The sequence below is a fragment of the Mytilus galloprovincialis genome, chromosome 9, assembly GCF_965363235.1.
Source record: "Mytilus galloprovincialis chromosome 9, xbMytGall1.hap1.1, whole genome shotgun sequence".
Lineage (NCBI taxonomy): Eukaryota > Metazoa > Mollusca > Bivalvia > Mytilida > Mytilidae > Mytilus > Mytilus galloprovincialis.
In genome coordinates, this window is record NC_134846.1 from 20006123 (window position 1) to 20068020 (window position 61898).

At 34.5% G+C, this 61898-nt stretch overlaps 1 protein-coding gene across 2 annotated transcripts; it reads left to right on the forward strand.

Moving 5' to 3' along the window:
* The first annotated feature begins 22588 nt into the window (after nucleotides 1–22588).
* Nucleotides 22589–44015, forward strand: LOC143044583 (microfibril-associated glycoprotein 4-like). 2 transcript variants are annotated; one of them, XM_076216641.1, is made up of 9 exons: nucleotides 22589–22699; nucleotides 23523–23570; nucleotides 24023–24105; nucleotides 24388–24459; nucleotides 34411–34543; nucleotides 35878–35996; nucleotides 38824–38920; nucleotides 39214–39381; nucleotides 43709–44015. In XM_076216641.1, exons 1-9 carry the CDS (start codon nucleotides 22690–22692, stop codon nucleotides 43951–43953), a joined length of 975 nt encoding a protein of 324 aa, XP_076072756.1. In that variant the 5' UTR covers nucleotides 22589–22689; the 3' UTR covers nucleotides 43954–44015. The 2 variants fall into 2 exon arrangements, with proteins under 2 accessions (XP_076072756.1, XP_076072755.1); XM_076216640.1 differs by lacking the exon at nucleotides 22589–22699 and adding an exon at nucleotides 22753–22844.
* Nucleotides 44016–61898: the final 17883 nt, after the last annotated feature.

The following is a 61898-nucleotide window of genomic DNA, read 5'->3' on the forward strand; positions in this document are numbered from 1 at the left end:
CCGTTTACAAGTTTTCAAACAAGAGGGGATTGGCTGACCCCCTAGGGACTTTCCTTTTATTTCATTTCATTTGTTTTATTGTCCCCTACAAGAATATATATGGTTTAGGGGTTGGGATCTGGACCATTTACAAGATAGTAGTACATTCTCAAATTGAACGGGATGGGGATGACCCCCAGGAACTTCCATTTAATTTCATTTGATTTGTTTTTATTGTCCCTTACAAGAATATATATAGTTTAGGGGTGGGGATGTTGACCGTTTATAAGTTTTCAAACAAGAGGGGGTGGGGTGACCCCCTATGGACTTTCTTTTTATTTCATTTCATTTGTTTTATTGTCCCCTACAAGAAAATATATGGTTTAGGGGTGGGGATCTGGACCCTTTACAAGATAAAAGTACATTCTCAAATTGAACGGGGTGGGGTGACCCCCAGGAACTTCCATTTAATTTCATTTGATTAGTTTTATTGTCCCCTACAAGAATATATATGGTTTAGGGGTGGGGATCTGGACCGTTTACAAGGTAATAGCACATTCTAAAATTGAACGGGGTGGGGATGACCCCCGGGGACTTCAATTTAATTTCATTTGATTTGTTTTATTGTCCCATACAAGAATATATATGGTTTAGAGGTGGGGATCTGGACCGTTTACAAGTTAAAAGCATATTCTCGAATTAAAGGGGGTAGGGATGACCCCCCAGGGACTCCCCTATATTTCATGTGATTTGTTTTATTGTCCTTTCATTATTTCTGAAGACTGCATGTATCTATCACTTACAATTTTCAAGTTATATTCATTTGAAAATTTTAGAAAATAAAATCTCATAGGGTTCTATAGTAAACCCCTCCCTTCTTTCTGCCCCCAAAATACCCCTTAATAGACCCCAATGTACAAATGAACAATTGATGGCTCACCTAGACATATTAGTCTAACATTTTATGAAACCCTAAGTAAATCTGACAAGTAGTTTTGGAGAAATGCTGCGGACAAGTTCATTTTTAAAGTGGCGGAAGAAGAAGAGGAAGAAGAGGAAGAAGAGGAAAAAGAGGAAGAAGAAGAATAACTAGAATTGCCATTGCAAGCAATAGCGGATGTCACTCTTCCCCTATTGCCAGTACGCGGCAGCCATTTGAAAACAATTTAACAGTGAATGCAGATCAACGCATTGCGATATATCTTTCTGTAAATTTTCAGTACATTTTGAGCATTGTCAAAAGTTTCACATTTCTTCTGTTTCCATGGTAACGGCAGCCATTTTGAAAATTTCAAAGTTAAAAGTCTCATCTATACCTGCCAGTTAACAATAATATTAAGTTTCATTAAGTTTGAAGCATTTTGAAAATATTTGACATTTCTGCAGTTTCCATGGCAACGGTAGCCATTTTGGAAATTCCAACTTCAAAAGTCTCATGCAGACTTGACAGTCAACAAATATATTAAGTTTCATAAATTCTGGAGCATTTTGAAATTTTTGAAATTTTTGACATTTTGGCTGGTTTTTATGGTAACAGATACCATTCCAAATTTCTAATGGCAGATACCACATTGGTACATGGGAGGGAACAAACCATCAGAGTTTCAATGGATTTTCCTACCATTTTAAGGAAGTAAATGCCACTTTTTAAGGTTTTAAAGCGTTTTGACCATTTTTGCCTTGTTTCCATGGTAACACAAGACATTTTCGAAATTCCAACGCCAAATTGCACATCTTCCAATGTTGCTCATCGTTACTGTGAAGTTCCATTAAATTTGGAGCATTTTGGTATTTCGGAAATTGTTGGTGTAGTTTCCATGGCAACATATAGTTCCAATGAGTGCCAAAAATCATCCAAAACAAGTATATAGTGGGCACCTACATTGTATCAAAATATAATGATTCTAAGTTAAAGCATCTCCAAATCATTCACCAAAACCAAAAACTGGAATTTTTCACGCTTGTTCCGTTTCCATGGTAACGGCAGCCATTTTAATGGTCTTAAGACCTACTGCAACTCGAAATTTTGTATTCCTTATTATACTCAACTATCATTAAGATTGGTTCCATTGTCTCCAAGAAAACTGCCGGACAAAATCATTGGAAGAATAAGAATAACTAGAATTGCTATTGCAAGCAATAGCGGATGTCACCCTTCCCCCCATTGCCACTAAGCGGCAGCCATTTCAAAAACTTTTAACAGTGAATGGACATATTTGCATGGCTATACATTTTTCTGTAAATTTTCAGTACATTTAGATCATTTTTAAAAACATGACATTTTTGCTGTTTCCATGGCAACGGCAACCATTTTGAAAGTTTCAAATTCAAAAGTCTCATCTATACATGCCAGTTTACAATAATATTAAGTTTCATTAAGTTTGGAGCATTTTAAAAATATTTGACATTTTTGCAGTTTCCATGGCAACGGTGGCCATTTTGAAAATTCCAACTTCAAAAGTCTCATCCAGACTTGCCAGTCTACAATCGTATTAAGTTTCATCAAATTTGGAGCATTTTGAAATTTTTGAAATTTTTGACATTTGTGATGGTTCCTTTGGCAACAGAGACCATTCCCAAAATTTAATGGCATATACCACATTGGTACATGGGAGGGACCATACCATCAAAGTTTCGATCCATTTGACCTACCATATCAAGAAAGTTATTGCCACTTTAAGGTTTTTGGACTGTTTTGCATTGTTTCCATGGTAACGGCAGACATTTTCAAAATTCCAACGCCCAATTCCACATCTTACAATGTTGCTCATCGTTACTGTGAAGTTTTATAAAATTTTGAGCATTTCCATATTTTGGAAATTTTTGGTGTAGTATCCATGGACACATAGCAGTTCCAATGATTGCCAAAATCATCCCAAAGCAGTATATAGTGGGCACCTACATTGTATTAAAATCTAAAGATTTTAAGGTTAAGCATTCTCAAACAATTCACCTAACTCCAAAATTATATTTTTTCACCATTTTTTCGTTTCCATGGTGATGGCAGCCATTTTTTAGTTCCAAAATTGCACTGCAACTGGTAAGTCAGGGTTCCTTGTTATAGTGCACTATCATTCAGATTGGTTCCTTTGGCTCTGAGAAAACTGCCGGATAAAATTAGGTGGAAGAAAAATAATAACTAGAATTGCCATTGCAAGCAATAGCGGATGTCAATCCAAACAGTTCACCAAAAGAAAAAACTGGATTTTTTCACATTTGTTCTGTTTCCATGGAAACGGTAGCCATCTTGAACCATTCCATGCTTACTGCAACTCTGCATTTGGGGGTCCTTACTATAGTAGAGTTCCATCAACATTGGTCCATTGGATTTTGAGAAATCACCTGGACAAAATTTGTTGCAAGAAGAAAAATAAGAAAAACTAGAATTGCCATTGCAAGCAATAGCGGATGTCACCCTTCCCCCTATTGCCACTAAGCGGCAGCCATTTCAAAATGGTTTAACAGTGAATGCACATATATTCATGGCAATACATCTTTCTGTAAATTTTCAGTACATTCAGAGCATTTTATAAAAATTCACATTTCTGCTGTTTCCATGGCAACGGCAGCCATTTTGAAAATTCCAAATTAAAAAATCTCAGCTATACATGCCAGCTAACGATAATATTAAGTTTGGAGCATTTCGAAAATATTTAACATTTTTGCAGTTTCCATGGCAACGGTGGCCATTTTGGAAATTCCAACTTCAAAAGTCTGATGCAGTCTTGACAGTCAACAATCATATTAAGTTTCATTAATTTTGGAGCATTTTGAAATTTTTGAAATATTTGATCCTGTATCCATGGTAACATAGTAGTTCCAATGATTGTCAAAATCATTCAAAACCTGGATATAGTGGACAACTATATTGCATTAAAATTTGATGATTTTAAGTTCATGCATATCAAAGTTATTCACCAAACCCGGAAGTTTTTGGAGCATTTTGACCTTTTTGCATTGTTTCCATGGAAACGGCAGACATTTTGGAAATTCCAACGCCAAATTCCACATCTACCAAAGTTGCTCATCGTTATGCTAAAGTTTCAAAAAAATTGGAGCATTTTCATATTTTGGAAATTTTTGGTGTAGTATCCATGGCAACATAGCAGTTCCAATGATTGCCAAAATCATCCTAAAGCAGTATATAGTGGGCACCTACATTGTATTAAAATCTAAAGATTTTAAGCTTAAGCATTCTCAAACAATTCACCTAACTCCAAAATTATATTTTTTCACCATTTTTCTGTTTCCATGGTGATGGCAGCCATTTTTTGGTTCCAAAGTTGCACTGCAACTGGAAAGTCAGGGTTCCTTGTTATAGTGCACCATCATTCAGATTGGTTCCTTAGGCTCCAAAAAAACTGCCGGACAAAATTAGGTGGAAGAAAAATAATAATAATAATACGGAAAAAGAAACAGAGGAAAAGCAATATGTCACCCGACATTGTCGATCGGGTGACATAACTAGATTTGTAATTGCTAGCAATAACGGATGGCACCCTCGTCCCCCCATTGCCAGGCGAGCAGCAGCCATTTTCATAATTCCAAAGTCAAAGAGTGCATCTACACATGCAAATCATCATTTTTGTAAAATTTCATTCAGTTTGGAGCATTTTGAAATTTTTGACGATTTTGCTGTTTCCATGGTTACGGCGGCCATTTTGAAAATTCTAACTTCAAAATGCAACTCCGCACATGTCAGTCACTATTCCTGTTAAGTTTCATCCGGTTTGCAGCTCTTTATTTTTTTTGGAAATTTTGAACATTTGTGCTTTAACCATAGTTACAGTAGATAATTCCAAAATTCTAAAAGCGTACATCTCATTGCCACATGTCATGTTATATATCAATACAGTTTCATTTACTTTGGTGCAATACTCTCTGAGAAAATGCTGATTTTATGCATTTTTCCATAGGGGCAATGCAAAACTTGGCCCCAGTTTCCATGACAACGGCGGCCATTTTGAACTATCCAATTATTGTCTTGACATCTTGGCATACTGGAGAACATTTTCATAAAGTTTCATCCAGTTGGATCTTATAACGAAAGAGTTAGAATTTTTGATATCTAAGCTGTTTCCATGGTAACGGCAGCCATTTTGAAAATTCCAAAGTCAAACTGGAAATCGACACATGCCAGTCAACATTCCTGTGGAGTTTCTTCCAGTTTGGAACACTTTGATTTTTTTCGCATTTATGCTGTTTCCATGGAAACAGCGGCCATCTTTTACCATTCCATACCAAGGTGCACAACTTAACATGGGGGTCCTCCTTATAGTAAAGTTCCATCAACATTGGTCCATTGGATTCCGAGAAACACGACGGACAAAATGTGTGGAAGAAGAAAAAGAAAAATAAGAAAAAAAAGAAACGTAGAATAACAATATGTCACCCCAACTCCGTTGAGGGTGCCATAAAAAGAAACGTAGAATAACAATATGTCACCCCAACTCCGTTGAGGGTGCCATAATAATAATAGTGAAAAAGAAACAGAGGAATAGCAATATGTCACCCGACATTGTCGATCGGGTGACATAATAATAGAGGAAAAGCAATATGTCACCCGCCATTGTCGATCGGGTGACATAATAATAGTAAAGGAACAGAGGAAAAGCAATATGTCACCCGACATTGTCGATCGGGTGACATAATAAAAATGATAAGAACTGAGCAAAAACAATAAGTCTCCAAACTTTGTTTGGGAGACTTAATTAAAAAGGGGGAAGGATATTAAAAATCGAATAAGTAACGAATAAGGAATAGGGAATAAGTAACGAATAGGTAACGAATAGGGAATAGGGAATAGGTAACGAATAGGTAACGAATAGGGAATAGGGAATAGGTAACGAATAGGTAACGAATAGGGAATAGGGAATAGGTAACCAACTTGACGTCCATCCCTTATGTCCGTTAATATTTCTAGAAGTTTTAAAACGACATGTCGTTCAATTGGCCGACGATATGTTGGAGTTGGGGTTATTTCTTTCTTTTCGGGAGTATACTACAAGCAAACAACATGCATGAGTATAACGGCACTGTAGATTTTCGTATTGAATAAAGAAAGTTGCCGATCCGGTGCATGCACAGATTGGTTAGAAAGCAAGGTTTTAATTTTAATTAGATTGGAAAGCTGAATTCGAGGGCTGAAAATAGAGAGCACAAAAAGGGGGGTGTTCCAAGGGGAATATTTTTATCTTATGAACTTGAAAGGTTTATTTTTATTTCTATTTAATTAAAAGAGAAGAACGAATGTAAAAAAAATTGTGAATGGTCTTTCTACCTTTCTCCCGTTTGAATGATTGCATATTTGTTTTCAAGTTCGACTGAATTTTATTTAATTGGCTTTGTAATAATGCCAGATTTGATAGAAATACATGTAAAGTATATGTAACAAATCGTTTAGTTCAAAACAAATTGTTAAAAGACATATAAAAGGAAAGAGATGATCAATTTAAGTTTGTAAGATTTAAAATTAGTTGAAAAATAAGCTATAAAATATTACAAAAATGTATATGTACAATAAATTTGTCAAATTTGAGACTCCTTGTGAAGGGGATGCATGCATATAATCATTAGGCCCCCAAAAAAGTAATCAAAATTAAGATTAAATATTTTTATAATAAAATTGTGTTTGTGTGTGTGTTAATGACAGTGCTAGTGGAATGAGTATTACCAGCACAAAAGTCAGAACTTCTGTGTTGGTGCCATAGTGGAGAGGCATAAGGTGTTACCCTAGTCTGTCCTTCCCGAACATCCCAAAAATGAGTCCCGTTCTCCTAACTTTAGTTTGCTTCGACCAATATTGGGAAATACTACAAAACTTATACACAATATAAAAAAGAAAATGTTGCATGAGTGTCAATGAGAACTCTCCACAAGAGACCAAAATGACTCAGAAATTAACAACTATAGGTCACCATACGGCCTTCAACAATGTGCAAAAGTCCATACACAATAGTCAGCTATAAAAGGCTACGAAATGACAATGTAAAACAATTCAAACGAGAGAACTAACGGCCTAATTTATGTACAAAAAACAAATATGTAACACATAAACAAGCGATAATCACTGAATTACAGGCTCCTGACTTGGGACAGGCACATACATACAGAATAAGGCGGGGTTAAATTTGTTCACGGGATCCCCACCCTTTACCTAGTATGGCTTGAGTGCCGAAATGACAATGTAAAACAATTCAAACGAGAACAGAAACGGAAAAAATTTATAAACAAAAATGAACGAAAAACAAATATGTAACACATAAACAAACGACAAACACTGAATAACAGGTTCATGACATGCGACAGACACATACATACCGAATAAGGCGGGATTCCCACCACCCCCCTAACCTGGGACAATGCTTATTACCACACAACACAAAATAAAATTTGAAATTTGGTAGCGTCACTTTTACCGTTTATGAGAATTCGTGTCCCTATAAAAACGTAGAAAATGCTGAATTTTTCGTTTCCGTTCTCTTACATAAGTTTTACTCAATCAAACGTTATAAACCTTACACGCAATGCTTATTACTCTATAACACAGATCTATGAAGTTCGATATTGGGTGTCACTTTTACTGTTCATGAGTCATTATATGTAAGAAGATGTGGGATGAGTACCAATGATACAAATGTCAACACGGAGCCTTAAGATAGGAAAATTTAAAATATGTTGTTACCGTTCTGCCTTAACCAAATATTTTGAAACTTATACATAATGCTTATGGTCACAAAATGGTCAAAATAACGTGAATCCTGCATCTATATGTGGAAGTTTACTGATCAATGTTTTTTTCACAAGCAGGGGCATCTGTGTCCCATTGACATATTTTACATTTATTTAAGTAAACAGCTTATTTACTTCCATTGAATTCTACTTCTAGAATTAACTTGTATATTTTTTCAGGATCTCGGTGCAGTTTGGTAACAGACATCGATATTTCAAGTTACATGTGACCAGCATAACAAAGTGTTTCACTAGATTGAGCTCTCTGTCTAAGTGTACTCTAAAGGTTCTTTGCATTGAATTCAGTTTATTGATATGCGTATACATGTACCTTCTGTGTGAATTTTTAAGATGTAAAAACAGACTATCCATATCTGCATGTCCATGAAATGAAATGAAATCTAAGGTAAAATGAATAAAACATTTTGCATAACTAATCACAACTGTACTAAAGCAGTAAATGTTCTCTCTAATGGGGGTCTTGTTGGGGGTTCTGATCCCGGATCCCGCTTACTGTTTTGTCAGATTCCCGGATCCCGCTTACTGTTTTGTCGGATTCCCGTATCCCGCTTACAATATGTACGTAAGCAATTCTCATATTTAATTAAATTCCCGTGTCCCGCTAGACTTCAATTCCCGTTTTCACAGCACAATAATTTGACTTTCACGTGTAACGCTTACAAGTCAGCAATCCCGCGTCACGCTTAGACCCCAATGAGACCCACTCAAATTTTTCACGGAAATTAAAGGATTTAGTTTTCATTTGAACCTAACATTCTTAAAAATTGAGAATGAAAATGTGGAATGTATAAAAGGGACAGTAAGATGACAAAAGAGCAGAAAGCAGTCGAAGGTCCTCAAACAAATATATCTTTATATCTAAAATCGATATATTAAGATGTGGTATGAGTGCCAATCAGACAATTCCTCATTTAATTCAAACAAAATATACAAGTTGTATATTGAGGGCGTAGATCAAGCTCACATGAAGTTTCTATTGCCACTTGACTCACCATCTTATGACAATACATCTACATGCCACATATTCAGTAGCAAGGTCAATTGAAAATTATATTTTGAGGTCAAGGTAATATACACACTGTATCCCGATGACACACCCAACGTGCATAGGTCAAGTGTCAAAAAGTCATATTCTGGTCAATAGTTCCATGTCAAAAATATACACAGCAGTCATGCACGAAAGTTCATCATGGTACACGTAACAATGTCTTATGTCAGAGACAGAAACACAAGACATATAACAAAACTCAATGGAACAGTACTTGTATTGAATGTCACTACAATTGCCTTCAGAATAGAACATAAACTCTCGCAACACTGCAAAATTAAAACCGTCTGTCACAAAAGTTTAACAGGATTCTTTGCAACGATTATCTTACCACTATCAATTGAGAATCGAGTCGTGCAGTTATGTCAATAAATTAAAACGGTAAGCACAAACAACTAGGGTTTACCATTAATTTCAAACCTAACCATGTAATAGTTCTATGGTAAACTGATGGAAACACATGATACAGTCATGAAAATTAATATTTGCAATAGTACGACCAGAACATACAAGACAGAGTTGGAAACAAATGAAAGTAATGATACGTACGAATTTTAATCACAATGAACAAATAAGGAACCGTAGTTTTCATTCAATTTATTTATCTAAAATGTACGCTTGAGTTAAACAATGGAAATTAACAGTGTATATTTATATAAACGACCAATCTTGTAATAGATGAATAAATTGAGTGTGCCGCGATGACCATTTGAGGGGTTACGGGGACCTAAATGCCAAAATTCGTGTGAAAAATAAGAAACAGTCAATTTTGAATAATGAAATGGATATTTTGAATAAGGAATGAAAATGAGAATGGAAATGGGGAATGTGCCAAAGAGACAACAACCCGACCATAGAAAAAAACAACAGCAGAAGGTCACCAACAGGTCTTCAATGTAGCGAGAAATTCCCCTAAACAAATATATACTAGTTCAGAGATAATGAACGCCATACTAATGGAATGCTGGGACCCTTCAGCCCTTTTTTACAGATCTACCTTATACCTCATTCGGAAGCTTATAAAGAGAGGAACAAATGGTATATAGTCAATTGATTTGGATTGTTGCTCTTCATCTTTTATATAAGCTTTGGATTTCAAATATTTTGGCCACGAGCATCACTGAAGAGACATGTATTGTCGAAATGTGCATCTGGTGCAAGAAAATTGGTACCGTTAATTTTTAACCGGATTTTTGTGTCAAAAATGTCGGTTATTGATTTGGGCATGTACGGCGGGCGGCCGGGCGGGCGGCGGGCGGGCGGGCGGCAACCAAATGTTGTCCGTGCATTTACTCATGAAGCGTTCAACCAAACCTTTTAAAATTTTAATATGTTGTTACTGACAACAAAATGGAGGTCAAGTTCAATAATGACGATTTTGACTTTTACCGTTCAGGAGTTACGGTTCTTGAAAGTTTAAAAAATGTTGTGTCCGTGAATTTGCTCATGAACCGTTCAACCAAACCTTTTAAAATGTTAATATGTTGTTACTGACAAAATAACGGAGGTCAAGTTCAATAATGACGATTTTTACTTTTACCGTTCAGGAGTTACGGTTCTTGAAAGTTTCAAAAATGTCGTGTCCGTGCATTTACTCATGAACCAGTCAACCAAACCTTTTAAAATTTTAATATGTTGTTACTGACAACAAAATGGAGGTCAAGTTCAATAATGACGATTTTGACTTTTATCGTTCAGGAGTTACGGTTGTTTGTCCTGCTAGAGGGTCATTTTATATCTAGTTTATATATTGTTATTGTTGACAACATGGAAGTTAAGTTTGATATTGATAATCATAAATTTTACCTATTAGGAGTTTTGGTCCTTGTAATATTGATAAATGCCAGAACACAAATAAATGTTAAAGAGTCCGGTTTACTGTCATTTTGACAGCTCTTGTATTACTACCACTGGGTCGATGCCTCTGCTGGTGGACTATTAGTTCCTGAGGGTATCACCATCCCAGTAGCCAGTACTTCGGTACTCGGTACTGGCATGAAAATACGGATTTTTTTGTGTTATTAAAATTTCCTGTTACAAAATGATAGAAATTATTATAAATTAAGGAATGTATCTCCCTCATGCAAAGCTCTGATTCCTTTCACGGATTTGGCTATACTTTTTGGACCTTTTGGATGATAGCTCTTCATCTTTTATATAAGCTTTGGATTTCAAATATTTTTTGCCACGATCATCACTGAAGAGACATGTATTGTCGAAATGCGCATCTGGTGCAAGAAAATTGGTACCGTTAGTTGTATTACTACCACTGGGTCGATGCCACTGCTGGTGGACTATTAGTCCCAGAGGCTATCACCAGCCCAGTAGCCAGTACTTCGGTACTGGCATGAAAATACGGATTTTTTTGTGTTATTAAAACTTGCTGTTACAAAATGATAGAAATTATTATAAATTAAGGAATGTATCTCCCTCATGCAAAGCTCTGATTCCTTTCACGGATTTGGCTATACTTTTTGGACCTTTTGGATTATAGCTCTTCCGTGATCTTTTATATAAGCTTTGAATTTCAAATATTTTGGCCACAAGCATCACTGAAAAGAAATGTATTGTCGAAATGCGCATCTGGTGCAAGAAAATTGGTACCGTTAATTTTATTACTACCACTGGGTCGATGCCTCTGCTGGTGGACTATTAGTCCCCGAGGGTATCACCAGCCCAGTAGCCAGTACTTCGGTACTGTCATGAAAATACGGATTTTTTGTGTTATTACTACTTGCTGTTACAAAATGATAGAAATTATTATAAATTAAGGAATGTATCTCCCTCATGCAAAGCTCTGATTCCTTTTACGGATTTGGCTATTCTTTTTGGACCTTTTGGATTATAGCTCTTCATCTTTTATATAAGCTTTGGATTTCAAATATTTTGGCCACGAGCATCACTGAAGAGACATGTATTGTCGAAATGCGCATCTGGTGCAAGAAAATTGGTACCGTTAGTTGTATTACTACCACTGGGTCGATGCCACTGCTGGTGGACTATTAGTCCCAGAGGCTATCACCAGCCCAGTAGCCAGTACTTCGGTACTGGCATGAAAATACGGATTTTTTTGTGTTATTAAAACTTGCTGTTACAAAATGATAGAAATTATTATAAATTAAGGAATGTATCTCCCTCATGCAAAGCTCTGATTCCTTTCACGGATTTGGCTATACTTTTTGGACCTTTTGGATTATAGCTCTTCCGTGATCTTTTATATAAGCTTTGAATTTCAAATATTTTGGCCACAAGCATCACTGAAAAGAAATGTATTGTCGAAATGCGCATCTGGTGCAAGAAAATTGGTACCGTTAATTTTATTACTACCACTGGGTCGATGCCTCTGCTGGTGGACTATTAGTCCCCGAGGGTATCACCAGCCCAGTAGCCAGTACTTCGGTACTGTCATGAAAATACGGATTTTTTGTGTTATTACTACTTGCTGTTACAAAATGATAGAAATTATTATAAATTAAGGAATGTATCTCCCTCATGCAAAGCTCTGATTCCTTTCACGGATTTGGCTATACTTTTTGGACCTTTTGGATTATAGCTCTTCCGTGATCTTTTATATAAGCTTTGAATTTTAAATATTTTGGCCACGAGCATCACTAAAGAGACATGTATTGTCGAAATGCGCATCTGGTGAAAGAAAATTGGTACCGTTAATTTTATTACTACCACTGGGTCGATGCCTCTGCTGGTGGACGTTACTGGCATGAAGATACGGATTTTTTTTTGTGTTATTAAAATTTCCTGTTAAAAAATGATAGAAATTATTATAAATTAAGGAATGTATCTTCCTCATGCAAAGCTCTGATTCCTTTCGAAATACGCGTTAACATTTTGAGGGGAATTTCTGCCGAGACCGGACCAAAACATCCGAAAATCTTGCACGCTCGTTGACGAGGTTAAGAGGGAAAAACGTGGGTGGTTGGGGTTGAAGGAAAAAAGTGGGGGTTGGGGTCGTAGGAAAATGTATCTTTGTGGAAGAAAGAAAACACACCAAAAAAAATCCACAGATAGTAAACACAATGGATTGAAAGATTACAAATATGTCTGATCAGAGAGAGAGAATATGGCGCAAGAGGTAGACATTTTGGAAAATACTAATGAGGAAACTCTCAAATGGCATGAAGTAGGTCAGGACTCACCCTGGATTGTCAAAGACATTAAAGATGTTGACACGAAGTGTAGGTTCGCGAAAATTATAACCTTGTGCAGGAAAGGGAAAATATCCGCACATGGGGTTGTGAAAGACTAAACAAACAGCTGACCACCGTCTGGGCAAAGAGAGAGACCGATGAAGCTGTGCAAATCGTGAGCTATGGGATGAAAAAGAAAACCGGCTATGATTACCACGACTATTATATTTTTGATAAGGACAGTATGACTGGAAGTGTAAGGATATGTTGTTAAGGCCTGAAAATCGGGTCTAAAACCATTGAATTGGGGATGGTGGAATAAACCTAAAAGGAACATTTTGACACATTCTCGCTGAAATTGGACATGGGTTGCTGCAGCTGATCTTTATGGTCATAGTAGTTTTTAAGGAAGGTGACGACTTTCCAAAACTCGGCATTATCGATCTGTTCATCATCAGCTAAGGCAGAGCTGACACATTGCTCAACCAAGGACTTTTTGGACTGGGGCAATCGCAAGGAATCGTGGTGTTTCTTTCTTCTTTTTTTTTGGTTACATGCCTAGAAATTAGTGTGAGATCCATTACGGTGGTAGCGTTCAAGTAAGATAGAACCCCAGAGGAAGGGTGGCTATACCTGTACCAGTCAAAGCTGAACCCAGGGTACTGCTAGTTAACACCAAACTAACCACAGAACAAGCACCCAGTGCTACAGATACAGCTTTGTCCAGGCGTTTATAGACATTCAAGGTAGTTTGATACCTTCAAATTTCTGTATCGCGTTGATTCGACACACATTGACTATAGTCTGTCGGTATCCCGAATCTAAATCGTTCATTTATTTTATAGGATCATACCGAGGACTATGTTTTTGAAGGGGCTGTAAGCATCTAAATATAAGATCAGAACGGCTCCGTCATGGAATTGCTGACCCAGCTTCAAGTAGAGTCCATATCCATAGGTAATCCGGGCGTTTGAGGATTTGAGGTAGAGACCGTTGCCACTGGGATTCACTGTGCAAACGCATCCACTACGTTTCAGGTACAATCCAGACCTTAAGGCCTTGTTAACGGCTACACTACCCAAACCGCTCAAGGCTCCAACACCTAAGGCTATTATGTACTGTAATACGACGCTTGATTAAAACTGACGTGGAAAGGTAACACCCGGCCACCAAAAGCTTCATTTTTATGAAGCTCAGGTGGTCGTGTGGTCTAACGGGACGGCTACAGTGCAAGCGATTTGGTGTCACGATATCTCAGTAGCATGGATTCGAATCCCGGCGAGGGAAGAACAAAAAATTTGCGAAAGCAAATTTACAGATCTAACATTGTTGGGTTGATGTTAAGACGAGTTGATATATATTTAACAAATCCAAAAAAAGCAAATTAAAACTAAATTATCTTGAAATCATACAAATTAATTTATAGAAATTCATACAATTAATCGAACATCTATAAATGTAGATAAACTTTATGTAGTTGTAGCTACAAACATATTTTATGCAACATCAATAAATATGTTCCTCAAATCTTGTATTAGGTTAAGCTACAAAAATATTTTTTTGTCATGCATCCGATTTCACCTTGAGGTTACAAGAGCGCAATTATTTGTAATGCATTTCCATAGGACCCCAGTGGTATTCAAAAAATTATTTCTTGAAGAATTAACAAACTAGAAAAAAAATGGGTAGCAGTTCCTTTGACTATAGATTTCAACCTTTTATTACAGCCAAAAAAAAAACTATATGGTCATGCGGCAAAAAGTGCTCTAAAATGCAGTTGTTATGGAAGCTTCCTAATTCCGCACTAAATTGGAAAGGCTGATTTTGAATGGATCCTCAGTTAATAAAAAAAATTCTATCTTCTACACATTGTGAATTATGAATTTACTTTTCACCAATTTTCAAACCTAAATGAATAAGCTTTCAAATAAAAAATAATTCCAACTTGCATCATCCAATCAGGAGCTACAATTTTATTTTCTGAGTACCATCTTGGGTTAAAAAATTTGCCGGTTGAATGTAAACAAATAATGTCGATCTTGTAGCCTATAGAAAGAATAAAATAGACTCAAATCATGACGAAAATGTATCTGTTTAACACAGACCTTATATTAGGAAGAAATACCAAGTTTGGAAGAAATTGGTTGAGGTTCTTAAGAGAAATTACCAGATGAAGGAGCAACCCGCGCCTTGCGGCCACAGAGAAATATCATCTACAGATTTCAAGAATGCTTTTATGAAAATAAAAAAAAATACAATTAAATAACATTAAAAGTTCATTTGTTTAGTGTTTTTGATTATTAAACTAACATGTCTCTTTATGCATGTACAAGTTGAATCAAATATTCATTCAGGGCGGATTCTACCCTTACTTTTCTTAAAGTTGTCAAAATTAGCCAAATTTTGGACTTTTCCTCATATATTTTTGAAAAAAAATTGTACTAAAGATGCACTCTAGATCTTTATCATTTATATGTTTATTACTGAAGATAAGAGATACAGGAATGATAGCAATTAAATGGTTGTCTTCATAGTGGCTATAAAACAATCCAAAGTTTATCATATGGCCTGATTAGAGAATTTGTCAATTTCTGAGGGAGGCATGTGGTTATTCTCATTTATTTTTAATTACTGAATGAACTTTTCTTTCAACTTGTATTGCAAAAAGATAAAATACTGTTCTGCTATACAAGGGTATATAAAAACTTTACAAACACTACAAAATTAAAGAGGAAAACTGTACAATTCCAATATGTCTGGTTTCAAAAAAGGAAATATCTTTAAATTAAAGGCTGGAAGTATATACCTCATAACAAAAAAAGGAATAAACTATTACCAATGAAAAGTGACTATGACACACCTAAATATACAAGACTTACCATGAAAATGTACAATTAAGTAGTAAATGATCCATACACTGATCCAGAGGGAAAAGCCAGGCGGTCTGCTCGTGCGGCCAAACTACTGCGACCAAAGTCTGATGAGGTCTCTGTTCCCAAAAAAACAAGGAATCCTGCTGTAAATGACAAAAGGTAAGGCAAACATATAAACCTAACTTTTAGATACAGAAAACGGTAACAGATGAACAATTAAGTGTTATCACAGTACCAAATATGTCTAAAACTGCTAAAAAAATACTAAAAATTCATAAAATTTTACATTTCTTACACTAAAAATATATTAAACCAGAACTTACTCTGCCTTTTCCTTCTAAAATTAAGTAATTTAATGTTTTGTTTATATGAAACAAAGATAATTAGCCCTATAAAACTATGTCAACATGTCCAACAGTCAGTTTGAAAAATTTCATACCAAAGCAAGGGGCAGGTAACTCTAATTCAGAAAAATTATTTGTTGAAAATATCCTTGATACATGTGTTAATGTGCATTTTTTGTGTTTTTTCAGGCCTGACTTCAATTCTAGCCGAAAACACCACAAAAGATTGAAATAAGCATAACGTCATCGCGTTGTACAGGCCGTAAAACGTTGATTTCTGACGTTTTTACTACCAATTATGTAACAGAATACTTTTAAATATTTGATAAATGATGTCGGTGACCATATGATTATTTTATATCATTAAAACGTAAATCTATACATCTACAGCATATAGTCTTTTTAAGAAAAATCTATGTATGTGGAATTGCCATGACAGCAATCCAAAAGAGAGTAAAAGAACGTGCCAAAATATCAGAAACAGAAAAACGACCAACACTGACTTGTAGGCTCCTGATTTGGGACAACCACTCAAAGCATGTGGTGTTTAGGTTTTATCGCTATTTGTTTAAACAAGGATCCCCGTGCCTTAGCTACAAAAATAGGCCTAATAATCCATTAGCCTGCAAAGTAAGCTATATATACTCAGCAAGGTTAATGGAAGCAATCGGTAACAAGATACTCAGATAGCATAAAGTAACTAAAGCCTTGAATAATTGTAATATGTGCCATTCGTCATAGTTTTCAGTTATACTAAACGCGGATCGTGAGAATAATATGTAGATATAAAAAGATGTGGATGTAGAGTTGTCTCATTGGCACTCATACCAAGTCACAATTTGTAAAAGTAAACCATTATAGGTCAAGGTATATATGGCCTTCAACACGGAGCCTTGGCTCAGGCCGAACAGCAAACTGTAAAGGGGATACTTGTAATAGCCTAGTTATATTGTACGAACTAAACCGAAAACTTGGATCCCAACTAATTACTTTTATCCTCAGTCCCATCGGCTTTTCAGATCATTAACTTTAATTGAATGGAAGCTTAATCTAGTTAATGTTATCTGAATTTTGAGGATTTTCTATTTTTATAACTCTTTTTTGCTTCATATTTTACTCTCATTGTTGTCATTCAGGAGATATTGGTCATTTACACATCAAATTAAATATTTGGGAAGGGTGAGTAATTATGTTACATTTGATTTGGTTTCACTAGTGAGTGAAACACATTCAGGAAAAAATGGTCTTACCTCTTGTAAAGGATCAACTATTTAACTTCAAAGAGGGTATCGTTTTTTTGTCTGAGTCTTGAATTTTTCTATTATCATTTATTGATAAATGTAATCACCTCACCATAAAACCTTTCAAAAATCTTTACTCAAATGAAAAGAAACAAAAATAAATAGCATTCAGTCCCGTGTAACACTTATCAATTTAAAATTTTAAAAAGTTTTCAAATTTTAGATTTTTGAAATTTTGATCAATGTTTTAAAATATCAAAATTCCAAAGATTTGAAAACTTTTGAAATTTGAAATTTTCATCAAATATTTAAAATTTCAAAATTCTAAATTACGTTTTTCTATTTGATAGTTTAGATTTTTGATCAAACTTTAAAAGTATTAAACTTAACGTGCAGTTTTGATTATTGCGCTTTTTGGAAGTTTAATTTTTAAAATTTTTGATGAAAATATCAAAAATAGAAAAGGAGCGAATAGAGGGGTACCTGTAAACTATGAAACAGAATAAAAGCGAAACGAATTAATACTTCAGAACTATCTTGTTTTCCCAGCTCAACTCGCAGTTAGTCAAATAGTATGGTAGGGTTGAGTATGTATATATTTCTTCTGAACTTTAATGAATAAAATGGCTCAATACACGCGTATTATCTCAAATTTGATTTAATTTTTTTTGTTTAACCTTTAATCAACTATTTCGGTTCTTTATAAATTGTTGGCCTAATATTCAGCTTCGAGCGTTCCTGAAAAGGGTAGATCCCGAAAGGCGCTTCGGTCACATGCAATTTTTATGTTTTGTTTTTATTTTTTTATCGATTACTTGACGATCATATATTGCCTTTTATAATGGATTTCAGTTTTAAGCATTGATGCGGAAGGAATACTGACAATACTGAATGTATGGTGTCGCAATGAACGTTTTGCTATCCACGAACGTGGGAGGTGTTGATATGTATTTGGCAATACTACCCGCTATACACGCTGAATTTAAGAGGCAAATCAAATATAAGTAGCTTGAATGTTGAATACATTCTTACCATATACTAGTAAACGTAAACCATAAACATTAAGCCTGTATATTTATGTAATAGTTGCCGCTGTACATTAAGCGCTCATCTATCCATTTGTAGGTGTCGGCATTTTGAAATGGTAATTTGAAAACAATTTTAAAAAGTTCATATCAACGATAAACATATGGTCAAGTTGAAGTGACCAACAGGATGGTAATCTATTTTGGAATCGGAAATATAAATATTGTCACTAAGGTGACACTATATTTGACTTGGATACCTCCACGAGGGGCTTCAATGATGGTACATTTTTTCAGGAGCAGATCCATGAATTTGAAAATATGGCCTGGGGCCTAGTTAGACAACGTTAGGACCGATGCTTGTAAAAAGGATATGCATTTATCACATATGTAGCTCCGTTAGGAGTCGGTGGCACCCTAAATCCGCCTCTGTTTTTAAATAGCGACTAAAAGGAAACGGAACATTTTTACACCAAGGAATGGTTCCGTATTTGTTATTTGCGCATTTGTGAGTTATCGTACGACAATCAACTTTGAGCAAAGTACAAGTACGTCCAGTCAAAATAGGGTTTGTAAAGAGAGTGCCCCGCTCTCTGTGCGATGGATTTTGCCATTTTGGCCATACACCAATGTTGCTCTCGAAAAACCAGGACATATAAACGCTGAATTTAAAGTTAAGCATTTACCTGCGGAACGCTGAAAACCGAATATTTGAAAGTCAAGTAAATATAAGAACCGAAACTATTGAAGAAGTTGATTGTCGTACGATAACTTAAAAATGAATTAATAACAAATACGGAACTATCCATTCATACAAAAAAAATCCCGATTCCTTTTATTTACTATTTGTAAACAGTGGCGGATTTAGGACCCCTAATAGAGCTACATATATGATAAAAGCATATACTTTTTACAAATATAAATCCAAAAATAGTCTAAGGGAGCAACTATTGAACTTCAAAAAGGGGGATATATTTTTTTTGTCGATGTGAGAATTTTGTTATCGCGCGAACAATTTTATTTAGTTTTTCAACGCTAATAATCAAATTATTTGGTTCAAAATTTAAAACTTTAATGTATATGGCATCTGCTTGAGCAGAATGTTTCTTTCATCAAATTGGGGATCAAAATATTATTTTTTTTCTAAATCCATACCTTTTCCACCCATCTTGAAGTTAAATGGTCGTCCCTGACTAGGTCCCCACCTTTTCAAATTTATTGATCTGCACCTGAAAATGCACCATTATTGAAGCCCCTCGTGGGAGTATCCAAGTCAAATTTAGTGTCACCTTATTGACAATATTTATGTTTCCGATTCCCAAATAGATTACCATTTAACGTTGACATTAACTTTCAAAAATATCAATTTTGAAAAATGCCGACACCTAAATGTACAAATGGATAGATGGGGCTTAATGTACAGCGACAACTATTTCATAAATATGCAGGTTGAAAATAAAGTTTATGGTATACGTTATATATGATATGAATGTATTCAGCTTTTTACAAAACAAGAACGATGAGTTGGATGTTAACGTGTACTTTATTTGGCGTTTTTAACCATATATCACTTTATTTGGCCTTTTCTATTTTATTTGATTCGAGCGTCCCTGATGAATCTTTTGTAGACTTGCGTCTGGAGCAAATACAAAATTTACATCCTGGTATCTATGATGGGTTTATTTAGATACCTTATAATAGTTTCTTAGCTACAAGCTATTTATATTTAATCTTATTCTTAAATTCGTCGTGTATAGAGGGTAGCAGTGTAAAAAAATATCAACAACCTCCCACGGTCGAGGCTAGCGCAACGTTCATTGCGACACCAAGGATTCAGTATTCCTACCGTACCAATACTTTGAACTGATGCCTTTTATAGCTTGCTGTTCGGTGTGAGCCAAGGCTACGTGTTGAAGACCGTACTTTGACCTATAATGGTTTACTTTAACACATTATGACTTGGATGGAGAGTTGTCTCTTTGGCACTCATACCACATCTTCTCATATGTACTATTATATGATCGATATGCTATCGATATAAAATGAAAACAGAACGTTAAAAATTGCATGCGTCCGAAGTGCTTTTCTAGAACTATCTTCATCAGTTACGCTTCAAGGTGATTATTAGAAGGCCAACAATTTATAAAGAAATAGTTGATTAAAGCTTAAAGATGATATCGTTCAAAATGTACATTCAATGATTTCATCTGCCGATATGATTGCAGATAGTAAGAAGTCGTAAAGCAAAACAAAAAATAACACACGTGTATATTGAGCCATTTTATTGCTTAAAGTTCAGTAGAAATATATATACACACTCAACCCTACCATACTATTTGGCTAACTGCGAGTTGATCACTATTCACTGTTACTCCTTAAAGATGGCCGCTGGGAAAACCAAATAGTTCTTAAGTATTCGTTTCTTTTCGCTTTTATTCCTTTTCGTAGTTTACAGGTACCCTCCATTCGCCCCTTTTCATTTTTTATATTAATCAAAAATTTAAAAAATCAAACTTTCAAAAAGCGAAATAATCAAAATTGCACGTCAAGTTTAGTACTTTTAAAGTTTGATAAAATATCTAAACTATCAAATATTAAAACTTAATTTAGAATTTTGAAATTTTAACTATTTGGTGAAAAATTCAAAATTTCAAAATTGACCTTAATTTGTATGACTAAATAAAAACATAAGGTTATTATATAAATGATACAGTAGCCTGACAACACAAGTTGCCTGAATAACTGGCTGTTTATACTGTCCTCAAAATACACAGAAAAAGAGGATTTACAATCAAAAGCAATAGGGCAGTACCTATTTAAAACTAGGGGGAAATCATCAATTCTGGTGTGCGGACATTAAAAAAAAGTAATCATAAACAAACCGTGAAAAAATATCAAAAAGTTCAAAATAATCTATAGTTGTACCCCAAACAACAAAAACAGCGGAGACACACTGCTGCATTCCTGTAGAGAAAGGAGTGTCAGAGGGTTTGGACAGGGAATACATACATAATAGTGAATATTGGACCAAATGTAAATAAATATCAACAACAAGAAAGGAATAGAGAAAAATAAGGGGGAAAGAAGAATAAAGAATAATCGGGTGCTAAAAGATAAAGAATAAAGAATAATCAGGTGATAAAAGATAAAGAATAAAGAATAATCGGGTGCTAAAAGATAAAGAATAAAGAATAATCGGGTGCTAAAAGATAAAGAATAAAGAATAATCAGGTGATAAAGATAAAGAATAAAGAATAATCGGGTGATAAAAGATAAAGAATAAAGAATAATCGGGTGCTAAAAGATAAAGAATAAAGAATAATCGGGTGATAAAAGATAAAGAATAAAGAATAATCGGGTGCTAAAAGATAAAGAATAGAGGGTAATTGGAAAAGATATAAAGAATAGAGAAAATGACATCATAAAATAAAGATCAAAATTGAGGACCCACCATCCAGATTCAATTATGATTCGAATGGAGTTTCTGTATTGCAATATGCATAGACACAGCTCAACAAATTTGGTTTTCTTTATTTGATGATACGTTCACAAAAACAATCAAATAACACACACATTAAATGACTCTATACATGTATTTACTTGTTTTACTTTTTGAATTGACATTGTTTTTATTAAGGTGAGGATATTAACCGTATTTACGGGCTTGACGATAAGGAAAATCCATAACGTGTAGTAAGGAATAAAACCCTGGAATGACAAAATTTTTTTACTATTATATAAACTACAATGAAGTCAACTGTAACATCACAAAATAAAAAAAAAAATAATTGCAAATTGCAAAAATCGATTTGAAAGTACTTAACTTATCTGATTAGCACTAAGCATTAAAACAAATAACAAAAGTAAAAAGCCACAAAATTCAACTCTAAAAGTGCCTTTTTCGTTTTTGTACAGTCAAAAACACAAACAAGAAAGTCACCTTAAGGTTAACTACGTCACGCCAATTGATGTTTTTATATAAACGTATGGGTACAAACACGAAAATCGAAGATGCATTCACCATTCGAGAGCATAAAATACGAGAGAAAAAAAGTTCCGTTAGGGCTTACGTCGCGTCCCCGAGTAGCAGAGGAGCAAAATATAACTTTAAGCAAAGTTTTAGTAAAACTATGAACTGACATTTTGCAATCATACAATTATACATGCATAATCTAGAATCATATGATGTGCACATGATAAGGTTTGTCCCATTTCATGTAGAAATATAAACGATAAGCCTAATGTGTCTGACTATCTATAAAGGAGTGTATATAGTTACAAGATGACTAGTGGTAAGTTTTCTCTATTTTTACTTTTCCATACCACCCATTAAACTAGAAAACGCAAACAAGACGAACTAGCTACAAATGTAACAACGCAGTTCGAGTCAGTTCATAATATAATAAAAGATGATTTGTTTTCAGAATGTAGAAACAGGTATCGTCAATTTACATTATGATAACTTAAACATGTAATATCAGTTTTTATATATGATTTTTTTAGGATATATAAAAAAATGTTTATTTCATCAAGAACTCAGTTTTGTTTTGTTACAGTTAAACAATAATATGATAGTAAGTCCAAACAAACCTATTAAACAGGCATTCATTATGATTATTTTTATCATTTTTATTTATCACCAACTTATTTAATTACATTTCGGAGTTTTGGTTTTTAGAGTTTTAACTTCGTTTTTGACTTTGCATTTAAACTGTTAGATTTGGGCGCTACTTGTGAGACTTGTGTAGAGAAATAAACTCATCATAGATACCAGGCTTCCACCTGACACGCGATTCACCTACAAAGGATGAATCAATAAAGTTAAATAGACCAAAATAAGTACGAAGTTCAAGTGCATTGAGAACCAAATATTCCCAAGAGTTTAGCCTAATAAAGGTGAGGTCATCTTTTCCTGGGGATAAAAAACCCTTTCTATTTCGAAAACTTAAATTTTGAAAACAGTTTATTCATTATCATTATCATAGCAATGATAATTCATGTCAAGACAGAAGTGACACGCGAGTCTGTTGTACCAAATTATAAGCTTTGATGAGTTTAACTAAAGGAATTTTGTTGTAGAATTTTATTTTTAAACTATTCTTCTTTTGTTTTCAGTTATAAGATGTACAATCCTGCTTTTTACAACGTTAGCACTTGTCTGTGGTAAGGATTTTTATTGAGGTTTAAGATATTCTATCTATTTAAGATAAACGTAGTTCCATTGTTTATCAAATTTAGTGATAGATAGATAATTTATTGTCTAAAAACTAAATACAAGTTACAGAGAAAGTACAATTACAATATAAATACAAATACAATAGTTGAGGGCAAACAGAAGTAAAATGAAGTAGAACTTGATGATGACATATATGTAGATATATAATAAACGGTTAAACTAGAAATGAAGAGTCTGTTGCTGCACCATAGCAGAAAATACCATATAGATTTTTAAAATTATGAAAATACGTATTAAATAAGATTTTATTCATTTTTAAAGTTTATTAAAAAAAAAAAACAGGCAATGTTGTGCTACACATTGGAGCGACAAAATATAAGTATAATGCTAAAAAAAACACCATGCACACTGACAAAACATTAAATAATTTTCATTTCAGAATGCACAAGAAAATGCCTTTCTTGTACGGATTTGAAAGAAGGTGAACAATGTCAGCACATAGTTACCTGTCCTGATAATGAGGTAATATGTCAAATCCTTACTTTTCCAATTTAGGTTAAAGATTTCCCGCCAACATCAATGCTCTTAAATGATTTCCCATCAATATATCAATATATGTTTGTACAGGCAGTTATAACAACGCTTGTTCCTCCATTTTAACAGGTAAACGGCATTTAGTAAGAATGTATAGCGTTTTGTTCTTATCTTAATGAATCACTGTCAATGTGTTCTTTTGTTTGAAACTGATAACATCAAATGGAAAAAAAATCAATTAATTAAACACCACTATTCATATTTATTCAGGTTTGTTTTCTTGAGAAGTATACAACATCAAATGGTGAAACACGTTATGATGGTGGATGTGCAGACCATAAGGTAATATTCTAATATTCTGTCGTTTGTAATTAGTTTACTAGTCCTTGCATTTCACTCAGGTTGCATTTCACTCAAGCAGAATTCAAACAGCTTGTCTATTTTGTAAAGGCCTTTTACGGTCGTGAAGCTGAAAAGAATTTGTCTCGGGATTCTGTTGATTTTATACCAGACACACATATCGTGCGACTGGTACCAATACGCTTTTTTTTTTTTTAACACTTGAATATAAATTTATTGCACTAAAGCTGTTAACAATGACCTTACCGCTACACTTTAACTGTAAGGTACCCTGAAATGGTTAGTATCTATAAGTACAGAGTATCATATAGATAAGTATTATTTTCATTACCTTGTAAACATCAAAGGAATGCTAATCCAATTCCATCATCAGGTGGGGTCCTCCTTCCTTGGCTGTTTCGGCGCTATTCCACAACAACCTCCAGAGGTGCGCCGGCTCAGGTGATCAATCTGAACCTGGAACTGGATGGCCTACACGGCTCCGATGTCTCAGCTGATGTCATTGCTGTTCTTCTGTAACTGAATGCTGTTCTGTATATCTAAATCTGTCCATTATCTACACAATAAATGTTCATTGTTCTAACACTTTGTACTTTTCCACACTTCGTCTCTTTTCCTCCAAATCCACTGTGATGCCACTTCTGCTTCTCTACACACTTCTGTTATCAGTTTCTTCCTCTCTGCTCCTACTACTCCCAAGGTCCTAAGTGCCCGCCACATTGACTGTCCTGCAAAGCCCCTGCATCCGACTTCTATTGCCAAACACCACGTCCTCCATCCCCGCTGTTTGCAATCCTCTACTAGCTGCTGGTATTTTGCCATCTTTCTTTCATAAGCTTCCTCTATTCTGTCTTCCCATGGGACTGTCAGTTCCAGCAAGACCGCCTGCCTAGTTCCCTGTGACCAAATGACTATATCTGGTCTTAGCGATGTTGCTGCTATTTCTGCTGGGAAACTCATGCGTTGATGTATGTCTGCTGTCATCTGCCAGTCTGATGCTGTTCCAAGTATCCCTAAACCTTCTGCCTGGTTGTTTTTCTTTTATCCAGCCCTCACAAAATTTACAAATGTGATGTTCTTCTGCATCTTTCTCTTCTTTCTCCTGGTGGTATCCAACTTTGCTGCTATTGTTTTCAATACACTGTCATGCCTCCATGTATATCTTCCATCTTTCAATGCGACTGTACATGCTGACAACACATGCTGTAGAGATGCTGGTTTGTCTTTGCATAAGGTGCACGTTGGGTCTTCTATCAACCCCCAGGTATAGAGGTTTGATGGGCTTGGTAAAACATCATACACTGATCTTAGTAGAAAACTCAATCTGTATCCCTCCATACTCCAAATCTCGCTCCAGGTCAAAGCCCTGCTTCTCGCTCCTTGCCAATTCAACCAACTACCCTGCTGTTTCATTCCTACTGCCTTAACATTCCTACTCTCTTCTTCCATCTGTCGTATTTCCTGTTGCACCAGTTCCCTCCGTCCCTTCTCATTTGCTGTATCCCACCTTGGTTTTGTTGTCATACCAAATCCCTGTCTACCAACTGCTGTTACACCAACGATGACACTGTGCTTTAGTCTAGTCTCAGCTTCCTTAACTGCTTCCTCTGCTTTCCATTTTCTTCCTGTCCTGATCTTTACTTTGGCTCCTCTCACTTTATATAAATTAGCATCTTTGCTGTCTCTCAACGTCATAACCTGTCTTGTCTTTGTAACTTTATACTCTTCTGTCAATGCCTTCATTGGTAATTGTAGCTTTGTTCTTGTGCTGTACAATCCAATGCTGCTGAAACTTCTTGGCACACCCAACCATCTTCTTAGGCATGCACTGATCTTTCTCTCTAAGGCCTCAACTTTGGACAATGGGAACTCGTAAACTAGTAATGGCCACAATATCCTTGGTAAGACCCCATGTTGATGTATCCAGGCTTTATATCTTCCTGGGAGCCCACTTTTGTCTATCTTCGTCAGCCATTCTACCAATTGCACTTGAACTTCACCCATGTTTACCATATCTGCTAGTGTTGCATCAAACTTTTTACCTAGGCATTTCACTGGTTTCTCTCCAACTGTTGGTATCTTTTCACCTGCTAACTCAAATGTCTCATCTTGCACTTTGCCTTTCCTCACTATCAAACTTCTAGATTTACTTGGTTTGAACTTCATCCTGGCCCACTTAATCATCCTTTCCAATTCCTCTAAAGTCCATCTTCCCTCTATGACTGTTTTTGCTGTCACTGTCATATCATCCATAAAAGCTCTTACTGGTGGTTGCCTGACCCCTGATGACAATAATGGTCCTCTACTTGGTTTTTCTACTGATTTTACACTCAAGTTCATTGCTGCTGCAAACAGGACTACTGATACTGTACACCCCGTTAGTATTCCAACCTCAAGTCTCTGCCAAGCTGTGGTGAAGTCTCCAGCTGTGAACCTCATTTCAAGCTTGTCAAAATACTCTCGCAGCATAGTTCTGATAGTTGGTGGAACATGATACCTCTCCAATGTCAGGTCTACTAGTTTGTGAGGTATGGACCCATAAGCATTAGCCAGATCTAGCCAAAACACTGCTAAGTCACTTTTCTTCTCCTTTGCTTCTCTTAAAATCTGTGTAATAACGCTGGTGTGTTCGATGCAACCAGATACTTCAGGCATGCCTCCTTTCTGGACTGCGATGTATATTCGTTGCCAAGCAGGTACCTCGTCGTTCTCCTTGCTAAAACTGCCAGGAATATCTTCCCCTCAATGTTCAATAGGGAGATGGTTCTAAACTGTTCAACTTTCCTGGAGTTCTCTTCTTTTGGTATAAAACATCCTTCTGCCTTGTACCATGACTCTGTCATCTTTCTCCTTCTCCAAATTACTTTTAATAGCTTCCACAACCTTCTGATCAGTCTGGGACAGTTCTTATATACCCTATATGAAATACCATTTGGTCCTGGTGCTGACCCTGCTCTTGCCTTTCTCACTACGTCCTGCACTTCTTGGAACTTCAGGTCTGACTCATCAAACTGTTCTTTTGGCTCCTCTGGTGTTAACAATTTCTCACATTCTTCCAGGTCTTCTCCTCGTCTCTCATCACTGTGGGTCTTCCTGAGATGTTCTTCCACTTCTTCCCTCGAGTTTTCCAGTTTGCCAGATCCTCTCGCTCCAAATAATCGCTTCATATACTGAAATGGGTTTGCTGTAAATGTTGTTCTCTCCTTTGCCTTTTTCTTTCTATCTCTTCTATGCGTTTCTGCTCTTGTAAGTGTTTTAAGTTTCTCCCTAGTTTCCTTTCTTAACTGCTGTAATGGTAACCTTTCATTCTCATTGGCGACTTTGTACCTCTTCTTTAACCTTCTCAGGTCTCCTCTCAGTTCCTTGATCTTCTTCTGTCTCCGGTTACTATGGCCTAGTTTTGTTGGTTGTTTCCCTTGTGGTACCACTCCAAATCTGTCCTTTCCTACGCTGTAAATAATGGACGTCATTGCTGTTATCTTTCTGTCTACACTGCCTGCTAATGTTGCCTCTAAGATGTTTTCCAAATCTTCGTCAAGCGTTTTCCAAGCTGCTTTGTCTGCATTCGTTGGCCATTTGATCTTCTCTTTGCGTGGCTCATTCTCTTCTCTACGGGTTGTTGGTTCTATCCCGTCTTCTTTACGGACTGTTGTTTCTATCCCGTCTTCTCTATGGACTGTTGGTTCTATCCTCTCTATCTCTTCTGTCTCGTCAAGTTGTTCTACCTCTGTAGGCTGTTCCTCGTGCTCATCCTCACCCTGGGTCACAGGGAGGCTATCATCACTGTGGTTTGCTTCCTGGATGGTCTCCTCCTCCGTCTGACCAGATCTCTCTGTGCGTTGATTGCCAGAATGGGGTTGCACACATTTCATTCTACTTTGATGGATCTTCAAACCTCTAGAATTCTTACAGACTTTACCACAAAAACATTTACATCCGTTGTTCTGGTTCGTTGTCCTTGTCGGTTCCATAGTCGTTTCCTGGTCCTGTCCTATGGGCTGTTCATCCTCCCTCGCTCTCGCACAGCCCCGAGGGTGTCTTAGTATATATCGTTCCATAGCGTGTAAAATGGGTTCCCCTTCACAGGAGATGCACTTTGACTTGCCAAGCCTCATGCCCCGGTTACCAGTCTCTCCTGGCTGCCTCCTGTCTCTCCAGGTTGCCACTGTTCTCTTCACAGTCGTCAACCAGACTTTCCTGGTGGTCACTGGGTTTCCAGAAGTTGATTACCTTGTAAACATCAAAGGAATGCTAATCCAATTCCATCATCAGGTGGGGTCCTCCTTCCTTGGCTGTTTCGGCGCTATTCCACAACAACCTCCAGAGGTGCGCCGGCTCAGGTGATCAATCTGAACCTGGAACTGGATGGCCTACACGGCTCCGATGTCTCAGCTGATGTCATTGCTGTTCTTCTGTAACTGAATGCTGTTCTGTATATCTAAATCTGTCCATTATCTACACAATAAATGTTCATTGTTCTAACACTTTGTACTTTTCCACACTTCGTCTCTTTTCCTCCAAATCCACTGTGATGCCACTTCTGCTTCTCTACACACTTCTGTAATCAGTTTCTTCCTCTCTGCTCCTACTACTCCCAAGGTCCTAAGTGCCCGCCACATTGACTGTCCTGCAAAGCCCCTGCATCCGACTTCTATTGCCAAACACCACGTCCTCCATCCCCGCTGTTTGCAATCCTCTACTAGCTGCTGGTATTTTGCCATCTTTCTTTCATAAGCTTCCTCTATTCTGTCTTCCCATGGGACTGTCAGTTCCAACAAGACCGCCTGCCTAGTTCCCTGTGACCAAATGACTATATCTGGTCTTAGCGATGTTGCTGCTATTTCTGCTGGGAAACTCATGCGTTGATGTATGTCTGCTGTCATCTGCCAGTCTGATGCTGTTCCAAGTATCCCTAAACCTTCTGCCTGGTTGTTTTTCTTTTCTCCAGCCCTCACAAAATTTACAAATGTGATGTTCTTCTGCATCTTTCTCTTCTTTCTCCTGGTGGTATCCAACTTTGCTGCTATTGTTTTCAATACACTGTCATGCCTCCATGTATATCTTCCATCTTTCAATGCGACTGTACATGCTGACAACACATGCTGTAGAGATGCTGGTTTGTCTTTGCATAAGGTGCACGTTGGGTCTTCTATCAACCCCCAGGTATAGAGGTTTGATGGGCTTGGTAAAACATCATACACTGATCTTAGTAGAAAACTCAATCTGTATCCCTCCATACTCCAAATCTCGCTCCAGGTCAAAGCCCTGCTTCTCGCTCCTTGCCAATTCAACCAACTACCCTGCTGTTTCATTCCTACTCCCTTAACATTCCTACTCTCTTCTTCCACCTGTCGTATTTCCTGTTGCACCAGTTCCCTCCGTCCCTTCTCATTTGCTGTATCCCACCTTGGTTTTGTTGTCATACCAAATCCCTGTCTACCAACTGCTGTTACACCAACGATGACACTGTGCTTTAGTCTAGTCTCAGCTTCCTTAACTGCTTCCTCTGCTTTCCATTTTCTTCCTGTCCTGATCTTTACTTTGGCTCCTCTCACTTTAGCATCTTTGCTGTCTCTCAACGTCATAACCTGTCTTGTCTTTGTAACTTTATACTCTTCTGTCAATGCCTTCATTGGTAATTGTAGCTTTGTTCTTGTGCTGTACAATCCAATGCTGCTGAAACTTCTTGGCACACCCAACCATCTTCTTAGGCATGCACTGATCTTTCTCTCTAAGGCCTCAACTTTGGACAATGGAAACTCGTAAACTAGTAATGGCCACAATATCCTTCATATATTTTATATTAGAATATTACAATATTACAATTAAATACTATGTTCAATAATAATATAATACAATTGAATACTCTGATCTGAAATTAATGATAAACTGTTCTTCAATACATGTAATCAAATTAAATGACGCCCATATAATACCCTTATCCGAAATTGATTGTCCGGTGTCAATTATCTCGTTTAAAAATTACATGATTTAAGAGTGTGTGATATCGATTTTCTTGATCGGATAGTTTACCTTGTTTAAGGAGGCTCGAGGGTATAAAAATTTCAGAAAAAAATTAAACATTTGTTTTTCATTACAAATTTTATTTGTTACCTTTTGTAGTGGTTACTTTATCATATGGTACAAAAATCATTCAAAACAATCAATTCGTGTTGGCCCCAGATGACTTATAAAATGTATACATCATTGAAAAAGTTCCAAATTATCTCCCTTTGGTGGAAAAATGCCATTTTTTGGCTTTAAAATTGAAATATCTTGTTTAAGTCATCGGTGACCTATATTTTTTAATATAATTTCAATATAAACTGTACTTAAACTAAATTATTGTAAAATTTGAGCGATTTCTGAAATAAATTTCTTTTTTTATTTCGATATTACCTTTATTTCTCCTTTTACTTCAACAGAAAAAAACCACCTTTACAAAAATGTATGCTTCTTTCGAAGGCAGATTGTGAGCGCAAATTAACGGTGACCCCACTTTTTAGCTCACCTGGCCCAAAGGGCCAAGTGAGCTTTTCTCATCACTTGGCGTCCGTCGTCCGTCGTCGTCGTCCGTCGTCGTCGTCCGTCGTCGTCGTCCGTCGTTAACTTTTACAAAAATCTTCTCCTCTGAAACTACTGGACCAAATTAAACCAAACTTGGCCATAATCATCAATGGGGTATCTAGTTTAAAAATTGTGTCCGGTGACCCGCCCAACCAACCAAGATGGCCGCCATGGCTAAAAATAGAACATAGGGGTAAAATGCAGTTTTTGGCTTATAACTCAAAAACCAAAGCATTTAGAGCAAATCTGACATGGGGTTAAATTGTTTATCAGGTCAAGATCTATCTGCCCTGAAATTTTCAGATGAATCGGACAACCCGTTGATAGGTTGCTGCCCCTGAATTGGTAATTTTGAGAAAATTTTGCTGTTTTTGGTTATTATCTTGAATATTATTATAGATAGAGATAAACTGTGAACAGCAAAAATGTTCAACAAAGTAAGATCTACAAATAAGTCAACATGACCAAAATGGTCTGTTGACCCCTTTAGAAGTTATTGCCCTTTATAGTCAATTTTTAACCATTTTTCGTAAATCTTAATTATCTTTTACAAAAATCTTCTCCTCTGAAACTACTGGACCAAATTAAACCAAACTTGGCCACAATCATCATTGGGGTATCTAGTTTAAAAATTGTGTCCGGTGATCCGGCCAACCAACCAAGATGGCCGCCATGGCTAAAAATAGAACATAGGGGTAAAATGCAGTTTTTGGCTTATCACTCAAAAACCGAAGCATTTAGAGCAAATCTGACATGTAGTAAAATTGTTTATCAGGTCAAGATCTATCTGCCCTGAAATTTTGAGATGAATCGGACAACTCGTTGATAGGTTGCTGCCCCTGAATTGTTAATTTTAAGGAAATTTTGCTGTTTTTGGTTATTATCTTGAATATTATTATAGATAGAGATAAACTGTAAACAGCAAAAATGTTCAGCTAAGTAAGATCTACAAATAAGTCAACATGACCAAAATGGTCTGTTGACCTCTTTAGGAGTTATTGCCCTTTATAGTCAATTTTTAACCATTTTTCGTAAATCTTAGTTATCTTTTACAAAAATCTTCTCCTCTGAAACTACTGTACCAAATTAAACCAAACTTGGCCACAATCATCATTGGGGTATCTAGTTTAAAAATTGTGTCCGGTGACCCGGCCAACCAATCAAGATGGCCGCCATGGCTAAAAATAGAACATAGGGGTAAAATGCAGTTTTTGGCTTATCACTCAAAAACCAAAGCATTTAGAGCAAATCTGACATGTGGTAAAATTGCTTATCAGGTCAAGATCTATCTGCAACAACAAAAGAAAGAGAGTTTTTAACGACCTCAGCTGGCTATACAACCCTTGCACAATCAACTGAATTTTGCAGAAATCATTAATAGGATAGATTGCCCTTATATGATAATTTTTTATTACCTTTTTGGTTTTTTTTGGCAAAGGGGGGGGGGGGGGGTTGCACAACAACAAAACTACTTCACAACTTTCTCATTACTTTGCATTTCTTGTTAGATAAATTGTACAAAAATTCTCCCCTGAAACAACTGTTGAATTTAAACAAACTTGGTTTAAATCACCACTAGGATATCCAGGGACCACTGTGTATGATGACCCTGCCTGCCCACATGGCTGAAATAAAACATAGGTTTCAAATGCACTTTTTAGTATTATATCGCTGAAACTAAACGACAGTACAACAGTTGCATTTATCATGCAACAATTGTAAATAAAAATATCAGGTGAGCGACACAGGGTCCTTGGACCCTCTAGTTTATTTTATTTTTCTATTAACTATAAGATAAAGTTCATTTATAGAAAAATATAGAGAAATCCTATATAAATGATTTAGACCCGCGAACCCCCTTAAGGGTGAGAGAGAGCATGCTTTTTAAAGGATGTATGTTGAATTTTGCGACTTTATATCTTTTTTATTTGGATTTTAAACAATTAGGTGAGTCATTTTTTTATTTATATTAGTTGAAGCAGGAACATATAGATATACTGTTCCCAGGTTGAAGTGTCCTATAAATATCTTAAGAGTGTTTTATTTTTGGAGAAATTAAAGTTTGAAGCACTTGGACTGTAGTATATTCTTGTAGATTGTAGGATCTTACGTATTCGTCAAATTCAGATTGAAAGAGATTGAATATATTAGTAGATTTATTTCTTTGATTGGATACATAGTATGATTTGTAGATAGCAAATCCTATAAGTGTCAGAATTATATTGAATCCGATATACTCATTATTTGTTATTTTGTAGCCTATTACAATATCTTTTAAGTTAATTTTTTTATTAAAATTCATTTGAGATAAGATTTTATTAATGATTTCCCAAAATCTTTTAGAAATTTACATTCGATAAAAAAGTGTTGATACGTGTCTTTAAGTTGACAAAGTTGACAAAATGGACTCGTGTCGATTTTCCATTTGTAGAGATTTTCTCTATTCGGTAAAATGCAACTTATTAATTTCCATCTAAAAATTTTGAGTTTATTCAGTTTTAAATGTTGATGTATAAACTTAAACATATATTTGGTGAAATCATAATTTATTTCTAGTTCATTTTTCCATTTATTTATTCCAATGTTTGGAGAGATTTTTTTTTGAACGAGCAATTGATACACGTTTTTGTTACTTAAATTTCAATTTCTATGTTTTCTTTGTTTATATTGATAAATAATCGGTTAAAATTTACTTTTGATTTGATGGATTCTTCCGTAGCTAAAGCTTTTAGCCATGAGGTTGGAATTGAGCTTTTGACTTTTGACATTTCTGCTATCCAATTTTTAGTGTTTCGCAGTTTTTAAAATATTTTATCTTGGGCAATTTTTCCATTATCGTCAATAATATCGTTAATATAAATAAAATCACTTTGTATCCAGTTATGCATAATAAGCGGCTTGTTTTTAAATTTGATAAATTTATTACCCCAGATAACTTGCTTTCTTATTTCCAATACGCTTATAAAACATTGTAGGTACTTGATTCAGTATCAATGGATTTTTTGAAAATGAAAATATTACCATTTGTCATGTCCGAATTGTTTTTCTGGTTTTACTGTAACTTTTAACATGTTTAATTGCCAAACGCAAAAATCTGAACCAAATGATGTCTTGGTATCTAAACACGTTAAGAGCATTCGACTAAATGAAAATTCTTAAAAAGATTTAGTACCTCATTTATTACTGCAGACGAAGTGACAAGTTCAGTTTCTGGAAATCCATTGGATATGTCTAAACATAATTAAAATACAAGATTATCATACTTATTTCGGGCTGGTTTAAAAACCATTATAATCTAATGTTATGTATTGTAAGATTTGACAGGTTCTTTTTTTTATTTAGCATTTTGTGTCTTCCTTTTTACAGATGTGTCCAGCGCAAGACTTGCAAAATACTTTTGGAAAGAGAACCAGTGACCATAGTCATATATTATGTCATCGCTGTTGTAACAATACACATATATGTAATACGGATCTTACCTGTGACAACCTGAATAATAGTAAGAATATTCATAAAGCTGGCTTTAAAACTCGTCTGTTTGAATACGAGGTGTACTTATTTTTATTTCAGTCTAAAGGTATCGTTAAGGGAGTTGGCTTCTCAGTTTCAAAGTAATGAACTTTTCAAAACATTGGTTTATATTGATAGGGGATTAATAAAGGAATTTAAAGAGCAAAAAAAATACATAGGTCGCCGTGCTTGTTTTCGAGATATTAGTCATTGGAATTTTGGCGGGAAAATATTCTCTCTTGACTTTACATAGCTTTATCATTGACAGGTTGAAGTTATCAAAAACTGTTAAAAAGTAATTAAAATTTTATAAGCCTTATACAGATGGCTTATCATTATACATGCAAAAGATTAACAAAAAGAAAAATGGGGGTCACCGTGGAATTTTTTCAAGGCATTCAAATGGATAAAACCAGAGGATTCCGAAAATCGGACAAACAATCCAAAACATGACAAGCCAGCTTCCTTAATTGTATGAGTGGGCACCTATACGTATTAGGATTATTGTTTTTAAATGTAACTCAGTATATCTAGTCAAACGTCGTAATATATGTAGTGTAGATTCATTATTATTCGTTAGATACAAATTTTAGTAGATTTCGTGGGTATAGGTAAACCACAAATTCAAATGTTCAACGAATTACAAATTTTCCATAAGGTTGTATTCAGACTTTGGCAAAACCACGAAATTAAATGTCCACGAAAATATAAAATTTCATCAATCCACGAAAATTGGTACCCACGAAAATAAATGAGTCCACAGTACATGTAAAATGAAATTCTCTGGTCTCCTAGCTATTTTGTAGCAGTAAATAATTTATCATATATAAACGTACCAGGATTAATAAAGGCAATAGTAGTATATCGCTGTTCGGAAGTCATAAATCGATTGAGAAGAAAAAAGTATACGCCAAACGTATGTTACGTCTACAAATACTCATCATTGACGCTCAAATCAATAAAGTTAAAAAAGCCAAATATAATACGAAGTTGAAGAACATTTAGAATCCAAAATTCCGAAAGATTTTATGTTATTTGCTTTAGTACTAACGCTGAAAAATATTTGCATACCAATAGGAAATCCAGGTCATTTTCCAGATTTCAATTTTCAGTATCCAATCAAAAACAGTTTGTCGGAAATAGAAAATAATGTTAATACACAGAACTTTAAAAACCGAATTTAAACAAAAAATAATATTGATATAATGTCGGTTTCGAAGTGTTACTTCATGATTTCCGATTATTTCTTTGATTTCCTTTCAAATTGCAACTTAATTGCGTTAGGAAATAGCATAATAACTAGGTTATTGTATACTTGTTAAGTTCCAAGAGAATGTGAAGATATTCAGAGTAACAGTAGTGGTGATTACACAATATACCCATCAAGCCAAAACCATCCAGTACATGTGTATTGTATCATGGAAAAAGGCAAGAAATGGACTGTAAGTATCTGTCCATTCAACTTGTCAAAACGGGTACACTGGTTCTTTGTGAATATTTTTGAATATGTGGTTTCTTGCTGCCTTCTTGAAGGCTGTTTGCTTCCGATCTTCATGAAACATCATTAATCAAAATTGCAGATTAGTTCGATAATCAGAAAAATCCAAAATGGGAGCTAGGTGGATGTTTCTGGAAGAGGACGTATCAATTTATCAAATATGCATTCTTTCTGCAAGGATAGAATCTTTATTCTTACAGTAGATACTCTTTTTCACATATCTCTAGTAAAGACCTTCTATATATGTTGGACAACAGATCAATCTTAAGTCAAACAATTTCAAATTGAAAATTTTGGCATCAAATTAACTTTCGAGTTTTGGTTTCGAAGTTTACAGATTGTGATCTTGGATAACAATCAACACATAATGATGAATGTTGTGATGAGTTCATGTTTAATAAGTGAGATGGTACAGTAATGTTTATTAGTTTTTATATATATTTTTTTTTTTGGGGGGGGGGGGGGGGTTTCCTATATTTTCCCTGCGTTTTCATTTGTTTATTAAAGTTTGTCATAATAACAGTTATTAAATAAACTGATGTAGTATTCTTTTTCCTTCAGAGTCGGTAAATACTATCTTCCGTCCATATTAGTTTACTTTTATCTTCCATCATATAATTTCCCTTCGCAGTTGCACTCAGTGCGATATCCTAATAGTTAACGAGAGGTCACTGTAAACATAAAAGCTGATAAATTAAAGTACGAAAGAGAGAATATATCAAAAGTAGTACATTTTCTGAAGATTTTTTTTTTCATTTAAAAAAGTACACGTGTTTTGTAATAAATATTTGCCATTCGGTTATAATACACATCTCATCTTTTTTTGTTACATTTGCAGGATTATATGAATTAACCAGTATATTACAGGTTAATACATTACTTACGTTGAAGAGGGACGAAAGATACCAGAGGGACATTCAAACTCATAAATCGAAAATAAACTGACAAAGCCATAAGCTAAAAAAGAAAAAGACAAACATACAAACATAAGAACACAAAACACAATATAGAAAAAAAAAAGACTAAGGAACACGAACCCCAACACAAACTGGGGTTAATTATCTGAGGTGCTCCGAAAAGGTGAGCAGATACCGCTCCTCATGTGGCACCCGTCATGTTGCTCATGTTGGTACACACTCCGGTAATAAATATAATTTGGTAGGTCAAATTCGTGAAAAGGGAACGGAATTGTGTTTACGACATAAGGAACATATCCGCTATCATCTGTGAAACGGATATTCCATAACAGTCATCCAACTCGTGATGGCGTCCGTAAAATTTACGACGGGGTAATTTCACAATTTTGAACTCTTGGTTTAATATATTCTCTGTCAGCAGTAACCCTCTTTTAAAAAAAAAATCATGATAGAAATTACAAGCCCGGGAATATCGTATCAATTGCAGTGAATAGGGAGACATATACTCCGCATACAGGCACTGCTGGAATGTTGCTACATAGAAATGAAAAGTGTACAATTTGAAAGCTGAAATCATCTCTTTTGTCGTAAAATTTTGTTTTCAATCGACCCTCATTGTCCATTTCTAAATGTATGTCAAGATATGAGGCACACGTAGATGCATTTAACATAATCACCAAATTTGGAATTATTAAGTGAGATAATATCATCTTTATAGCGCAAAGTAAAGTTAAAGGATACTGCTTACTTCTGTTCTTTCTTCGTAAGAAGTTCCTGTATAAAGTCAGCCTCATATCAATAAAGGAAAAAGTCGGCCAAAAGAGGGGCACAATTGTTTCCCATTAGAATGCCGATAGTTTGTTGAAATACACGTCCTCTAAACGTGACAAATATGTTTTCAATCAAGAATTCAAGCATCTTGAGAATGTCAGTTTCAGAGAATCGTTTGCATGGCATCATCTAAAATGCAACCAAAGTCTGAATTTGCCGATAAATATTATATTTTATAATCTTTTAAAAAAAATCCGAATACAAGATTTTCTTTTTTTTCTTGAAATGTTTGGGGTTTTTTGTAAACAAAACCACGTTGACAAAGGGATAATCATATTAACCAAGAATGAATCATGCAAACAAAATGATTTCTTGTATAATTTGTTGATACATTGATATAGTTTGAAATGAGTGACATTGACACGAATTCGCCAAATGTAATTTACAAATGTGATTATTGTAGTTTATATAACAAAAAATCTATATATTTTTAATCAAGTTTTTAATCATTTCTGTAAATTACAGTGTATTTGCATATTGTACTCAAGAAATCAGTTGTTTGTATAATCTTGTAATGATCGTCGTCATTGATTTCGAACAATACAAGAAACATCTATATAAAATAATCAAAGACATATATACACATTTATGTTTCTGATACAACTAGATATAAATATAAATAACTGCATACGTCTGATTTGCTTCCATTTGACATGGCCTTTTAAATCCTTTACTTTTGAATTGTGCTTTCAACTTAGAATTTTGAATTTGTTACACTTTGATTTTTAACGTAAATTTGTTTGTATGTGCTGTTGTGACACTTGGTAAAAAAAACCTTTGATTCTAGCAATATAAGCAAATAGTTCTCCGACACTGCCATGATGATTGTTTTTCTATTTACAACGTGTTTTTTATGTTTTGTGTACGATGTATTGTATAGACACCACTTTGATAACGTCACAGACATGCTTAGTTAACATTAACATTTTCTGACAAGGTATCAGACACTTTTTGTAACGGACGATTTTTCTGTAATATATTTTCTTACCATTATGTAATACAGTGGGTGTTTGTTTCCAACAGGTAATTCAAAGAAGGATTAATGGAAGTGTTGATTTCTTCCGGACATGGAAAGAATATAAAGAAGGCTTTGGTTCAGCATATGGAGAATACTGGCTAGGTAGATTTAAGACAAATAATGGGGTACATATGCTAAAGTTGTAACTATGTATCAGCTTATAACCACTGAAATTTGAGTTTAGGATATTATGAATACTTGTCGTCTGGTTAAATAGTTAATCTTTAATATGACAAGTTCTTATCAAATTGTCAATTTTTGTCATGTCAAATATAGTTCTTCGAAAGTACTATAGTTGATTGGGATGATATTACATCTAATTCAACGACAGGTCTTAAATGATTTGGCAATACCTATATTGCGAAATGTTTAATATAATTCATTTGATTTTGCAGGAAATAGTCAAATTCACGATATGTCAACGTATGGGTCTCACGAACTCAGTATAGTATTGGTAAATAGCACTGGAGAAAAGGCATATGCAAACTATTCGAAGTTTTCTGTTGAAGATGAAGAAAGCAATTACCTTCTACATGTAACTGGTTACTCTGGTACAAGTCGTTGTAAGTATAGCAGTGTATATATGAAATAATGTGCAATTTTGAAACCATGAGTTTATTACTTTTTAGCTCACCTGGCCCAAAGGGCCAAGTGAACTTTTCCCATCACTTTGCGTCCGGAGTCCGGCGTCGTCCGTCGTCGTTAACTTTTACAAAAATCTTCTCCTCTGAAACTACTGGGCCAAATTGAACTAAACTTGGCCACAATCATCATTGGGGTATCTAGTTTAAAAAATGTGTCCGGTGACCCGGCGAATCAACCAAGATGGCCGCCATGGCTAAAAATAGAACATAGGGGTAAAATGCAGTTTTTGGCTTATAACTCAAAAACCAAAGCATTTAGAGCAGATCTGACAGGGTAAAATTGTTTATCAGGTCAAGATCTATCTGCCCTGAAATTTTCAGATGAATCGGACAACCCGTTGTTGTGTTGCTGCCCCTAAAATGGTAATCTTAAGGAAATTCTACTGTTTTTTTGTTATTATCTTGAATATTATTATAGATAGAGATAAACTATAAACAGCAAAAATGTTCAGTAAAGTAAGATCTACAAATAAGTCAACAGGACCGAAATGGTCTGTTGACCCCTTTAGGAGTAATTGCCCTTTATAGTCAATTTTTAACCATTTTTCGTAAATCTTAGTCATCTTTTACAAAAATCTTCTCCTCTGAAACTACTAGGCCAAACTGAACCAAACTTAGTCACAATCATCATTGGGGTATCTAATTTAAAAATTGTGTCGGGTGACCCGGCCAACCAACCAAGATGGCCGCCATGGCTAAAAATAGAACATAGGGGTAAAATGCAGTTTTTGGCTTATCACTCAAAAACCAAAGCATTTAGAGCAAATCTGACATCGGGTATTATTGTTTATCAGGTCAAGATCTATCTGCCCTGAAATTTTGAGATGAATTGGACAACCAGTTGATAGGTTGCTGCCCCTGAATTGGTAATTTTAATTAAATTTTGCTGTTTTTGGTTATCTTGAATATTATTATAGATAGAGATAAACTGTAAACAGCAAAAATGTTCAGCAAAGTAAGATCTACAAATAAGTCAACAAGACCAAAATGGTCTGTTGATCCCTTTAGGAGTTATTGCCCTTTATAGTCAATTTTTAACCATTTTTCGTAAATCTTAGTTATCTTTTACAAAAATCTTCTCCTCTGAAACTACTGGGCCAAATTAAACCAAACTTGGCCACAATCATCATTGGGGTATTTAGTTTAAACAGTGTGTCCTGTGACCCGCCCAACCAACAAAGATGGCCGCCATGGCTAAAAATAGAACATAGGGGTGAAATGTAGCTTTTGGCTTATAACTCTGAAACCGCAGCCTTTAGAGCAAATCTGACATCGGGTAAAATTGTTTATCAGGTCAAGATCTATCTGCCCTGAAATTTTCAGATGAATCGGACAACCCGTTGTTGGGTTGCTCTCCCTGAATTGGTAATTTTAAGGAAATTTTGCTGTTTTTGGTTATTATCTTGAATATTATTATAGATAGAGATAAACTGTAAACATAAATAATGTTAAGCAAAGAAAGATTTACAAATAAGTCAACATGAAGGAAATGGTCAATTGACCTCTAAGGAGTTATTGTCCTTTATAGTCAATTTTTAACAATTTTCATAAAATTTGTAAATTTTAACTAACATTTTCCACTGAAACTACTGGGCCAAGTTCATTATAGATAGAGATAATTGTAAGCAATAAATGTTCAGTAAAGTAAGATGTACAAACACATTACCATCACCAAAACACAATTTTGTCATGAATCCATCTGCTTCCTTTGTTTAATATTCACATAGACCAAGGTGAGCGACACAGGCTCTTTAGAGCCTCTAGTTATTGAATCTTTTTTAGGAATAAAAGTCGATTTAACAATTATTACAATTGACATAACATTTCCAATAATTGATTGACTTATATGTTCGTTTGGCAAATATTACTTCAGAACGAGAAGAAATTATTAACTAAAAAATTCGTGAAGGTTCTGCGGAACCCAGTGTCTCGATTTTTTTGCTGTAAGTCGCAGGGTGACAAAAATGGGAAAAAAAGTATTAAAAATGTTCCTCTTGATACTATCTTTTGATTGTAAGAAGCTTCTGATCAAGTTTGGTAAAAATCTAGGATGGTTGATGAATCTAATTCAATCCTGGTATCTATGGTGAGTTTATTTACAACCACTGGGTCGATGTCACTGCTGGTGGAGTTTTAATTCCCCGAGGGTATCACCAGCCCAGTACTCAGCACTTCTGTGTTGACTTGAGTTATCATTGATATGTTCATAATTATAAATTAACTGTTAACAAACCTTTGAATTTTTGAGTTACTAAGGCTTTTCTGCCTCTGGAATAGATTACCCTAGCTGTATTTGGCAAAACTTTTAGGAATTTTTGGTCCTCAGTGCTCTTCAAATTCGTACTTTATTTGTTTTTTTTAACATTTTTTGATTCGAGCGTCACTGATGAGTCTTTTGTAGACAAAACGCGCGTCTGGCGTAAATAAAAAAATTCAATCCCGGTATCGGTGATGAGTTTATTTTAAATGTTTTAAGATCTCTAACTGCAGACTTTATGTAATGTTAACTGAAAGTCCATTTAAAAGTAATATACGGAAAAAAAGGAAATACATTTTTTAAACATATCCTTCTAGATACTAGCTTTTGATAAAAAAAAAAAACACAAAAGCTTCTGTCCAAATTTGGTCCAAATCCTAGTTATTTTAAGAAAGTGAATGTAATGTTTACAGGCAGAAACCTAAGTCTGAGAATTTGAGTCAAATCGGTGAACAGATTTTGACAAAGTGTGTCCCTTTAAATATTGCAGTATTGTTATTATGTAAAGGAGTAAGAATAGCCAGAATTTCTTAATTTGTACGTATATAGTATGGGGTTCAATATACTAATACTAAGTAAAATTTTCCAAACATTTTTTCCGACATGATAAATACATTCAAGCTATTCTTACTCCTTTACATAATAATAATTCTCCAATAAGTAGTTGGAATGTGTTTAACATGCTGGAAAAGATGTTTGAAAATTTTACCTAGACATGATATTTTGACCCCCTGCCATGGTATATTGAACCTTCTTCTATAGATATCTAATAAAAAAAAAATATTCCATAAATTTTAGCTATTCCAATTCCTTTACATAGTAATAATACTCCTATACGTAGGTGGAATGGATAAAACCTGTTGGAGTTTTACTTAGCCATGGTATTTTGACCCTCCCCCTGTTATGGTATAATATTGCCCCCCCCCCCTTTTATACACCTCCAATTTCAAAAACTCAAGCTTTTCTAATTCCTCATAGCTATTCCAACTCTTTAACATAGTTATAATACTTCTATAAATAGTTGATATGTATTTTAAATGCTGAAAAGACGTTTGGAAAATATTATCTAGCCATGGTATTTCGACTCCCATGCCATGGTACATTGATCCCTCATTACACCCTCAATTTCCGAAATTCTAGATATTCTTACTCCTTTACATAATAATACTCAAATAAGTAGTTTGTATGTATTTAACATGCTAGAAAAGATGTATGGAAAATTGTACTTAGATGGTATTTTGTCCCCCTGTCATGGTATACTGCACATCCTACTACAAACGTCCAGTTATACAAATTATATCTATTCCAACTCTTTATTATAGTTATAATACTCCAATAACTTGGTGGAATGTATTTAACATGTTTGGTAAATATTACCTAGCCATGATATTTTGACCCCCTGCCATGACATATTGAACCCCCTACTACAGACGTCCAATTCAAAAAAAATATATAGCTATTCCAACTCTCACTTTGTGTACTTATTGATCTTCTAATACATGTAATAATACTTCAATAATTAGTTTGAATGTGATACACTTGTGGAAAAGATGTTTTGAAATTTTTGTCTTATCCATTGTATGTTCACCACCTGCCATAGTGTATCCTCCCACCACCACCACCACTTATTCTAGCTATTCTAACTCCTTTAAATAGTAATGATACTCCTATGAGTAGGTGGATTGTATTACAATTTGTTGGAAAAGTGTGTGGAAAATTTTTAATTAGCCATGGTATTTTCACTCTTCCACATGGTATACTGACACCCACCACCCTAACACCTCCAATTTAAAAATTCTAGCTTTTCCAACTCCTTTACATAATTTTGGAAAAGAAAATTGGAAAATTTACTTAGCCATTGTATTTTGACCACCCTTCCCCTTCCATGGTATATTGAACCCCCTCCTATACACCTCCAACAATAAATTGTATGTTTTACTTAGAAATTATCAGCATTATTTCGACTGTCATTTTTGCTTTATTATCAAGATGATGCGATGAATAGCGGTGGAAAGCCGAATCCTGCAGGTGGTGGTGACATGCAAATGTTTACCACAAAAGACAGAGATAATGATAAATATAATGGTACGAACTGTGCCGTAAGAAATCATGGAGGATGGTGGTACGGAATGTGTCGACATCTTGGAATCAATGAAGTATACCGGCAAGGAAATCTGTTTTCGCAATTTTTTCCGTCTACTGTTTCTAGTATTATGATGATAAGAAGAACTTAGTTATAAATTTATGTCGTTTTGAAAATTGAATATTTAACTTTGAAATAAATATTTAAAAGCAAGTTTTGTTGCATCAAGTTAAAAAGTGACATAGAACAGACACTGTGTGTATAGTTTTAAGCATGGTCACTCAAAGTGTGTTTAAGATGCTGAAATACAATAATTTGCCATTCAAGTTGATATTCACGTTTATTGAAATTTTCAGGCTGGATAATATGTTACCGATAAAATTTCAAATTTTGTCTTAAAACTATCGTAAAAGACTTATATACTTTAAGACGGATCCCACATGTTGAGCAGGTCTATGTTATCTTACTGAGCACGTGAGAGGTGTTTTTTTATTTGTGGAACTGTTGTTTGTCTTTTTGTCGTTATTCATTTTTTCGAATTGCGTTGTTGTATTTGCTTCGAAGCTACAATAAAAGTATGGATTTTAATAAAGCAAGTAACCTGTACGTTCACCATTAGATCATATCAAAACTGTTCTATATATAAATTTAGAAGAAAAACAACGAATGACATTTAACAATTTTCAAAACATTTATAATTTGAATGTTTAGCATTGTACATAAATTTTTTTCTTCTATAAAACAGAAAATAATGGGATAATCACCGTCAGACGATCAGACGTTCGTGTCAGTTTAAAACACATCCCTATCATGTTGGGACAGTGATTCATCAATTAATCATAGGAAACACAAAAACATTTGGTTAAAAGCTGACATAGAGGAAAACAAACTCATTCAAATCTATCACAATATCATTTCAACCTAAGAAAAACATAATAGTTTTCTATATATTTTTATATCCAGTAACACTTCTGTCTCTCTAACATCATATCTTCATTCCACCATTTTCTACATAAGAAAATGCCTGTGCAAATTTATGTAAAATATTTTTCGGATAAATCGGTATTTTCATAAAAGATAAAAAGAAGTGACCACATTTGTTTGCTCAAAAATTTCAACGAAGATAGTATCATTAGAAGGCTGGACTTTTTGATAGGCAACATATTGACTGTGGTTTGTCGATTTTTCCGCAGACAGTCAGCATTCAAATGGATACATACTGTGCACCACTAATGTTCGACTGGTTTTGTACTCATATGAAGCAGAACTCATGCAGAATCCTTGCAAAGAAACAAGGAAATGGCATATTGCAAGGTTTCAGATACATTGATAATGTTTTGTCATTCAATGTCCCACATTTCAATGAGTGCATAAATCTCATTCTAGTGAACTTGAGATTAAGGATATAACCGAAAGTAGAAGATTCATATTTTGATCTTCTTCTCGACATTGCCACAGATAGAAGACTTCAAATTAGAATCTATGACAAACATGATGATTTCGATCCCTTTCCGCATCAAAACTTACTCTCTACTCCATCGTATGGTGTTTACATATCTCAGTAAAGATTTTAAGCTCGTGAATGGTCACACCATACGAACTTATTAACTGAATTGTGCTCCTTACACTTCAAAAAGAGTTATGAAGAACCAAATGAAATCGACGCTGCATCAGTTTTACGGTAACCATCACGAATTGGTTGACCGATACGATGTGTCGGTGTCTAAACTAACTAACGACTTGTTTTCTCAGTTTCATACTATCCAAGTCATTTGATCTTTAATTTTACTGATAATGTTTATTCACGATTTTGACATTTGACTAGAATGTGAATTCGCATAGTAGTTGATGAATTCATAGCAGGAGATGCTTACCATTTCGATACACACGGTCTTGCTCTTTTTTTTAGTCCTTGTGATCCCCTCAGTTTCTGTTTGTTATCTGTGTTTACGAGATTTGAACATCGGTAAACTACTTTTGTTGTCATGGTTTTCGGTTGCGGCCTTGGTATTTTCAAGATAGGCAAATCAAAGACATTTTTATTAGTATAAATCGAATCATACAAAACATTCGTTACAGTCCAACTATTCTGATAACAAAAGGTAAGAAAACAAAAATACCGAACTCCGAGAAAAATTCAAATCAGAACGTCCATCATCAGATGGCAAAATCAAAAGCTCAAATTAACAAACGAATAGAAAACAATTTTCATATTCCTGACTTGGTACAGGCAGTTCCTTGTGTAGAAAATGGAAGATTAGACCTGGTCTAATAGCTAGCCAAACCGCTCACTTGTATGTGGGAACAAAACAAACAGACACAATAGGCAAACGTGTCAAAAATAAGGGTACAGCAACCAACATTGTGTTATTATCTCAATCACCATAAAAACAAAACAAAAATGTCAAGAAAGAAAAACAAAATGGTATATAAACAAAGCACATCAGCAAAAATGTAAAACAAGAATACATAAAAATGACTTTAGCAGAACAACTCATTGGCCGAGCCAACTCAAAAGGGTATTACCAAAAATGGACTCAATAGTAAAGTTTAATAATTTACAAAGGCAAATAAAAGAACGCTATAACGTGTAATTAAGATGATAAACAACTTCTAACCTAGAATCTATACGTCAAGACCATTATGAATTATTTCAGAAATTGATACGAAATATATATCAACAAGGGGTTAGTATCTTCCGATTAAATTATTTTAGAAAAAAACAGACGTTCTTTTACATAACCCTGGTTCATCAACTTTCTGCTCAGAGAGTGGTTAAGTTTAACAAATTCTGCGTATCAGCTGCAAGCTCTTGAATACCGAATGAGTTGGAAATATATATTTTATATGCAGGTGAAGTTGGTATATTGATACTAAGGTGGGGGAAATTGGTAATTATAAAATTTTAAATCATCTCGTTTGTCATAGATTCTGGTACTGAAATGACCGCTGATGTCAAATTAGAGGAATATGTTTCAAAATGATGCTGAGGAAGCTATATAGCTATGTCTGTTGTTTCTTTAATTTCTGTTTAGACGCTGGTGACGTTTTATAAAGTCTGGGTGCATGCTGCAAGCTCTTGAATACCGATATAATTTCTCTCTATATATATGAATAGAACCCAATCAGAAAAGTTTGGATTGTTAATGGAAAGAACATCATTAACATATCTGAATGTGAAATTAAATTATCATCTGTCTTATTCGATCTTCTTGATTTTAACAAGTGTCTGAAGAAGCTCCGACTCATAAGAAAATAAGGAGAGGCGCACAGTTCGTTCCCATATGAATGCCGACAATTTGTTGGAAAAGGCTACTTCCAAATTCAACAAATATGTTGTCGAATAGAAAATCCAGCATATTGATCACTTGTTCCTCTGTAAAGCATGTTTTACCTTTTTGTTCACTATTAACAGAATATGCCGTATGGTATCCCAAAGTAATAAGTTTATAGCGTGTGCTACCATTTTATATTGAAAAGTATTGTGGATTATTTCTTTTAGACATTTTATTTTTATTTTTCATGGGGAATGGTGATATAAAGGGTTGAAAGTCAAAAGTTTTAATAGAATTAATTCCAGAGAAAGATCGAGAAGTTCTCTAGAGTTTTTTAAGATTCCACATATGGTTAATACCACTACGCGAGTAAACAGTTTCACAATTAAGACACTATTTTACTGCAGGCAGAATGTTTGTCAATCCAATGGACACTTCCTTTGTAGAATATGCATATGTACCGTTGTTTGTACAGAACTTTGTGAGGCGTATGTATGCAATACAAACAAGGGAAGTCCTCAGATGTATTGTTCGATGTAATTTTAAATGAAGCCATGAAGGACTTATGATTAGCCAAAATCTAATTCTTGTCAAATGATATGTTTTTGTGTGCGGGATTACCTGAATGCTCAATTATTCCTAATTCTTTCATGAGACACTCGTAGTAGTACGATTTACATACAAAGACAATATTATTTGAAGCTTAGTCTGCAATAGCAACAACATATTTATCGTGAAGCAGTCTTCTTAAAATATAGACTGATCGTGAAGAGATGATAAACATTTCACAGTTTCTTCTTTCGTCGATCATTCACACAGGTTTTCAACTAATAAATTTGACGTGTAATCAGAAACTTAATTGGTTTGACCCTTTCTGACAGACTGTATAGTTAAGCTTCTATTTTAGCTCATGCCTTGGCGTGGTCCTCAATAGAATCCATAATGATTTTAAATGTATGGTTCCAATTGATGTGTTGGGGTTCTCTGAACTTAGAACCATGAGATATCATCTTTCGGAGATGTAAATGTTAAATTATTTTTAGATCCCCATTGCTGAAATACTAACATACCTAACACTAACACACTTACATGAACAAACTGACAGCAATAACGTAACAGATGTTTTAAACAAAATTCTGAACAGTCATACATTGAATTAAATATAAATGGTATATTCTCATTCAGGTAAAATGTTTCATGGAATTAACTTCCGGTAACATGGCGATCCCCATGTTGCAAATGTGCCAGAAGACCAAAAAGGTTTAAATAATGAGAAATATGGCTGAAAACACATAAAAAGTTAATCCAATGAACTAACCCTTACACGTTTTGTATATTTTATATATATGTTTAACCCTAGATGTGACAATGGCCTCAAATTCATCTGAAGCACCGAGGTCCAGTAAAATCCCCATACATCAAACAGTAAGGGGTAAATCACAAGCAACTTTTAAGCTCAACAAGGACACTATACTACTTTGGCGACGAGCATTGCTTATCCGATACTTTAAATTATTGGGAGATGATCCAAATTACGAAGTAAAATGGAAAGATTTTTACATTAAATCAAAATCAATTACCATATACGATGAACAAAAGCCCTTCCCGTGGAACTCACCTACAGATTTGCTGTACAAACCAGCTGTTGAAATATCATTAAATAATAAAAAGTTGTTAGTAGTAACTCTCTTTTACACCACAACAAATGCAGTGATCCAAGGTAAAACAATAGACACATGGTTAGAAAATGAATACAAAGAAATGTAGTTGGTGATTGACAACTTAGTTAGCCAACGGACAAAGGGAGGTAACCCAAATGTTGACAAATTATTAACACAGATAAAACTTTATGAACCTTTCAACAAAGCAAGTTTAAATACTGATGAAATAGATGATGTATCTATAGATGAAGAATAAAATAATTCTACAAACAAGGTGTCAGTAAATGTCAGAAAAAAAACCTACAGAAACAATTTCTGATAAAGAACAAGTAAATGTCCAAGTTCAACACGAATCTAAAGAAAAAGAGATAAGTGATATAAAACAAGTTTTGCACTCGATCGTACGTAAATTGATAGAGAACGATGCTAAAACAAATGAGGTCCTTAAAGTGTGTAATGAAATGAATGAAAAATTATCAGAAATTACAAAACTTAAGTCTGATGTAGAAAAATTAGAAAAAGTGGTTCAGAGTTTAGATACCAACATAAATAGTGAAATAATGTCAACAGTAGTCAAGCAGTTAGCATGGTTAGGCGAGAATATTAAGATGGATTTAGACAGATGTGAAAATTCAAAGAAAGTACACCAAGATTCATTGATTATTCTCAACAGAATAGAAGTAACTCGCAAACTATTAGCACAGACTGTGAATGCCGTTAACATGAACCATGTTGTTGAAGAGTTACGAGTAAGTCAGACATAATTAAATAAGAGAAACTAACAAAAAAATTGATTCAGATTTAAGGAAAAACCAAATGTGTAAGTCACATGACACATCAGTACCACAAAATGATCAATCAGAAGATTTTAGAGGTGATAGGAATGATCATAGTGTAAATGAACATAACAAGCTTTAAATTCTCAAGAAAAAGTAGAAAATGTTAGAAGTACACACAATTCAACAAATGGCAATATTCCAAAAGCTAATCTTTGTATAATAGGTTCATCAATAGTAAAGGACTTGAATGGCAGAAGAACTTATAGAAATAAAATTACAAGAATTAATACAGTGAGAGACAAAACCGTGTATGGCGCTTCACAATTTATCAAATTAGGAAAAGTAAGTGCTGAAAATGTACTTTTTCAGATAGGATCAAATGATCTTGAAACAAAAGAAGCCGATGCAGTATTACAGGAAGTAGAACATTAAGTAGATATAACACAAAAAATACTACCAGAAACTAAGATCATCCTAGCAGAAATTCTACATCGTTTTTTAAGAGACCGAAATCAGTCCAAAGAATTTGAACAGAAAGACTTCAGTTTAATACCTTACTTAAAAGGATTACTGTTTTGACAAAAACATACAACTAGTAGAATACAGACTGTCTGTAATATGAGAACAACAGACTATACTGACGGTATTCATCTTAAGGTAACACGATACCGAATGACGTTACGCCGTGAGTTATCGTTCCTGACGTTATCGAATAACGTTCACACCAAGCCAATGCAGTTTTGTGTGACATTTTTAACGGTAACTTTCCCTAGATATGCAGAGTGCCGAGAGTTTTGATGCAATACGGTTATTTGACATAGATTGTTTGATCGTTTTCCGGCAATCATTCTGCTCATTGTTAATCTTTAAAAAGTATTACTTTACTTTTTAAATATTCTGTTTCTTTGATATTTAAGCATCTGCACGCTTTATCTATATATTTTCTTATGCATAACAGACACAGTTTTATCACTTTATTTTTATTCTTGGTATAGATATGAAGATGTGGTGTGAGTGCCAATGAGACAACTCTCCATCCAAATAACAATTTATAAAAGTAAACCTTGGTTTATTTTTGCAATAAACACTTATTCATGATTCACGCCGTATCCCCATGAAATTTTGTTTTGAAAGTAGAAATCTAATTAATAGAAACTTAGGATTATGTGTGAAAAAAACGGGAAATTCTACAACTATTAATACGTTTTAAAATGGTCATCAAAAACACCGCTCGGACAAAATGGAAATTTATTTGGATGAGAATACGGATATAATTAGGGAGAAATGCACAATACAAGCAGACGTTGAAAATCATACAGAAAATAGTTTGTTTGTATGGAATGTAAAAAAGTGGTTATTTAGCCGAATAACTTTTCCTGTGTTCCATGTGTAAATAGTCTCTGAAATTCATTGGTCCGTACAGAGTAAATTCCATATAGTTTTGGAAATATTTTAAAATACAGTGCCAGCTTTGTAATCGTCTAAACCAGGTCTACTCAGGACGGACAGCAACATCGGAATGAAGCATTAGAAAGTTAACGAAGGCTGAGAAATACATGGGCACTTGATTCGGCAGAAAAAAAATAACAAAATTCAGGTTCCGTTACAATCTGAATAAAGCCAGCCCAGAGTATCCACTTGCGTCTACAAACACAAGTTGATAGTTATGACTGGCTGTAGTCAGACCGGTTCCGTGTTCCCTGATTCCGTTGTAATTTTTTTCTCGAAACTTACATGCAAACGACTGACTTTTTATTATTCAAACGGCAAGAGACTGTTAAAAAGCTAGATCCGTTGAAATCATTTAGATTTTATATTCGCGTTAATTTACGCTTGCATCGGTATTCGGTGTTTTTTTAGTTTTGAGTTGGAAATAATGTACATGTACAAGTTGGGAGACAAAACGACTGATTATGTGTATCCATGGCAACATTCTGCATTTATTTACCATAAAATATTGCAAAAAGGGGGGTGGATATGTCACATATAAATATAGAAAATTAACAAAGTTACCTTTTAGGGCTATGAGGGCCATATTGCTTGCATACTAGGCGTCGGAAAAGGCCCGGAAAGCTTCTTTCTTAAAATTAGTGTTTAGAAAAAGTATACATATACATAAATAGCGTCAGTTAAAATTTTCCCGACCATCATCGCGGATGCCCTGCCTCTATTGCAAAACCTACCTATTGTATTAATTGTTAACTTGTTCTCGTTCTGAACATGCATGAAATATTTCCCACTGGACGTTAACCAACCAATAATCAAAGCAATCAATCCTAAAATTTACACCCGTCACTTGTAACTTTAGTTGTTAAAATTTAAATCATAAACACAGACCGCGAGGAAGACAAAAATTGAACAGTTACGCAAAACTTAATATCTCCGTTACCGCTTGCTCATTATGGAATGGGGTAACATGAGGCTTTATTTGTAAAAGTACAAGTACAAATAAAAAAAAATTGTGTACATGTACATGTTATTTGTACAAATTTTTTTTATTTGTAGTTTTAGTAAACGTTGGAAATTTTTTAGTATGTGTAGTATAATTGTCACAGTAACATTTCAGTCTCTTGGTAAATATTAGTTTAAGTCTTAAAACTTTTGCTCTTCTCTAGAAAATTCAAACTATAATGAAATATAAGGAGATGCGGTAAAATTTCCAATTAATCAACTTTCCACCAAAGACGAAATGAGGGAAATGCTAGCCTTCTTACATTGCTACTACATTTCAGATCTCCAAATTACCATTCCATTATATGAACTGCATATTCAAAAATATGCATTGTCACCAAATTACTTATAGAGCACGTATCATCATATTGTTTAACATTTGTCCGTTCGACCGTTAATCCCGCACTTGGTATATATAGGGTTTAATAAATTTGGCTAATTATTAAGAACTGCAGTCGTTTTGCTTCAGCTTTAAAACTATGTACCTGGTGTTACTACTCATATTATGGTGCGCATATCGTCTGGATTTTCTTTTTTGTTTCATGACAGGTTGCTGGATTAGGCATTTTGATAAAATACAAAGGCACACAGAGTACGGACTCCGGCTTACATCTAATACAGGTTGAATTTCAAGCTGGAACTTTTAAATTTCGCAATTGTTTTACTTATATAGAATGCATATATGATCTCAAGATTTGTTATGTAAATATTTTTTCACAAATGACAGAATGTTGAAATTTGTGAAATTTTGCAAACAGTTTGCTAACCCGAATAATTCAGTCCCTCCCCGTAATCGATCTCTTCTACTTACTTAGGTAGCACTCCACAGTTAGGTGTGTAGTTTCAATGTGCATTTTGGCCCCTGTGGATTTTTCAAATATTAGAGCTAGTGTGCAATAAAATTTATTTTTGGATAGCTGAGTATTAAAATAGTCTTTGTATTGGGTTTATATGAACATCAAGATTATGTAATGTATGTAATATAGGCTGTTTTCTGTATGACAGTCCGTATTTGCATGTCCCTATCATACATTGGTCTGTCAATTATTGAAATGTTTTTTTCAACTTTTTATCGCACGAACTGTGTGATTGGATTTTACGAAACAATGAGGCGAAAGACATCCATTTTTTATTTGATCATTAGGAAGATTTATGATAACAGTTTCTAAAAATGTATCACTCAAAGGCATTGAAATTCTAGTTTGATCCAAATTTTGGGGGGATATGTGACATATCCACCCCCCTTTTTGCAATATTTTATGGTAAATAAATGCAGAATGTTGCCATGGATACACATAAAAGGAATTAATTTTCACTCTTTTAACTTTTGAAAATCAAATCTATGGAATATACTGATTACATACATATGCACATGTACAACACAAACAGTTAGGTTAATGTATTAGAAATCCATGAATAGGAGATGATAAAACATTTTGTGACTCATTTTTAATTTTATTTTCTAACTGTGGAGTGCTACCTTAGTAGTAAACGGAATATAACGACTGAAATATTCGGGATAACAGTTTGCAAGGTTTGTCCGACTTGCTGAGCAAACAAGTAACACATTTAATACACCACGCAGAGTACACTATACTACATGTATTGTACCAAGTCAATAATATGACAGCTGTTTATCATTCTTTTGATGTTTTTCAGCTTTTGATTTCGTCATTTGATAAGGGATTTTTTCGTTTTGAATTTTTCTTAGAGTTTTGTTAGTTTATTTTTTGGAATGTGTATTTTATCAGGATCATTATTTTTCCTCATAATTTTCACAAATAACAGAATGTTTAATCTTTTTTGACTGATGCATCAAATGTGTCTTTTATAAACAACTGTTTTCAAAATTGTATTGTATCGTCCCGAACATGCATGAACTATTTGCCACTGAACGTTAAACAACCATCAAACCGAGCAATTAAAAAACTGTTAAATGAATCAAATTTTTGAAAATACTATATTTCTGCATCACGGGATGACGTTAATATGACGGAGTTAAAAATCAGTAATTCGGATGAATCTCACGTGAAATGTTTCATTTAATTTTCACGTAAACTTAACAAAAATCTGATGGTATTTTTATGGTTTTACTCAAATTTTAGAACAAAGATATTATTTAAATAATTTTATTTCATATATTTACGTGAATTTAACGTGTACAAATTCCGGTGATTTATGCATGAACTATTATCATAAGATTCACACGGAACCTGTTCACGCAAGTTTCAAGTATTTGCTCGTTTGATGTGAAAATCAGACGATATTAATATTAATTCATTTTAGTGAAATTCCATGTGCAGGACGAAATAAAATTATATCTGATTCAGTAGAATTTTATATTGCATTACTAGGAACTTTACGACCGTCGACAGGGGAAATGAAAATAAAATATACTCATTCAGATCCCGACACATATTTTTTTCTCCATTTTTCTGAGAAGGAATAACGTTATATTCCGTACACCATAACGTCACACGTTTTTGGTCAAATTCCAGGCCTATCGATCAACTTTGAAGCCATTTATTTCAAAAACAAGGATGGTGACATATGAGTTTCTATACGTGTATGGATTCACTATGCAATCCGGGATATTATGTTAGTTTTTTGTTTTTCTCCGTATATAAGAAAATAGCCATCCATTCGAAAATTTAAAAAAGTAAGCCGAAAAAAAGGCATTTCCCCTATATACCTAAGTAAATTTGTCGCCAAAATTGACGTTTTCCTATGAAAATTACAAAAAAACAAAAATGGTGACCCCCATTTTTTATTACATATTCCGATGTAACTCGATTCAAAGTACACGTATGCCAAACATTTTGGAAATCAGGAGATATGCCATTCTGTATCGTGTTACCTTAATGAAGTAGAAGTACAATGAGTAGGAATCTTGGTGAAATGTATCAGGAAAATTACCATCCCGTTACTTGGTATTACTACAACAGATATAGTCAACATAACCAACATAGAAACCAAAACTATCGAAACAAACAATATCAAAACAAAACAGAAAATGTAGGGTACAAACATAGTTTTCATAATAGAAATACAAATGATAACAATACACAAAACAGAAATACGAGTTATAACAATCAAAATTGGCAGAATGATAACAATACTCAAATCCGTAATATGAGTTATAACAATCAAAATTGGCAGAATCAGTACCAAAATGTAAACCACCAACAATACAGTAACAGTCAAGACAGCTTACCTCCAGTGTTAGAATTAATGCTGCAAAAAATGAAAAATATTAGAAATTAAGTGTATCTTATTCCTCATGTTCCTTCAGAATTTAGATAACTTATATTTGTTTAATACAGTTTAATAAGAACAGACTCACCCCTTCTCGTCCAATGAAAAGTCGGTTTTCCCCCTCTTATTTTCATAGTACAAGGTTTTCCATGCACTATTAAATGCTATATATGAATGACTTTTCATTGTCAGTTAATTATGAAAGTGAACTCTAAATAGCTGCACTAACGAAGTATATAATCCCCAAAGGCATTTTCCTTGGGAAAAGAGCCTACTGATTAAAGATGAAAGAGCAAAGATTAAAATAAAAACATTTTGAATTTTGCAAAATTTCATGCATTTTCAAATGGTACACATATATAGAATACACAAAAAATATAAAAAATGGTAAGGATAAATGAAATGATATTTATTTAATTTATATACCTTCCACTTAAGGGAATTATTTTCTTTTTCTTTCAAAAAACACAATGCCAGTCTGCTAATATATAAAGCGCATTTACATTTATCAATAAAAAGTAAGCATTTAATGTTGAATGGTCTGAATTCAAATATCCATACAGAGAGTTTTATATTCATAAAAAAACTCAAATATCAAAAAGGGGATTTATATAACATTGTCATGGTTATGTTGCTTTTTAAGATAAAAAAAAATCTAAAGATATATAAGTATTAAATTTTACCTGAAGCAGAAGAAAAACAATTTATTCTTCACAAACTATGTCAGTGCTATTTCATTTCATCCATTGAAATGATCATAACCTATGTTTTATGTTTAGTACATTATAAAAAGTGAACTCTTATTAAGGTTTGAATGTTACAATGGGAAAGGATAATTTTGTAAGGTCACTCGAAATTGTGAATATGTTCTAAATTGGTCAGACAATACTTGGTCATGTTTTATGAAGATTTGAGCCCTCGGCTTCGCCTTGGGCTTAAATCTTTTAATCATTTTATCCTTTTTATTGTTTTATCACGAACATTTTTAACATTTACACACTTCCTTTTAAGTACCAGTGTATATAATTACCAACGCATGAACTTTTTACCTTTTATGACTGTAAATATTTTTTACCCCGATAGCTTTATCATGGAACATGTGTGAGTGATCATTGTCGGCAGCCATTTTCAGCAGCCATCTTGGAATTTCCAGAAAACATTTAAGTTATCTCTTGAGATTGACATTTAATTAATGACTGAGCCTAATAGAAACCTGTCTAGGGTTTGGCTGCGAAAATTTAGCACTTAAATAAAAGTTGACTGTTGGTAGACAATTCAACCGTTTACAGGGCGACTGTGGGTTTTCCACTACGACCCTGAAAAAGAACCACTCAATGAATTGCCCGATTTCTTCGCTACAGATATATATATTTGCAGGGCGACCGTGGGACTTTCCATTACGTCCCTGCACAATAAATATATCAACAACATCAGGTATCACGATGTCACGCTCAATGACTAGACAGCTCTCAAAAGCGCTATCTACAAGCAGCCTATTGCCAACAAACTCTGTAACTCATAACAGACCATACTTGAACAAACAAAAAGCTCTAGATAAAAAGCATGACAACTGCCATCGTGAGCATATCAAATATGAAATGAAAGCGGGCAAAACCTTTGTCATTATATATAGTACAGCGGCATATGAGTTAGCAAAAACATCTATTATGGATATCTTAAATTCAATGGAATTTAGTGACCCTTATACTATCCAAACACAAACTGGCATAGACAACTCAAACTCAATCATAGATCATTGCTACAAAGTTTTCAATAGAAAAAACAACGGCCATCCTGGAAATCAGTTAAAATTCACAATAAACTGTTACAATTCCACCAATACAATGACCGTAAATGGAAATCATGTAGATATATTTGTCAATGACATATTAGAACTATTATGCAATATTCTCAAAGTAAATCTGAAAACATTGGATGTGATAAACCAAAACATCTCAACACAGTTGAACAACCAAAATGTAAAAGAGATTAATGTTTCAAGAACAAGTACATCTGATCATTTACCTATCAAAGATAAAAACTCGCAAGAGCAACAATCAGATACAACAATGTCAAAACTTAGACAACTATTAGAATACAAGCCTAAGGATGACAACACAAATTGTATAATAAATACAAATACAACATTAAATACGAACAGTAACAACTCATGCATATGTCCTTTCTGTGAATCCGATGTAACTGTTGAGGGTATAGCATGTTACTCTTGTGACCAATGGTTTCACTTCAATTGTGCCAATATACTTCCATCAGCTGTTGACAATATATATAAAGAAATTGGATTTCATTGTGCACAGTGTAACGATCAGTTATTGTTTGATAACATTGATATACATGAAACTACACCAAAGCATGTACATGTAGACAAAAACACACCAAATTGTCCTACTCAAGAGCATGATAGAGATCTAGATACACATGAAACCACACCAAAGCAAGTAGACAATAATATGCCAAATTTTCATGCAAAAGAGCATGATAGTGAAATAGAAAATCTGAGACAGCCAAATATTGGGGTACCACAAAATCCTGACACAGAGATACTAATACAAAATATATCTGCTGAGCCAGACACAATGCCTACAATATTACAAGACAATACTACAACTGGTCTCGCTTTAAAACCAGCTAATACTGTTACACCAAATATGAGTGTTCAAAACAGAAAGAACATAAGGAAAAACCAATCAAAAATAGAGGAAAGAAATATTTCTAACTCTCAAAGAGCAAGAATATTGAGTCTAGAAAACGAAATTCTACAACTGAAGAGAGTAATTGAGACTATACAAAATACATCAACTGGCACAAACAAAAATATACATGTAGAAGCTCCAAACACAAACCATTGAAGCAATTCTATAACTAACAACTGCCAAAACAACATACCAAATCAGCAATATAGTAGCTGTAATACTTGCCCCCACCACTCGTGCAATGATAGACAACAATCTTCCAAACTCCAACAAGAGCTAATGGAACAACGTCTACGCTCTCTAGAAAACCACATTAGTCTCAGCACGGCTCTAAATCTTCATATCTCATCACAATCAAGAATAGTAAACCAACAGCCAACGCAAATACCTTATGTGCAACCACCACAATTTCAGGGACATAACACCTATTCAAATCAAATGGGGTATAATACATATCATCCTAATAATTTCAATGGAGGACAGATGTACCAACAAGGTGTTCCACAATTTGGATATCCTACATACAACAACCCCTGCCATCTAAATCAAGGAGGGATCTCATATTTTGGCACACTACCAAATCAAAATATCAATATATCAAGACCACATACAAGTCATCAAGTACCAACATTTCATCAAGTTCCAACATTTTGTCCGCCAACATATCGTCCGCCAACATATCAACTGCCTACATACCAACATGATCAACAAACTAGGCCAATTCATATAAACTACCAACAAAGGCAATCATCATCAATTGTTCAACCAACAACAACATTGAGATCAACCCCTCAATTAAGCCATAATATTCAGCCTATGAACAAAAATGCCTGTACTTCAAGTATAAATAAAGAAAATACTTCCGAACAACTCACAAACAGTATTACCTACCTCAACCAACAGGAAAAACCATACATTATCAATCCAAACCATTCACTTAGTACTTCAGAGATTAACATAGAGCATCAGACTAAAAATAGTGGGGCTGAAATATTAGATCACATTTCACACACCCAATTGGAAGACCCAAACAATCAAGACGAAGAAACTAAAATCACACAAATCCAAAGTCATCCTTTTCGGCAAAAAGGCCTCAAATACAAACCACCAGACAATACAACTCTACTCGAAGAAATGATGGAATCAGGGAAGAGACAATCGATATAGTTACATGTAACATTGAAGGCGTTAAATCTAACACAGCATTTCTGGTCTCTTTGGCATTGGACAACAAAATTATATGTATTCAAGAACATTTTTTATGGGAATTTCAAAAACAATTTCTCTCTGATATACTTCAAAATTTCGACAACTTCACACGCTGTCACGACTCAAACGATCTACTAGATGGATCAAAACTACCAAAAAGACAATCGGGGGTCTCAATTTTATGGCCAGATTCATGGAGCAGGAACGTTAAGAAATTAAAAGAGGGAAATGAAAGAATTGTAGCTATCACCTTATCATCTAACTACAATATCTGCATAATCAATGCGTATCTTCCAAATAATGACAAAGACTCGGCTTATGAGTACTCAGAATGTCTAGATATAATCTTTGATATAATACAAAAATATCAAGACTTTTATGAAATAATTCTCTGTGGGGATCTCAATGGGACTTTATTACATTCAAGATCAAACAAGCATGATAAATTACTGAAAAACTTTGTACAAGAATTAGGCCTTCAAACAGCTGGAAATTATGACTCAAAAATGACTTTCTTTCATCATTCTGGACAATCATCATCTCAAATCGATTACATTTTAACAACAAATATATCAATCTTCAAAGAACACAAAATTTGGGACCGTTCAGCGACAAATAGCTCAGCACATGTACCAGTTGAAACAAACACCACTGTAACAATTCCAAGTACGGCAAATAGAAAACCATCTGAAGGAACCTCATACAAAAAACTTCTTTGGGATGAATTAAACACTGAAATATACAACTCAAATTTATCAGAGGGTCTCCTTAAAAATAAACCTGAGGATTCAACTTCAGACCAACTGCAAACAATTACAAATGAATTACTGAAAGCAACAAAGGTAGCTGTTTCAGCAAAACCTATCAAATTACAAGGGCCAAAATGGAAAGCAACACCAACAGTACGAAAACGTCTGAAATCATGTAAACTGCTATATTCACAATGGAAAAATCAGGAAAGGCCACAAAACCATCCGTCACATACTGAATTAAAAACAGCAAAGAAACTGTTGAGAAACTCACAGCATATCATTCTTATGGACAAACTACTAGACCAAAATATTCCTCCTGATCTATTACAACTTATTAAGGGACTATACACAGATTTAGAACCAAAAATAAAGTGGATGGGAGATATCAGTGATAGTTTTAATATAAAACAAGGAGTAAGACAAGGAGGCATTTTATCTACACACCTCTATAAATTGTATGTCAAAGATCTACTTGAAGAACTCAAAAACAACTCCATTGGCTTCCATCTAGGAAATATTTACATTGGTGCACCTACTCGTGCAGATAACATTGCCTTATTGAGCTCAGACTCATCGGAAATGCAATTAATGCTTGACATTATAGGTAGATATGCTGATCAGCATCAATATAACATCCATCTAACAAAAACCAAAATAGTACAGTGTAATACAAAAGAAAAAGAAAACAGTTGGGTTTTAAAAGGAAAAACTATAGAACCAACAGATGCCACAACACATTTAGGTCTTCAAAGAACAAACAAAAGAGAAAAATTAATATTGATGACCGCATTATATGCATTAAAGTAGCAAGAAGAACAAAATACTCCTTAATGAGCTCCGGTCTTCATGGAACAAATGGGGTTGACCCAATTACTGGATATAACATCTATAAAACATATATTCTCACAAGGCTCCTATATGGTTTAGAAATACTACCACTTACAAAAGGACAAATTGAAATACTACAAAAATTTCATAAAAATACCTTGAGACATATTCAATCTCTTCCGCAAAGAACAGCTACATCAGCAATATATCTACTCTTAGGTGCAATACCAGTTGAAGGAGAGCTTCACAAGCGGCAACTATATATGCTCTACTCTTTATTATCGGCCAAAAACCAAACTGTTCAAGATCTTGTACAAAGACAATCATCAATCAATTTTGACAATCCAAAAAGCTTCTTCTTTTGTGCAATGGAAACCCTACAAATATATAATCTTCCAAATATATGGGAACTTCAAAGCAGTCTACCTACTAAATATAATTGGAAAACACTAGTGAATCTCAAAATGTCAAACTACTGGAATAATATTCTTCAAATTGACACAATCCAAAAGATATCACTTAAATATTTAACTATAAATCAAATTGAAAAAGGAAGGCCGCATATCTCCTATACCACATTGCAACCTACAATTCTTGATGTTCGAAAAGGTATAATCAAAAGTAGGATGATGACACGAACGTATACCCTACAAGCTGATCGTCATAAATTCAGCAGATATTAAATTGCTCCAACTTGTCAGATGTGCAATCAATAACCAGAAGAAAAGAAACTTTCAGCCCAATTAAAACCTATGTAACCAAATTCATTGTAGAAATGAAGTGGAAAGAGACATTCACTGATAGACATAAAATTACAGTCCTTATAATTGACTGTACAAACTTCTCACAAATATTTAGTGAAATCAAGCTCAAAATAGAAGAACTAGAAATGCTCACAAGAGATATGTGCTACAAGATGCATAACTTAAGACTAAAACTGATAAGTGTGTAATGGCTGTTGACAATTATCACTCAACTTAAAAACTTAAGTCTATTTTAGATTTTAGCAAGTGTATATATATTCACGGAGTGTGTACATAGTTAAAGACTTTTATCCATATTACCCTCAAAAGAGGGTGTTCCTAACAGAGAAAACTCATACGTTGAAAAGAAGTTCAATGAATAAAAATCCTCAAGAATACTGGACAATACTTAAATCACTAGAAAACAAA

What these genes read in the sequence shown, in the direction of transcription:
- LOC143044583 (XM_076216640.1), top strand. Translation starts at nt 22,817, where the DNA reads ATGATTTGTTTTCAGAATGTAGAAACAG. An exon ending in AACGTTAGCACTTGTCTGTG is followed by an intron (nt 23,571 to 24,022) that starts GTAAGGATTTTT and finishes TTTTCATTTCAG; the next exon opens with AATGCACAAGAAAATGCCTT. An exon ending in TTACTCTGGTACAAGTCGTT is followed by an intron (nt 39,382 to 43,708) that starts GTAAGTATAGCA and finishes TTTATTATCAAG; the next exon opens with ATGATGCGATGAATAGCGGT.